The 72,089-nt window shown below is 37.8% G+C and overlaps 1 long non-coding RNA gene across 6 annotated transcripts; it reads left to right on the forward strand.

Moving 5' to 3' along the window:
* The first annotated feature begins 24,253 nt into the window (after positions 1-24,253).
* On the forward strand, positions 24,254-29,931 carry LOC148184846 (uncharacterized). 6 transcript variants are annotated; one of them, XR_015771913.1, is made up of 5 exons: positions 24,254-24,331; positions 24,423-24,498; positions 24,975-25,060; positions 27,823-27,887; positions 28,512-29,931. It is a non-coding gene; the product is annotated as an uncharacterized LOC148184846 (long non-coding RNA). The 6 variants fall into 6 exon arrangements; XR_015771915.1 differs by having other exon boundaries at positions 27,838-27,887; XR_015771912.1 differs by having other exon boundaries at positions 25,006-25,060.
* The last annotated feature ends 42,158 nt before the right edge of the window (positions 29,932-72,089 follow it).

The following is a 72,089-nucleotide window of genomic DNA, read 5'->3' on the forward strand; positions in this document are numbered from 1 at the left end:
TAATAAACACGAGAAACAAGATTCTAATGAGCTTGGGGGTTTTCTTCAAAACTAGAGAACTGAGATAAGCAGGGCTCCCCATGAGGGAGGATCCCAAAAGAATTCAGTCCAAAGGAGACTGAGAAATCCAGGAAAAGAAAGAAAAATATAGAAGAAATGCAGCAGAATCAGAGAAACAGAAGGATTTTTTAGAGAAAAGTTACAGAACTAGCATTACTTATTGACTTAATAATTTTGTGATCTTTTCAATTTTTTTTTTTCAACTTATGTTTTCTACCGTCTTTCTGACCCTTCAGTTTTCTTCTAGTTTTTAAAGGAATCTAAAATCATTCATTGTTACTCTGTTCTTTGAATTCAAGGACTTATATGAAATGCATAGCATAAAATTGAATCAGTAGATTAACTGATTGTAATAGAAGATTTGCAATTACAGAGTCTGACCCTTGTAACACAGTCTATAAAATTTTGAATTAATTCCTACTGGAACTGGAGCACATCTGTTAGATAAACATGCAGGCAGTCTTAATTTCAAAAGCAGTCAGTGACGAAGATTTTACTGTAGCTTTTCCTCTCAGGTAAAAATTTGCATTTTACTTCTAATAACTCTGTCAGTTTCAAGTTTAATAATGACATTGTGATACTTTATACCTGTCAATCTCTGCATTTTTCTTTATTATGGTCAATAGAAGAATGTATTTGTGATAAGTCTATTTTGTAATGCAAATAGACAATATTCTCTACAGGAAGACACTGAATTCCAGCTCTTGCTCTGATCCTCTCCTTGTGCCTCTCAAAATGTCACTAGCTTGCAACTTATCACATCAATTGCTTCAGGACTGGAACTTTCCATGCTTAGGGCTGAGCTCCATTACACACAGTCCTTGCCAAGCCCATCATGGAGAATCCCTGTAAGCAGACAAAAGGAACTATTTCCTGCTGGCAGATTGATGCCATCCTCCCCAAGGAGAGAGGCTGAGCCATGGAGCTTTCCCATAGGAGTGCCATAGACTGGGCACCTGCAGGCATAAGTAAATTGGTCACTGGGTATATCTCTTCCATGTTCTAGCTCATAAAATAAACCTGTAAAACTGTAATGTGAATAGGATCTCAATCTTTCACTCTAGAGGAGCAATGTTTGTTTCCAAAACAGATTCATATGTTATTTTGGTAGCATATGGTCTTGTTTTATGATGTATGTTGGCATTTCTTGGGATGGAAAATGCAATACAAACATGACTGATTAGGAGAATTGTTTGTCAGAGAGAGAAACTAGAAGAAGGAAAAGCTGATGTATTTAGCTCATTGTATGAACTTGCTAGGTACTTACTGAAGAGCACAGAACTTCACTTAGTTTAGGTGACTAGTGTCAAGCTCTCAGGTTTTCAGCATTTTATATTCTTCCCCAAAACCTACCTTGTAGGTTTTCTTCTTAGCTTTTTTAGTTAATTTTAGAAAGAAAAATAATATTAATTCATTTTTTTTCAGCTGTCCCTTTTTTCTATTACACACAGTGGAAGCAGAAGTGTCAAGGAATGATTACCTCAAACTGTAGTGAGAATCTCTGTGAGGCTTTTGTTACCACTGGGAATCTTGTATTAAAAGAAAAAAGTTTGGTAAGTTAAGAATTCACCTTTCTAATACCAGTCCAGACTTTTGGCTGGTTGGGAAATTGCTGGACTATGTCTGTCCCTGGTAGATAGACATCTATTTCATATGGAACAGTTAAAATTGTGCTCCCTGGGACACATCAATCACCAGTCATTCATATCATATCATGCATCTTTCAGCAAGTCATATAATGGAAAATTCCATAGAACTGATGAAAGCTAAGCCAAAAATCTGCTTCAAGTAAGTGCTTCAGTTGCCAGGAGTTTTCGTTTCTAAAATATTTGTAAAACAAAAATTATATTCCTTAGTATTTAATCAAAGAAGTTATTAATATCTTTTAAATTTGAAACTCAGTTTTTTATCAAAAAGATTTTTTAGGTATATGCAGTTCAATATTAAATGTGTCAAGCAAATGCTGGTTGTGATCAATCAGTTCCAGATATTCTTGGAACAGACAATGGAATATTTTTTTGGTGCAGAACCCCTTTAATTGCTTATTCCTTCAATCTATAACAACAACACCAAAATTAAGAAAAATTGCTTAGCTCTTTCCTTCTGTTTTTGTAGACAAAGTAATTAGATTAACATGTTAGGGTTGATGCCAGAAATGCACAGTTCATAAAACCATCAGATTTTTCCTCTCACCACATGCTCTTTGATTCCCAGTAGTGTGAAATTATCTTAGTGTGCCTTTGGAAATATTGGTTTTAATGTTTGCAAAGCCTATGGAAACTCTGGACATTTGTGATCAAAATGTTACTAGTTGAATGCTTTTTAGAAATTCTCTGCAGGTCGTATTCAGATTGTTTAAGTTCTTCCTGCTGTATTATCTGCCAGTCACTCTCTTGATCCTGTTCCTCTCTAAGAGCCATTATGTCAGCCCTTCAAAAGCCTTCAAAGTTGCTGTCTGCCTTACTGACTTACCACCAGGAATTTAAGTGAAATTTAAGTACTGTGAATACTCGCCATGAAAAAAATAAATTTGGTATTCTAGTGTCGCCTTTGAGTTTAAAGTACTTCTGGTGTATACTTTTCTTTTTATGTACCCTAAGCCCCTGTATTTTCTGTATATTGAGGACATTTGGCTACAAATCTGAAAAATATATTACATACATATTAGCTGCAAATTAGATCACATTTTAGATTTCTTAAATGAATAGGTTTAAGTGTACTTCAGTGTAAAGTATTTTTGCAAAACTGCATTTTTTAAGGTGATTTAATAGTCACACAACTATTCTGTGGAACAAAATATTAGTAATTATAACAAATTATAGAAAGTTTGCATTTTGAAGAAATGCAGTGCTCCTTACACAGCCAAAGAAGGATGTGTGCTATAGCATGCATGTACCTTGAAGGCTGAATATAGTTTTGGCAAAGGTGATTAAACAAATTTTTGCTGATTCTTCAGCTTTTCCTTTTTCAGAGGCTTTTGGAATGATGTGTTCCTTCTGATTTAATAGCTGCTCTCCATCTCCATCTGAGCAGGTGGTGAACAATGCCATGTGCTGCTTGCATTTGGTCTGCTGCCTGCATTGTGCCACTCAGCTCTGTGCTGCCTCTCTGCCCTGCACCATTGGTGATATGCAGAGGCACCAGCCCCAGGTACAGAAACAGACGAAAACTGGCCCAGGATTAACCACTCCCCCAGAATTCAAATTCCAGTTACCTTTTCCAGAAATACCAGCTCAAGGTATTTCTGCATGGTACAGTATTTTATAGGATGGATATGTCTGGAATAAAACAGCAGAAGACAGCCCTAAGTCACCACAGCATCAGCACAGCTCAGATGCTTGCATTTATTTTTCATGAGAGCTGTACTAGAGAATGTCATATTCAGTGTTTACTGCTTGACACCATGGTTTATTTGTGCCTGAAGGGCAAAAGGCTGAAGATGATGGTGATAAATAATGACCATAATTACTTTTTAATTGTTAGAGAGCATGCTCATTTGCTTGGAATGCAATAGGACCTATTTTTCATAGGTCTTGCACACAGCTACAAGACAGATGGCTTCTGTCCCCCAGAATTAAAAGCAGGGAGGGAGAGGGAATTTATGTATCATTCTGAAGTATCAGACCTTGAAACATATTTTGTGTTCCTTACCCACAGAATGCTTAGTGAATGCATGGGAAAAAGCAGCATGGGTCAAGGTGAGAATCCATTATTTTGAGAGAAGCCAAAGGAGCATTCATATTCATATTCATATATGTATTCAAGCCATGAGGAAGACATCATCTCTGGATACCTATCTCCTCCTCTTCATGCTGCTATCTGAAGTGGCATAAGGTCCATGGGGCCTATGCTTCTGTAGAACAGATTAAAGTAATTTGCCGCCTACTAAGACAAACAAGGGTTACTTGAATTATTTTGACGAAGTAAAATCTCATTCTCCAAGAGAATGGGGGTAGACCAGGGAACTCCCGGTGGAATGAAAAAATGCAAAGTATCTTTGCTGAATTCAGAGGTCTTGACTGACATTATGCTTTAGGGGAGACAGGATGTCTTGTGAGGAAGGAGATAGCAGGAAGCAGGATGATTGCTGGCATTTAAAGAAAGCTACTTGACTTTTATCAGATAGGGGGAAAAGATTATTTGGAACTTATGTTAATTACTGAAGAGACATAGGAGACCTTAATTTTGAAGCTAAGAATGATGGGATACCTCATCAAAGGTGCAGAATAAATTTTACTTGGTCTAAAAAATGTAAGTACGAGTAAGAGAATTTTTTTCTTTTTTGAACCTTAAATTGAAGCAGAACTTTGTTAGAAGCAATTTTGTGTAGAATGCTGCTTCTGGCTGTTGAAGATCAGAGTTTCTTCCCAAACTGGTCTAATCTGGCAAACCTTGGGACAAAGGTCAGCAACTACAGGTTGGACAGTATGCCTGGGGTTTTACTACATTTACCTGGTGAAAACCCATGAATAGAACCAGAAGAAAAATGTTTTCTTTTCACAGTAAATTCTCATTCTCAATGGGAATTAAATATTCAAAATGCAGACATTCATGAATCAGCAGTCTAAAAACATTCATTAAATATAAATCAACAGTTCTTTAAAAAAAATATTTTCACTGCTCTTTTACATTGCTTTGTAAAATAATTAATTTGTGGTTTCTTTCAAATTGATCCAGTATAGTTGTAAAAAAAGAAGATATTTTTAAAATGAGAAAATACTAATGAAAAAATATTAATTTGGGGGCGGAGGGATTTAAATGTCAGAGCATTTTTCCAAAACATTTTATCAAAAAGACTGTCTTTATTTAAACAGATTTCAATTTGAAAAGCTGGCATTTTATAACAAAATACATCTACAGTGTAAAATTTGCTAGCAAGTTTAATCACAGATCTATGAAATACCACTGTCTTGTATGATTAAAGTTATCCATTGGAGCATTGCAGATAAATCTGTCTTTATGTCAGTGAGAGCTCCTGTAAATAGATGCAGACCACTGAATTATCAGAATCAGTGGCAAGTGTGGAAAATTGATGCAAGAAATAATAATATTAAAATATAGGGAGACAATAGGCCTGCATGAAATTTTGTCATTGCCACTCTAGAAAGTCATCCATTAGTGTTCCATAACCCCACTCTTTGAACTGGAACAAGTCATTGTCTCCTCAATTATTTTTGAAGTCCCTGTGCAATGAGAAGTCCTTTCTAAGCCTACAAATTCTAATAAGTGGTTATACAAAAAGCATAAACATATTTTGTGTAGTGGTCAAGTGGCTTTTGCCTGACCACTTATAGAATCATACTGGAAATACTGCATGTGAAAAAGGTCTGTCAGATCTTGTCAGACCTTGCTTACATGGGCCAGTTTAAGAGACATTTGTGTTACAGTGGGCTAAGAAATGGTACTGGAAAAATTTCTAACTTTAGCTGAAAGCTGGTCTTGTTAGGAAAATGTATAAAAAACCCCAGGCAGACATCAAGCCTGAAGAAGAGATCCCACTACCATGGGCATCATACTCTTCCCAATGAATGCTTCAGAGAAGTGATGACATGAGGTAAAATGCACTCCCCACTCCATAAGGAAGAAGACCGGCACGCTCAACCCAACCCAAAGTGACATTGGAAGGATAAGCATAATTTAATGGGGAAAAACGTAAATAATAGTATCTTTTATTGTAGATCAGCTAAAAGATAATAATTTATTAGAGTTTTTTATATAATTTGTTATGAATGTAGAGCATCAAAACTGGACTAATGATTTGGATAAATACATTGCTAAATCCTAATGGGATAAATAAGGTGTTTTTAGTACCATATGGTCAGTATATTCTTTTTTTCTCATAATAAGATTTTGGGTGTGCATCACCATTTGCTTGATCCATTTGCTTGATGCATTTTTGTTTCCTTTTGTTGAAGTGAGAAACACTACTTCCTGGAGCCATTGTTTTCTCAATGTTTTAGTTTGGTCTAAAAGATCAGGAGCAGAAAAAGGAATTTTCTTTTCTTGATTATTTTTTGTGTTTCAAACCCATGGTTTTCTTTATGCAAATCTTGGCAATAGATCCCAGGCACAAGTACAGACTGGGCAGAGAGTGGATTGAGAATAACCCTGGAGAAAAACACTTGGAAGTGTTTGTGGATGAAAAGCTCAATATGGCTCAGCCATGGGCACTCCCAGCCCAGAGAGCCAAACGTGTCCTGAGCTGCATCCAGAGCAGCGTGGGCAGCAGGGCCAGGGAGGGGATTCTGCCCCTCTGCTCTGCTCTGCTGAGACCCCACCTGCAGGGCTGCACCAGCTCTGGGGTGCCAGCACAGGAAGGACATGGACCTGCTGGAGTGAGTCCACAGGAGAGCCATGAAGATGATCAAAAGGGCTGGAACACCTCTCTGAGGAAGACAGGCTGGGAAACTTGGAGCTGCTCAGCCTGGAGAAGAGATGGCTCTAGTGACACCTTTGAGAAGCCTTCCAGTACTTAAAGAGGGCTTACAAGAAGGCTGGAGAGGGACTTTTCAGAAGGTTATTTAGTAAGAGGACAAGAGGAAATAGCCTAAAGCTATTCATTATTATTATATGTTATTATTTAGATTAGTAATTTGGAGAAAATTCTGTGAGGGTGATGAGACACTGGAACAGGTTTCCTAGAGGTGTGGATTACCTACCCCTGGAGATGTTTAAGAACAGGCTAGATGGGGTTCTGGGCAACCTGGTCTAGCTGAACATTCCCTGCCTGTTGAAACTAGATGTTCTTTAAGGTCCATTCCAACCCAAACCATTCTGTGATTCTATCACCAAGATGAATAAATTTAAAGAGGACAGTATTTTACAGCTGCTCTGATTCTTACCTTTCTAATGACACAAAAGGCTAATATTTTCTCATGTATCTATTGAACATGTAGATCAACATTATACCCCGAACACAAAGTTACATTCACAGATATACATGAACAATTTTGAATGCCCTACATATTTTTCTTAAGATGTTGGATTTATTTAAGGAAATATGTCTTCCTAAACATAATCAACCTTTTAATTTCTTTTTAGTTACTTTAACTGAACAAGATTAAAAGCCAGCTGAAGGAAACAACAACAGGGACACTCAAGTCAGCATGTCAAGGGAGTCTTGTTTACAAACTATAGCCAACATCAATTTATTTCTGGCTTCAATTCCTGACCTCCACTTTGAAAACAATTATTCACAAATGACAAATCTTATGAAGTCTGAGGACTGGCATGTTATGGATCTTGTAAGTATAATAACCATATATTTACTCATTCTAAAATCTTCATTTGGCACCTCCAAAATACCAGGCAGATTTAGCAGCCAGATGCCTGTTTATTGAACTGATATATGCAAATAATATTTGTAAGCAGAAAATTGGCATTCTAAGATGGTGTCTGTAGAAAAAGAAAGGCAAAAATATATTCTAGACTTGCATATACTTTTATTACTTCAGAAACACCATAATCAAGACTATTGTCTTTAAACAGAAGTATTTTTTTTTCCTTTTGCTTCCACAAATAATACATTGATGATCCATAAATGCCTTCTCTGCTGGAAGTCCAAAAGTCTCTTAGACTGCAATAGTAAAACAGGACTTGCTTGATTATCCTGTTATTCTTTTCAAATGCACTGATTTTTTTTTTCCAAAGCAATCAAATGTTTTCAACTTTCTGAACATTTGCAATTCTTATTATTTTCTGTGGTTTATTCCACAGAGGCTTTAATCCTACCACTGTGCCAATAAAAATGTGGGGGAAATAGGTGGAGAATAATATATATATTGATCTATGTAAAAATAGCAGATGCCATCTCTTCACCACTGTAAATATGTGGTGTAGTTTATCCAGTAAACAGGATACAAATCATTATTATTTTTTAAAGTAACCAAGATGGAACATTGCCGTTCACTCCCTTTTGCTGTAGAAAAACTCCTTTTCTTAGAGCTATTGCTTATCTCCTTATTTAAATTCTAGTTAGTGTTTGTCAGAGGCAAGAGTCATAGATACTTTTTTCTAATACTGACAATATTTGGTAGCAATCAGAAAAAAGCCTTCCTTTTATTCACACATTTAGATTTACAAGCAAATTCTCATTTAGTTAACAACTTTATTTATCTTGTTTTCATCCCAAGGAAATTGATGGTTGACAAGAGTTTGAAATTAACATGCAGTCGAACTAAAATATCCTCAGAAGAAACAAATTACTTATTACCATTGAAATACTTCATTGCTGGTCATCTTTTAAATATTTAACATAGAATTAACAATAAATTTATATTATAGAGGACCTGTGTAACATTCATTAGTGTCATGCCTAAGAGTCTTTTGAAAGTAATTAAACAATATAAGACATGGTTCACTATTTGTTTTAATGATATATTGAAAAAGACACAAGGTTATTTGATTTCTGTTTGTGACTGTGTTTGTGGTATCCTGTTCCAACTGTGTTAGTTTAATCCAATAGGCTCTTGGTTGATATTTGCATGACATATCCCTTGGCCAGGGGTACATGAAAACATTTAGGTATATTCAGGTGCCCAGAAGTTATTAGGAAGCACATGAAAGCCTCACCTAACTTACAGATTTTCACATAAAGTGTTCTTCCCACTAAGGTAACTTTTAAATATATATCTGTAGGTAATACTGTGGATTTGGGTCCTATAAGGTTCCATTTAAGTCTTATGTGATGTGGTAGTGAGTCACTGAGATGCCTGTGGATCCTGCCAAGTGAGAACAGGTTGAGCTTAGATTGATTAGGAAGACAGAACAGGGAGCAGATAGGACCCCGTAGTGATTGTTAGCTAGAGTTGCCTCTAGTTCCTAGCAGTTTATTTTGTTTCTTTTTCTCCTGCAAAATAATAGCTTGATGAGTACACAGATTTATCTAGTTGTATTTATGTATATGCTTGAAAATGAATTGCTGAACTCTGCACAAATACTGGAAAACACTGAAGGAAAATTGAATTGAAGCAAATATTTGGATTCCAGTTGCAAGTTTCATGGTATTATGGTCCTGTTGTTTGCAGGAATTAGTCTACAGTGTAGATCAGGAATATAAACCTGGCGTTCCAACAAGATATCTTTCACCAGGGCATTTTTTTTTTTTTTCCAATCTTCAGTCTATTTCCTGTTCTTATTTTTCCCAAAAGCCTTCAAGCATGGCTGGGAACCATGAGGTTTGTTCATCCTCCATCCTACGACTGAAAGTGCATTCCCCAAAGGCATACTCCACCATGTGAATAATGCATATCCATTTGAGTGAGGAGCATATATGTAGGCATTTGGTTGAGCCCTGATACACATACTTGCTCCCTTGCAGCACCAGAAGTGTCTATGAGAAGACAGTAGCTGTTTACATTTTGTATATGCAATGGATGCACGGTTTACCACACGACAAGGAAGAACCTAAAGGGTCATTCTGTCTTAGGTGAATAAAATTTGTTCCATTCCTAATTTATATATTATTCCTTAGGGAATCATCCTGTGCTCTATTTCACTGATTGGTGGCAGGACTCATCATAGAAGCTCTTCTGGTGGTCAAGACACTCTCACAGGTAGCAAACATCAATCATCCCTTTAAGACATTCTGACATCAGAGAAAACACAGCTTCTTTGAACACTGAACTCAAGCTGGGTATAAGCCCATGAAGGGACATGAGCAATGGACCAACACGTTCAAGGAAACCTGTGTTGGTAAGCAGACAGGATGATGGATGTTAAACTGACTTTAACTGGGTATATTCCCAGAAATAAGTAATCACATTATTACATTTACACATGATACCTCTTATCTCCAACATTGCAAAATAGATTTAGGAACCCATAAACAGCCAGAACCATTGTTCATGAGGACTCTACAGAAATATGTTTGAACTGCAATTGACTTGCTCAGAATATTCTCAGGAACAGGTTTTTCACTTTCCACATACATTTTAATATAAAAAGATGACCTTTCAATAACCTTGGGGAATGCACAGAATCTAGGAAATCCAGCTCCAAACTTGAAAAGAGCACAGCACAGGACTTTTGGTAGATTATGACACTGAACAGATTTTGAAGAAAGGTTATCTGGATGAAAGTAGAAATTGTGAGTATCAAATTGGGAAAGAAGACAACATTGAGGTAAAGATAATTGATTAAACCTCACAAGAGATGGATTTAACTAATATCTCTGATTTCTTCCCAATTTTATGACTTTTACTTCATACATCTTTTTTTTGTTCTTCACATTGGATAAGATATTGCATTCCTCCTAGCTCTTGTTTATGTTCTCTGTTTAAAATATGATTTCTGCCATTAACATCTATGATTAAAAATGCATGAGCTGTGACATCTCTAGACAAACTCTTTGGTGACTCCAGTTCATAGTTCTGCAATCCAACAGCAATCATGAACAACAACAATGAAAACCACAATCTGAGGATACTCAGGGCAAAGTGAAAGAGAAGTGGTATGGAAATAAAGAGTGATAATCAGAATCCTTTCAAATGACATTGCATACCAGACAAAAACCCATAAAGCTCTCACTTGTTTTAATGTCAGCAGAACCATCTGTCAGAGGTAAATTCATCAACTAGTGCCATCAGATTTACTGGAACACCTAAGCCTGCACATCATATGAAAGCAGAGATACTGATAAACATGATGGAGTCAGTAGTCATATCTTCCTAATTCCTGGGCTTCATCATCATCCATCATAGTTAGATAGTTTCTAAGTATTCTGGACATGAGCTGATGCAGTTTCGATTAGCATTCAAATGTTATATTGCTCAAGTTATTATTCTGCCCCCACAATTTCCATCTATTGATGGGCTCTGACCCTAGCTATGTGTATTGCTGTAAGCCTCAAGTCTTTCTTTCAGCTGCTATTGAGTTACTACTAGCAGTAACACACAAATTTAAAGTTCATTTATTTTGTTCTTTTACAGTCACTCAAATCCAGCCTAGTATTGTGGTTATTACCTTTCTGATTATTATGTCCACTGCATATACATGTAAAGCTATACAAAGCATTTATTATTGATAATATAAAGAATCTATACAGGGAATAACCCATTTTTCAGGGGGGAAAAGAAAATAAGAAGAGGAAGTTAGGTATCTGCCCCAAGGGCTCAAACGGCAAAGAATTTATCAGATGGCTTTCCTTTGTCTTCAGTGGTCAGAATATCTGTAAAATTAATAAGCTTGTTGCTCAATTGTACTGTCAAAAGGAGAAAATAACATGCATTTGAGCTTGTTTATTTTTAGCTTAAGGCACGTAAGGTATAATCCCATTTTTCAGAATGAATGAAATCCCGTGTTATTGGAAAAGCTAGAGCTGTTGTGTCAGATTGATGGAGCTTAACTTGTTTAGCCTAACAGATGCTGCTCAGGATCAAAAGGCTTGGATATAAACAATGGTGTCTCTTTAAGGTCAAGAAAACTCTAGGGAAGTCGTTGTGGTATGATGTAGGATAGAAGGAAGAGGCATGTTAAATGTGTAGATAAGCATAGCCATCTGAAACAGGATGATAGCTTTCATAAGTCCCAGGACATAAGTCCAGTCAGGCAAGTGCAGCAATTCTCCACTGCTCATTCACAAGATCATTACATGATGGCCTCTTATTTTTAGTAAATCCTTAGCTTAAATCCTATTCTTTTTTCTCACTGTTTCTCTAGGACATCACAAGACAGATTTTTTTCTATATTTCTAAAATCTCCTTATCTTGCCTTCAACAATAGTCTTCAGTATTTTGTAACAATCTGGAAGAAAAGTTAATAATTTCTGGACAGAGGCCTTAGTGTTGGGTAGCTAAGTGTAGAAATTTGGAGTATCTTTCCTTTGTGAACATTGTTATTGTGAGATTTTGAGCCTCCAGCCTCTGAAAATTTTATTCCAAGGGAGCACAGAAACATCACAAAAGACTTTGGAGTAAGTCTATGTTCCATTGCCCACCTTTAAAATGTGTTTGACTCCAAAACTAATAACCTGAAAGTCTGAGTGATCTCAAGAAATGAGCAATGTTTACATTCAAATGACTATCTAGTCATTTTAGCCACGCAGTCAAGTGTTTCTGCTAGCATTTCTTTTATAAATGGTATCTCTTGAAGACTTTTCCCTTGGTTATTTAACTGAAAGTTAACTTCTTTTTTCTCTCTATTTTTTTTTTTCCTAAGCAGAGTGTAACTATGTAGAAGAACAGAATATAAATTCTTACATTTCTGTATTACATCTCTTCTTTCTGAAACAGTACCTAGTGGGCAGAAAGATACCAGTCAGTACTGGAGGCTGGAAAGACGGGCAAAGTCTATGGCAAATATGTGGATCTCTAAGCAACTAATAAATTGTATTGAATAGTATCATTGTAGAAGAAAGGAGGGACACCTGCAAACCACCTTTATAATCTTCTTCAGATCTTCAAGCTCACACATTTTAATAGATAGGCATCCAATTCTCTCACCCACATAGAACAAATGCAAAATTGTCATAAGCATTCATATTTGACCAAATGAAAGTAGCATTATTATAACTAAAAGCACTGAATGCAGTCAGTCCAAATGTGTTACATCTAAGATCTTTCCTGGTTATGAAATATTTATATCCAAACCAGAGATGTCTTGTCTGTTTTAAACAAGCTGATAACTCTGAAGACTTTTCAAAGATTATCACGCAAGTATCTAGCTGCTTCTAGCAAAGGTTTTCTTTCTTCACCAAAGTGAGAAACAGGCCAGCTTTTCCCAACTCTAGACTGTAGTTCAGTCTGCTACAAATGTTGCAGAAACAGGAAATTTGACATTTCCAGCTATTGGCTGCAACTTGTAATCCACTGCAGAATTGTGAAGTCACTGAGATGACATTTCTTTGAAGGTCACAGTCATGTTGGTGGAATTAATGACAGCATAAGAAAAAATTAGTTAATAGTATGATTATTGACTACTACCCAGACTCAGTGTTTTAGATATTGCAGAGACCAGTGTTTTAGATATTACAGAGACTAAAGTGATGTTTCACAACTTCAGAATCTAGAAAATCATCTGGGACTGATGTTCAAAATTTGTCTTCTGCAGCTGAGCATGTAGTGTTGTAATGTTGTAAAGCACAAGTAGAAACTTGAAAACTATCAAGACATCAAATGATTTTTCATATGTAAATTCTACTACCTACATCAGGACCAACTACACATAAAACATTAACTGCCTTCAGAATATTCCTGATGCAGTAATACATTCTTTTTATTTAGCTACAAAGAAAGAAAGAAAGCCTCTACTATTAGTGCTTAATTATGGAGTCCTCTGAAAGCAAATTTTCCCCCCATCATTGTAAATAGAAGTTAAGACACTGGGTTTTATGATAAATACCAAGAATCCTCTTCAGGTAAAAGAGGAGCTCAAATTTTATATTACATTCATCTGACATCTCAATGATCAAACATGAACCGAATAATTATAGTCAGTACCATCCTCTCTGCATTAATCAGTTAAGTATTCAATTTAATTTGTCCTAACAAATTTAATTCTATTAAAATTGTCCTAACAATTTCTACTTTCAGAGGACCAAAGAATTTTTTTTCTCTGAATACATAAGTATGCTACAGAAGAGATCAAAGGAGAGTTGGACATTTTGTTCTTTACAGTAAGGTCATCTGAAGAGGAAAGAAAATTTTATTTGAATTTTATATGGGAAAAAGTTTTTGTTTTCTTTCCTGCTAACACAATCTGCAAGGAAACAAACTTCTCAGCTATTGGTTTGAGCTTTCTACTGGCTATATAAACACTTTAGTTACTTGATAGTATTCGTATTTTCAAGCTTTCTCGTGCTACTTTTAATATTGCTAATATTCTTAGCATGATTCCTAAAGAGTCAGGCTTACAAGGTCACTGTCTTTTTGTCCTTAGCTTCTGAAAATGAGCTCACTTCTCAGCTGGATTTGAGTCAAAAGCAGAGTACCTTAGCTGTCAGTAAGACTTAGGTGTGTGTTCTGGAAAGAGAAGGGAAACCCTGTACCAGCACTCACTAAGAGAAAGGCTCCTGAATGAGAATTTGCATTACTAGACAGCTGTGAAGCCATGTGGGGAAACAATGTGAATGCTTTAAACAGGAACAAAAATATTTTACCAGAATTTCTATCAACCCTAAGATTCAAACGCACAACAACAACAAAAAAATCTGGTCCATTTTGGTGCTCTCATCACTGTTTTTTGAAGATTTTCCTGTCCATTCTGTTAGAGTGAAAGCTGAGACAGTGGGGCTTAATGCTATAGCAAATTGTGGGCTTCATAACAAAACAGACATGGAATCCCAGGTCCCACAGGGCACTAACAATTATCCCACATAATTACTCCTTAAGTATCAAATATATTTAATCCCCTCTAGGGTCCCCTTTCATGCTGTAACTTCAGTGGGTTATAGAAGAGGGAGGATGAGATTCCTAGGTGGTGCTAAGCTTTGGTGTCCAGCAGTTTGATTGACCATGAAGTGATAAGTAAGTAGTAGAACAGAGAAGGTTTCTTAGAGTTTACCCTTCTCTTGCTGCATGTAGAAAGGGCTACACGAGGCTTCATGAAACATATTTGAGCTGCTACAGAGTGCTACATGTCAGGAAACTGATTTTTTGCCTCTTTCAAAAGCATTCCATAGAAAATTTACATAAAAGTGATTCTTCAAGGGAAGCCTTCTTCATAATTTAAGTCAGTTTAACTTCTAATAGATGGCCAAAATGATGGAAAATTCCATTACAATCACAAATTTTACTGGCAAATGGTAAAGACTGAAGTTAGCTTGTTTAATGTTCTAACACTCGTTGAGAAAACCTGAAAAATGAGTACATATAATTGCTTATCCATACCTTGTAAACACCATTTAAAACTTTCAAAATGTTAATGTGAATGCAAATCATAATTTTTCTCCCTCAGGAATAGAAAAGGTGTCTGAAGTTCATGCCAGAAGTCTCACGCTGCTAAGGTTTTATTACCTGAAATGCAGAATTTGAGACTATTAATTTCCTTAAAGATAGTGCAGTAAAAGTCATTGCTAGATGGAACATAAAGTCTCAGGGATTAATACAACAGTCACCAGTCTTTAAAACAAGAAGAGCAACAGTGCAAGGGATTAAGGTTTTGCAAATAAAACCAATGGGAAAAGTGCAGCTGTAATCAGTTATCATGAAATAACAGTGTTCTGGTTCTTTAAAAGTAAAAAATCAGCACTGTTTTGGATTCAAGCTTGTTTCTCTGTCCATGTGTCTTGTCAAACTTTCCAAATTCTCTATGTTGGCCAAAGAGTAGCTGAAGATAGTGCTACAGCACAAGTTAAGATAGTTACAAGCTGTTAGTGAAGATATCTTGGCAAAAATTGCATGAAAAGGCCTCACAGAAACACTGCATTGTCCCATAAATTCAGCATGTCAGAGCATCAAAGCACTCTGTAAACATTAGCTAAATGTTAGTCATAGTTCCTTTGACTGTAAGACAAAAATAAAATCCCCCTCCTTTGCAAATGCTGTAGAGGTGCAGTTTCCCTTGTCACATACATTGAAGAGAGCAAGTCATATTTTCATTCAGAGTAAATCAGAAGACTCTGAATCCAGCTTACCAGGCTGTATGAAATATCATTTGGAAAGGACAGAAAGTGTGATATGTGAGAGAAGATTAAACTAAAAGAATTAAACAGTCTGCTTTGTTGATTTGTTTGGGGTTTTTTTCAATATTTACTATTTCTATTTACTATTTCAGTATTTATTTTTCACATATGTTGATTCTTTTTAGATCTTCCACCTGCTTCAGTTATGCTGCTTTAAGATCTCTGGTGATATGAGAAGAGTCTGTACAAAGGAAGAGAATTTGATGCCTAGCACTGCTGAAAAAGGATTTGAAAGTAAAGCTGCAATCCAGTCTGCCTATCCAGATACTTGATATGGAGCAAACTGGAGCACTGTTTCACCTAAAAAGCCTCCTAAAGCAAGCACCTTGCCTCATCAAGAGAATGAGAAAGGTCTCTCTGATATGTGCAGAGGGAAAACACCAGTCACCTATTTTAGGTATCTGTTTTTCTCATGTAGTCTATAAGGAACAGCATTTGTTTAGTGATGATGAGTGTCTTTGGCATAAGAGAATAGCATCAGAGTCCTCCCTACTTCAGGTGAAAGACCCGGAGCTCTCCTTCTAGCTCCCAGACACTTCTTGTCTTCATCCACTGAGAGTGTAATGTCTCATGTATGAAGCTTAGAGGGGGTTGCACCCTGAGCTTAGTTTCCCTTGCCCAAGTCTGTGGCCTAAATCCTGCATGAAGTTTCCATTTCTCTCGCTCTCTGGCACCTTGGAGTTTTTCCTTCCTCAATGTGCAATTTTACAGGCTCACCATGAGGGTGGGAACGTCCTTCTCAGGATATCCTGTAGCTTCATCACTCAGAGGCTCTTCTGAGATACTTTAGCTGTGGCAGCAGCTGCTCTCACACTGGGAAAAAGGTGTGAATTTGGGTCTTATGAAATTAATTGCATTTGGGCAGCATCTCCATAACACAGTATGTAGATGATGTATTATTTATGTGTAGAAGAGAAGACTGACTTCCCAGGATGAGAAGCAGGGCCAGCATGTCACGGATAAATTGAACCAAGTGCATTTCTGCTGTGATTTGGGACTGTGGGCATTTGTTTTCTGCACACCAGGTATGCTGTGTGGATCTGCAGATGTTTGTCCTCCTCTGAGCTTATTGTTGCCTAGAAATCACAGAGAAACGTACCACACTTTGTGGTGTTGTAAGGAGAAGGTCCTTAGGCAAGCTGGTAAATCTGGAGCTGAGGATATTTTTGTAGTTCTTCGTCAAGTCTAGTTTTCACTTTTCTTCTCCAGATACTGAAGTCTGAACTAAGCACTGAATATTTTTACTTTCACAAAGAGACAAATTGAGACTAATATTCATCCCTAATGGTTATCTGTATGACAATGATATTGACCCCTAAGATCTTCCTTGATTATTTGCCAGGCTGGGCTGAAGTCAGAGGCTAACAGTGCTCACAGAGAGGTTCCAAATCTCTGCTGATTAGCTGAAGCTGAGTCAAGACCTTTTTCATGAGACTAGGAGTGAAGATTTCCACTGTGCAAGGTGGAGTCTTTGTCAGGTCTGAAGTGTTTGTTAATATGATAACAAATAAAACTTGCCTTGTCAGTAGATTCAAATATCCAAAACTTTCATGGTCTTATTAAGAGTGTGGGTGGTTCAGCAGGAGCGTGGAGCATGGCATTTGTTATCTGGTGGGATACACAGAACAGCACAGCTACATGACACAAAGTCTTTTTTTAAAGGAAAAAAGAGGGCCAAGAATCCTTCATCTATCCTGGGAGAAGGGAGAAACCAGCTGAGTGACTTCAGAAGGCAGGTCAAAAATCAGAAGAAAAAGGAGTGAAGCCTTTAAAATGCTGGCGATTTTCTGCTTGCACTACCAAGCTTACAGGTACTGATCCAGCTCCAGTTCAACTATCTCTAGCGTATTCCTTTTTGCTAGAGCAACACAATAAAGCAGGTGAAGAGGTTTTTTTAAGTAGTAGTTGTAACAGCAGGATCTGTTTATGCAGTATGAGATTCATTCAAACATGGAATAAAGAGACGGATCTGAAATCATGGCTATCTGCTTTTATCCATTGGTTTTGGGACAGTCTTCTTTTTGTAAAATTAGAAAAAGAAAGGAAACTGACCTTCAACAACAAGTAGAAGTCTAATTAAATTCTTCAATGATTTTTTTTTTTTGTGCTTTTCAATGACTTTGATAATACTGAGATGTACAGATCACTGTACATTTCCATCTGGTTCGAGATCAGTGGTCACATAAGCTAGACTCATTCCCAGAACCTTTCACTCATATGAAAGGATCAAAAGCAGAATTCAGCTGTTCTGGGAATCTTGGTCGGTGATTAAATTAACCTTTATTTTTTTCCCATTTACTGGTGTGATATGTAATGATTTCCTGTCAGCTGAGAGGAAGATCTGAGTAGACAGATTTCATATAAACCAAGGGCTAGAGATGAAAGACAGTAATGCATTAAAGGGAGAAGGAGTCTGCATGGTCACCCAGGTTTCCAGACATGTATTTTTAAAAAAATTGCAGCTGCCTCTGCTCAGAGTAGAAGCATCCTGGGATGCCAGTATCCCTGGCATCCTGGGATGGGGTGGATCAGGAAGAAACACGATGGGAGTGTGGATGAAGATGGGAAAGTGGAAAAAAGGAGCTGAATACTGACTACAGGTAGGGATTGACAATGTTACAGTTTCACAAAAAGGCTATGTATCTGGAGACTACTGTAGTATTTGATGGAGAACTTAATAGAATTCTGTTATAAATGTAACATTTGGAAATTCTCTTATTGTTAATGATGTAGTTGAAGTAGCAGAGAAAACATCTCACCCGGCATTTATATTGAGTGCATTTTCTTTTTGTCTTCAAGAAGATGCAGGGCACTTTGAGTTACAGCCACGTAATTATGGGTGATAGTTAAAGAAACAAACAGGTCTGAAGTTTAAATGCACAGTGCTAGAAGATCATCTACATTTAAACTATATTTGAGCATTATTTGAAGCTTGTCTCAGATTGGATTTTCAGTTTCAATTAATTCCATGAGTTTGTAAGTTAAAGTTCTTAGTGTAAAAGTAGGATTATTTTCAGTTTGCTTTAAGTTTCTCCTTGCAAAGAGATGTGAAAGAGCAGGAGTACTGTTTTTACAGAGCATTGATCATTTACTTTATATTAACAGCAACATCTCTGAAAGAGTCATCTTTAGATCTGCTAAATGATACACTTGCTGGTCTGCAATCTGCTGGGGTATAGAGAAACTCAATCTCTTTCAATTTTAAACTCTATTCTCTTTGGTTTAAGGCTCACATTTGGCGCTGGATTTGATCTTTTGACCTTCACAGTGGAGATGGTAGATATCACAAGGACTTCTAGAGGTTTCCTTGTTGTTCCTTTAGATTGACAGGGCAAAGCTGTCAGCTATCAAGAATGAGGTGCCAGAAAAACCTCATGTCTTCACTTAATATTTGACCTGACTTCTCAAGTGTTCTGAATGCAGCTATTGACACTGCACCTGCAGTTGCTATATCTTTCATCACAGTAGATAGTTTAAGGAAACCATTCTTTAAATATTTTAGGGGGGTTTTCTCATCCACTGGTGGCTGGATGACATGTCTTTTCTCCCATTCCCCTTCATGCTTTTGGAAACCTCCTACTACTAAGATCATCTCATCACTATGAAATCTCATTAAGGATGAAAAATGCATCATTCTCTGAAGCTATACATTTTCCTTTAGGTGTATTTATCCTCAGTATTTACTCACAAGGGCTTAAAAGGGAAAGAATGGGATTCAATCCCTCTCACCATGACCTTTAACAGTTCTTTCACTTATTTATTTACTGCTTAATTTCTGGCTCATGCTGTTCCCATTTATTATTTAACTCACTATATTGCCTGATTCTACAAGGTCAAGGTGCTGTTTATTGAAAAGATGTACGTAATAAAATACTCAAACATCGTGTCATTGCTTTTAAATTAAATGCCTCAGAAAAATAGAGTTGAGTAGTTAGTGAGCTAGTTAAGTGGTCTAGCATGTTTACAAGGAAACACAGCATGCCTGGAAGGAATTTCTAACTTTAAAAATTAAAACCCTGGCTTTCCTCAAGGGTGAGGTATCTTCGAGAGCACAAATCTACCATGAAATGCAATAACTCTCTTCTCTGAAACAATGCAGACAGCATTTTTAATGGAGGTTTTTAATTATTTATGTGAGAAACTTCAGCCCTGGGAATTGCAATAATAGGATGGAAACTGGGACAATCCTTATCTTACTGTTTAAATAGAGGTGGCTCTTTATGAAGCCATCAGAGTTATTCTTTTTTGTCAATGATGCAAATATTTTCTGATCATCACAGAATCAGAACTTTCTTATCCCATACCATGTTTCTCTAGTAGGTTGAGTATCCTGATGGGAAAAGTAGGAGTACTCTAATCTCTTTATAATTCTTAATATTCTCCAAAGTCCTGTCCGTGCTGTCATAATAAAAGGCCAGCTGCTTTTGGGGCTCAGGTAGCTTTATGAGACGTCTTATGGGCTCATAAGTAACACTGTTCCTTTGCAGTATCTTACACTGCATTGCACAAATCTGTGTGCATATGCTTCCTGTCGGCTTGATTTTGTAAGTTTGCTTTATGGTGCTCCTCAGCTAAGCCACTTTTATTTGTCCTTTTTTGTTACCTTCAACCTTGATGGAGTTTATCTATGGATGCTGGTATTGACTTCATTGCTGTCACCTGAAAAATGTGGAATCTTTTCGAACCATTTTTTTGGTAAAACTCAACGCTATCAGTTTTTGATGACTTTTTGAAATTAGAAGTAAGCAACTAAAAGAACAGAATTAATGAAGTTAATTACTCAGTAAAAAAGAGTTTGGATACAAAATGGAGAGCCTGGGAATTAGTACTGTAGGAGCAAAACAGAACTCAGCGTTCCTTTTAGTGATCCAATACTGCCAGCAGCCAGGGATTTCAGCAATGAAACATGGCAGTAGATGAAGGGAGTAACGAGATATTGCCAGGGTACTGAGCTTGCTACACAAGACATAATGCAGCCACTCTGACTGTTGGGAGCTCAGGGCAATATGGTTCTGTTCTCATCTATTCCAAAAGTTAATTCAGCTCCTTCAGCAGCGACTCTGTGTTTATCCCTGGACTAAAGGAGATGGTATGTAAAGTAAAAGTAAAATATGTATACTGCTGATTTTAACCCACAATCTTCCCTCCACTCAGTGCTGTAGTCACAGCACAGCCAAAACAGAGCCTGTCTTCTCTTTGAAAATCTGTTAAATAGTTTCCTATTTAAAATGTCATCTTTTAGCATGACATGTTGAGCTACAAGGATTTCATTTGAAACAGGGCCGTAATGGTCTGGATATGGTTCAATAAAATAGTGAGATGAATCAATTTACTGAAATAATGGTTTCTGTATATACTACTGCCATCCACTTTAGAGAGATTGAATGAATACTTTCATGCCAGCTCTAGATATATTCTTTCTTTACACTTGATACAACTTTTTTCCCTGTTCTTGAAGTTCTCAAAAGTTCAAGTTCACTCAGAAGTGAAGCAACTTTTATCTTTAGCTCACAAAGATGTTAAGACTGGGAGAAAGGTTGAATGCTTCTCTAGATGATGCTACAACAGATCCAAAGATAAGTAAAAATGTTGATACAAAAAATGTTCTACTCCTATTACTTTTTTGCCTTTCTTACTGTGAGGAGAAAGCTGAGATAGAAAGTACCTAATTTATCTGCAGGGGCACCTTTCCTTACAGGAAATACTCAGCTGGAAAGAATGCGTGGTGCAAATAAAGTTCCAAGGGAAAAGATAGCATAAGCCAGAGAGTCACGTCATAGAATGAAGGAAAGACTCAGTAAAGTTGCACATAAAATACTGGAAATACCATAGATGTAGGGGAAGAAGGGGTCCTTGGGTTGGTTTATATGACCTTCCCAGTATTACATAATTTAGTCCAACTGCATTTGCAGTAGTCTTACAAACCAGTAAAAGAAAGACTTAGGTGATGCAAATCTGCATGTTGTAAAGATAAAGTCATGTACTGCACTGATAAAACTCTATCAAGTGTGCAATTAATGGGAAAAAGAAAAGAATTTGACTTATTTTTGTCAGGGATGGATTCTGATCACCAGATTCTCAAATCCAGTGAAGAGCTCTGCTTTTCAGGATTAAAGGCTGTATTTTCTCCAGCTGATTTCTCCATTCCACAGAAAGATTTTAAAATATGAATTGTTATTCTGTTCTAGATGACTTAAATGCAGAGCATTGACAGAGACGTAAGATGTGGGGAAACAATCTTTTTTACCACTGAAGTGTTTTCATAGCGTGTTTGAATAGGGAGGAGATAAGAAAATTCATTGCTTTTATTGTTAAATGAAAGGAAGCAGAAAATAATCCATTGGTGGCCTGATCTTTCACACAAAAACCCCAGGAGTTTTCTAGTTACTCTGCCTCTGTCAGTGGAGCCAATAATCCTTCTTAAAGCTGCCCTGCTCAAGGAAGCTAGTCTAAATCTCTGCTTCTGAGGTTTGCAATTGCCAAGTAAGTAATTCCACTCCCAGATTTAGGTAGTTATTTTGGACCATGTTTAAGGTGAGAAGTACAGTGTGAAAGCCAGTGATTACAGAAAGAAAGGTGGATATCACAGGGTGGTGTTACGAATTTCCACTTTGGTTTTCAGTGTCTGGTGAAGATGTTTTCTTTCTATACCTGCTCAAGGGACGGGGAGATGCACTTCAAAGGATTTCTGTGGGGATTCAATCCACCTCAGTCATCAAGCTCATTAGCTACAAAAGTGGCACCCCAGCAGTGTGTTTGGGTGTGTGAGAAGAGTTTTATGGAGAAGAGAGTACAGGAAGAGATTTCAGTGGTTAGATGGGCAGGTGAGCTGCTGCCACCTGCCCAGGTGGGGATGGTTGGAGTGTGCCTGCCTGCATGCAATGCTCTCCCAGAACAGTGCCCAGGCAGTGCTGCACTTGCTTCTCTCTCCAGTGCATCTTGGTATAATACACTCAGATAATCCCAGTGCTTAAAAAGTGCTGTTCCTTCTGCATAAAGGAATCACTCATGTCAAAAGATGATTCACCACTGGGGAGGAGTGAACTGTTTTGTAGGCTAGGGGAGAAAAAAGGTCTCTGTTACTCGAGATTCTTGGAGGTGGTGATAAAGATATTTTGGCTGATTCTGGGTCCAAGGATCAAGTTGTTCTTAGGGTTGGAGAAGGCATATGTTTGATAAGTATTCATCATCTCAGAGTGTAGCTAAGGTGTACTTATTACTTGCAATTCTATTTCTTTCTTTGACAGAAAAACCTACAGACTTCATGGGTGAAAATAAAATATTTTTTCTATTGTAATTTCATAACTAGAACCTGACAACATAATTTATGTCAGAAACAGAAGTTACTGGAAAAATCGTATTGCCTATATTTTGCTGTTGTTATTTTTGCTGGACAGATCCCAAAGGTTAAGCAATGCTAAATCCCATGTATCTGTGATCAGGAATGACATGCATGGGATGTGTCCTCTTGACCCTATTGAATCATTCAGTTTCAGTTCTTAAGTTTAGGATGCTTAAAGATGAGTTTCTCCCCACACAGGTAGAAAGGAAGTGAGAAAAGTTCCTTTCATCTGTATTTTCTGTCACCAGTTTATTCTAAATATCTACAAGATTAAGGAGTTTGATTACTACTATGACATACAAGTCCAAGGAAGACCTATATAAATGAGGATGAAAATGTGTGAAAAATTTTGGTCTTACCTCATATGGTTAAGCAGAAGGCCACACTTGTTATTCTCAAGACACCAGAATATTCCAGATGAGAAAGGTGAGAATGGGAAAGCTGTGCTGAAATATAAATACATTGTTGCTTAGTATCTAGAGATAATTTACATATACACAGCCATTAGGACCAATGCCTAAATGTGCAATTTGCTCTGAAAGCTCTCTCACTCTTTATCTTTTCATACATATTTTTCAATACTGGCGGATAGTGATTCCAGAATTCTCAGTTGGGAGAGAGGAAATTAATGCTATACCTTGCCTCTCAGAGCAAGCTCATACTGCAAATTGTCTTTGAAGTTACTTGATCCCTTAACAAATTAAATTCATTACATTTGTTTCATGGCTATCATGACAGCCAAGTGCAGAAAAGGTGTTTGTGTAAGGCTTAGAACTGTCCTTTACCTTCAGACAAACAGATATTAGAGTGAAATTCAGATTATCTCTCTTCCACAAAAAGGTCAAATGTAGGATATCTTCATATGACATGTAATTTTGTATGGAAAATGTTATGTTATGTTATTTGATATGCTGACATCAGAGAAACATTATTTTAGTTAATTCCCATGAGCTGCAAAACTTGATTTTGGTATCTGTTACTGGCAGCAGAAACCAATTAAAAATATCTTATACAAGCATAACTGTGGGTTTTCTACATTGGGAATTTTTACAGTAAATTAGTGGCTTTTCTTTCTCTGTGTGGAAACAATAGAGGGAAGGGCCAGCATATCAGTTCAATTTATCCAGGACTAAAACTGTGCCAGGTGCATTCACTTGGCATCACTAGCAAAGGATTATAGAAACCACCATCATTAATTTAGGAACACAGGTGCATGTATTTCTCACAGTTTTATTCAGCCTCCTGCTATAGGTACAAGAAGTACTTCAGACACTACAGACAGTGCAGAAAAGGGATTATGTTCAGATGAGGTGAGGAGCTGTTGTGGGATCTCTTTGCTGTATTGCACTGTGGGATATCCTCCAGTAGGATGTATTGTCTGACCTCTGTGTGCTTCTCCAGCAAGCTGCAGGTCTCCTGTAAGCCCTGTGTCCCAGCTAGCAGTGCTGTACTGGTGTTATGGATAAGCCTACAAATGGTGAGAGGTGCCCTCATTGAGGTAATGGGGTCACTCCCCTGAGGTGGGACTGCTCCCCATATTGCAGGCACTGGAGCATTTTGTAAGGTGGGGAAGTCCCAGCCTGGAGGTGTCCATGTGTGAGTGAGGTGTTGAAGCTCCTGATGCTCTTGATGCAGGCACTTGATTAATTTTTCCAAACAGAAGTTTTTATTTCCATGTGTGTGTTATGGAGCCAGTTCCTACAGGATGTTTATGCCTGCTTAAAATGTCTGCCAGAGGCCAAGTGGGATAGCCCTGGCACCTCAAATGCCCAAGCTACTTGTTTATGTGCAGTTAAACTCTAAATCTACACTGATTACAATGGGAACTCAGATGTCCAATTCTCAGGTGCCCACATACAGTTACTTAAACTTGGTCATAGTCTGTGGGTGGATTTTTCTATTCTAGCTTCTATGGGGTAATGAGTGGAGTGATATTTTCCACTTAAAAAATAGTGTATGCTCTTCTAATTACCTGAAAAATGAGATGTCCTCTACCAGGTCTTTATTTACTGCTGAAGAGCTTCTCCGTGGAGGAAAAGGTAAGGGAAATTCTCTCTCGCTACTGAATTTATCTTTGACTGAGGTGTTGTTTAGTGACAGACTCATAGAAAGGTGTAAAAATATGTAGTCTCTTAGCTTTATGACTGGCATTTCAATAATTAATATTGATTCACAACAAATATTTTGTGGGAAAACCATTTTGTTTGCTTTACTGATTTTACTCTCTTCTATCCATTTAGCTATTTCTATTTGATTTCTGTTAGTTTTGACATACAAGCATTTATGTTTGACAGTGATTCAAGAAATGTGATGTTATCACCTGTCTGTAGAATTAGTTGTCTGGGAATCACTGAATATCCTTTTCACTAGATAGGTATTTCATTGTCTTTTAAATGGTCAGTCCTTACTCCAGCAACAATGGAATAGCAAGTGTATTTTAGTGGCAAAAAGAAGGTCTACAGACACATTCCTTTTGCATATCTAATATAATTGAAAGTGATTCAGTCCAGACTGTTTTTCCATGAGGATTCTGACAAAATGTCTTTAAGTTGAAGTATTGACCTTAGCAAGGGACTTAGTCACAGGGCTACCCTATGAAGGAGCCACTTTCCCTCAAAATGAAGTGTTCGAGTCCAAAATCATGCCCAATGTTTTTGATGCCCCAGAGCTACTTGGAGAACTGAGCTCATGCAGAAGTCTCAGCAAGCTTCACAAACTGGTAATTTCACTACTTATGTACTACATGTAATTTTCAAACAGAGGTCTGTCAGATGGGAACTCCCACAAAAAGTAACCAAAAGGAGTTTGGAATTTCAAGTTTCTATCATTTCAGCTGGCAGAGGGATTCTGTTCAGTATTTAAGGAGACTTTGGGTACACCTTGGCTGTCTTGCGAGTTAAAACTTAGGAAATTATTCTGTACATATAATGTACAGGGAATGTGAGTGACCCCTGCAGTCAAAAGGACTACTTATCTTTGTTTTAATTTCTAAAGTAAACCTCTGAAATTGTTAAACAGGAAAAAACTGAACATATTTCCAAATGCAAAAAACAAAAAACCAAACCCAAGCAGTTGTCTACATTTTTGTAATGGAATAAAATTGCATGAACATACAATACATTCAGGATCGACTTTAAAGATGCTATATGAGAGGGGATTTTTAAGGGTCTATAAATTTAACAGTATCAGTATTTTTTGGTTTCTGTTTATTCAGTAATCACAGAATTTCAAATGATTTTATCTTAATTAGTGATTGATCTCTAATTTTAAGATGACATCCCCATGTAGCTGCCAACTGCAGCTACATAGGGGAGTATCTGCTTATTGTAAGCACTTGCTCTGCTTTTCCAGGTGTCTAGACATGTACTGACTGCATTGCTTTGTTGGAATTACCAGTATAAATTATTTTATCAAGGGGATTTTAATCATTTTCAAGCAGTGGGGTTTCGGTGAAAAGCCAGCCATTACAGGTGTCATGAGACATGTAGGTGCATTATTCAGAAGGTGCAAGAAGTCTTAGTGCCAAGAGGTATCACCTTCCACAGGAGGAAAGTGAATTCCTATGGGTCCCTCGGAGAGAGGTCTGATCTGGGTAAAAGCTGCAGTATCTGGATTCAAACTTCCTAACATGAAGATAGATAACATAGTGTACATAACTTTGAACAAAAATCCTGGAAAAAAGTCTTGTGATATCAAAGTTCGGAGGCAAATCCTGCCTGGATGCACAGTATATGTATTTCCTGAAGAGATATTATGGCTTCTTTTGATTTGGTGCAGCCTACAAGAGCACCAAACTAGATTGCAGCCCCAGTGCTTGGAATAACAAGCAAGTATTTGATCTAGGCTGTAAAAATTGTATAATTTTGTGAGGAGGGTTTAATTTCTTCCTGTTATTGGCAAAACCATTGCAGTCCTATAGTCTCAAGGAGAATGAATGACTGGCTTGTGTGCTCTGAAAGATCCACACCAAAATTAACAAGATGCACTTGAAACCGCTTCCTTCCTACACCCATGTTTTGATTTCTGTACTTTACACCACTTTCTGTGACAATTTGAAACCAAGTCTCATCCTCACCCTTTGGGTTTTTATCAGTTCTGATCTTATTTTTGTCCTGTCTTGCCATTTCTAATTTTTCAGCTTCAACCTTGGGTTGAAAACATCACCTTACTTCCTCATGTACTCTCAAGAAAAATGGACTGGCTAAAAGCATCTGTGCTTATGTGCCCAAAGAAGTGAAGGTGTGCTTTAGGTGTAGTCATCTGGAGCTGAGCTATATTGGCACTAGCACAAGTGGTAACTGTTCCAGTTCTGAAGGGTTGGTTGGAAAACAATATTTCATGTTGTACTACTCAGCCGTGGATTTCACATCTTCCTTGTGCTGCAGAAGTGCAAACAGAAGAGTGAGTCCCAAGAAAAACGGCAGAGACAAATTTGATTATCAACTACACACTATTAACAACTCTCATCTCTCCCTGCTTGAGATCTTCTCTAGTTTAATTAATTGCCTGATCTGAGACAAAGCTTCTGGATAAACACACACTTATGAATATTGCAGATAAATCAGGCAGGGAATTCTAAATGGCATTCATAATTTCTTTCTTTTTGAAGTGTCCTCCAGGCACTAATTTGCCTTTTCATTTTATTTTTTAAAATTATTATTAATAATATTTTTTGTACTTTAATTGGAGAAAAGTGGGCGTGGTCAGAATAAACTTATGGCATTGCTGTTATTTTTTTTTTGGTGCTGTCATAATGCCTTGTTCATAGAAGACGTTGAATTACGCTAAACTATTTGGGAAGTTTTATTCTATTTAGGGGCCTGCAGAGCAAATGAACATTCCCTCCCCCATGTGGAAGGAATGAAGGTGAGAAAGGAGCCAGATCTTTTACTCAATCATGTAACTTTGATTTAGGAAACTCATGTTCAATTTCTTATACAGACAAAGATTTAAAGATAAAGCATTTGAATACATAAATACATTTCGGCACATAACTTTTCTTAGGTTAGGTCCTAGGTGTGTTAGGAGAAAATATATAAATATGGATCTGTGCCTTCATTGCTTTGGAGTTCATTTCTCCATTGTTTAATTAAAAGTGAACTTTCTTCAGGTATCAGAGGAGTTATGATTATAAATTTTCTCACTTTTAAGAAGGATGCAGATACAGCAAACTGCTCTGATACTTGTATAGAACTGTAGATTGTATATACATACAATACATATACAGACAAGATATATACACAGCACTTTGGTACTACAAGGCACAGTTGTGAAATTTTATTTCTTTTTCAGTCTTATTTCAAATTGTTATGTAATAAAATAGTGTGCAATAGTCTTGAATACCAATGTCATTGCAATTGCAAATTTTTAGCATTTCATGAATCCTTGACTGCTGTTAATAATTTTATTTTAACCTTATACATTTGGTATTTTTTATTGAGTCCTCCATTTCTGTGCAGTCAAATATGCATTTTTATTCTCCATATTCAGAATTTTGAAGATTAATCTGCTGGTGATTGAAAGAAGAAGAAATCCACAGCTAAGAGTGTTGGAGTCAAGAACCACCTCTAGACAGTTAATGTCATTGCAACAGAGATATAGTGGGCTTTAGAGTTCTGCCTCTTAAAAAGAAAAACAAAAGAAAAAAAAAGAGAGAAAAGTGAAAAAGGAAAGAGCAAGAAATAAATATAAAAAGGAGAGGAGTATGAGTTCTTCCTTATCCAATACTTTCCTTAAAAAGTTGTAATACTTAAGAATTTGGTGTTATCTTACAAGCATACCTTAGTGTGAAGAAGCCATTCACCATTAAGTGTACTTTGAAAACTTGTGGAAACCAGTTCCAGCTGCATCTCTACATTATTTGCTTTATTATGGAACAAAATTGTCTTGTTTTCTATAATTTTTCTAGCAGTAGGAAATACCACATAGCCAGGGAACCTCTTATGGCTCTCTGAATTTTTTAACATCTAGAAACTGCCTCATTTCCAGTTATTTTCTACTATGGAAGGTGATTTGTTTAACAACAAGATATTGAAATGTTAAGGCCACTTTGGAAATGGAGGTATGTGGTGATGATGTGAGAAGCACCAGCATCTGTAAATACACAGTTGAATGTTGATATAATCACTTTTGGTGTCTTCGCTTGTAGGTGTCCCTCTTACTTCAATCAACAGGAAAAATAAAAGTGTGTACTCACTCCTGTGGGTGTACCCTGCATTACAGTAATGAATCTTAATACCCTTTCTCAAAAATAAAAAAATACAATGGAGAGGTCTCCAATGTGTTCAGACAAAAGAAGAACTGTCCAAATTACACTGTGGCTGCAATAATAAATTTTATGTTGTCCTTTGTTATCTAATAGCCACAGACTTAAACAATGAAATGAGACGATGCTGTAATGAAATTCCACTAGTCTCCCTGACACCATGGAAGAATTGAGACTATTAAGTGAACTGCAAGGGAGAGAGAAAAATTATCTATGGACAGACATTTGTATATTAGGTGGTGATTTTTCTACAGATGCACTAATTACAATTTTAATTCATGCATGAAAAAAAAGAGGGAGCACACATTACTTCTGTCAAAATAGTTCTGAATGCTGTGAAGCTGGTAATGAGTAATGTTCCCTTGGATGAAATGTTAACATGTCTTTTCAGTGTTATTTTGCTCTACTCCCTTGTTATCTTGTAGAAAACGTTGATTATTAGTCAAGCCTTAAAATAAGAATATAATGAGTACGTAGGATTTCAGAAAGAAAACACAAAATGCAAGACAAGCAAAACCCTTTATCTGAAAGTGTTTTTTATTACTCTTCAAAAGTTCTTCAGCTGTTTAGAAAAGTATCTATAAATCTCTGCTTATCTTGATACATACTTAATCATAAGATAATGAACTGTGCTGAGTGGTGACATGCACCAGTAACCCCATTTTAACATGATAATGCAGTGCTATTAGCGCATTTTTTCTGTAGTGCAGAATATTGTGCCTAATGGAAATAATGTCCTGTAGGCAGATCTATTGTGCCATCTCCCCTAGGTTTTGCTGGAGTACTTTAGTACTTAATAGCCTGAGGGAATAATTGGGTGTGTAACTAAATCAAGATTTCACAGTCAAACCAAGGGTCAGAGAACTAGGGGGAATGTTCACCATTTTGTGATGGTTTACTCCAAATAAAACAGCATTTAAATATTTGAAAGTTTCCTAGGGACTTATAGCAAAATTATTAGATATTAAATACCATCCAGTGTTCAAAGAGAGAGAGCAGGGAATTACTGTCTTGTCTGATAAGACATTTATATGTTTTCCTCCCTTCTTATATTAAATGTGCTCTACAGAATTATACCTTGACAGCTTTTGAGAGAAAAAAAATTAACTTGTCATAGTCAATACTATTCTGGTGTTACAGGATGTTCAAAATAGGAATACAGAATAATAAAATCATAGAATGGTCTGGGTTGGAAGGGAGATTAAAAATTATATAGTCCAACTCCCCCACTGTGGACAGGCCATATCCATGGTCATTGCTGCTTCCTGATAATTGCAAACTGTGTGGGATTCTCTGCAGCGATTGTGACTAGACAGTACCATGCAGATATAATGCATGACCTTCCTTGCTACTTTGATGTGTCAGCTATTCATCAGCCTGAGTTAGTAAAACATTATTTTCCATCTTCTGTTATTGGACATGCAGGTTTAATGATATTCCTCTTCATTTAAAATTTTTGCCACTGGTAATGGAACAGAAGTAAACTCTTCTGTCATGTATTAATTTTTACATTAAAGTGTAAAAGAGCAAAAGTTGATTATTCAACTCCTGTGTTTTCTCCATAACTCTCACAGTGAAATTTGCCTGTTTATTTGTTTTAGTTGACCCAGCATGACTCCAAATTCAGTCAAGTACTTGGTCCTTGTTTCCCAGCAATACTCAGAGCTGGCACTGCATTATAGACTCCAAAGTGTAAATGAGAAGTTTTAGATTCTCCATGGGCATGAGCTCTCAATGACTTCAGCCCATTTTTATCAGAATAAAACCAGTATTTTTATAGGCATCTTTAAGATTTATGACCCTCTGAAGGAAAATAATGCCTAAAATTAAAGTATATATAACATTTTCCTATACTCCAGTTTCAAATAGTAACAAAATTGCTGGTGCTATTTGAATCAGCAAGCAACTGGTGAAAACAAACTATCAGAAAATACAATCTTTAAAGAGCATCAGAATATAAATGACTAAAAATTTGATGTAACGGTGATGTAAATTGGAATTTCCTGGACTGCAACTATTGAAATTATGTTAATTGTTAAAATAAGAGCAGAATATGAATTGACCTGGAAAAGACTGAATATATTTTGCTTTTGATCCTTTATGCAAGGGTTAAGGGTTTTCTTTTCCTTATTATTAAAATTTCCATGGTTTTGTCCACAGCTGTTAGAGTAGCAAAACCCAGCTACTCAGATAAAGATGAAGAATCATTTAGAAATCCAAGCAAAATTTTTTGTTGGATGTCAGTAAAGAAAGAAGGAGAATGTACATTAAAAATTCTGTAAATATACATTTTGCATCATTTTTTTGAAACAGTTTACACCATTTTTACGACAATGTTTATCATAAAGCTGGTTCCTTAGCTCCATCAGATTCCAACTTATTTCCATATTACTTAAACTGCTTTTATTTATTTTACATAAATGTATTGTTTATGAACAAACGTGTGACACTGTGAGTTGAATTACTCTCCCTAACTACAAAGTTGGCACAATAAACATGTCAGCATTGCTTAGCTGAAAGGCTGCTCATCCAGCCTGAAGAAATCTCCTCTGCTTGAATGTACTGAAGTGCCTGAAAACTTCCCTCAATCCAGCTTGAAAAAAACATTTCATTGGTTAGACGCCAAGATTTCATTTACTTGTTCACACCCTCACTTCTCTGCTTCAGAAGACCTTTATTTATTTAGTAACTTTTTAAATACTAACAATAAGTATATGGTTGGGAGAGTAGGAAACAACTCTTTGAGTTTCCAGAGAATAAGCACACTGCCTTATTCCATAGCATACTGCCTGCATTTTTTCCCCACTACTTTCTGCTGAGATATGCTGTCCTGCTAGCATATACATGACCTTTGTGTACCAGATTATATCACATGAGTTTTAATAATATCAAGGTGTTTGAATGTTTTCCTAATACAAAAGTAAGTACACAGCACAGGGCACAGTAAGAACAGTTTGCTTTTCCTCTCCAAAACGTGATAGAATATTGCTGTGAGACAATCACATTGGGAACTAACAGAACTATAATTTTCAATACATCTGAATGTACCAAATTTTTGAAAAGATTCTTTCTGTGAAACACAGTAAAATGAGCACTGTCAAGTCACTGTAAGCTGATAGAGACTCTGTCAGGCTTTTGAAAACTAAATTAGAAGATGTCTGCCCACACAAAGAAAATTATCTTATTAGTAAATGTTTTTTTTAATGACGACAAAAGTGAGACTTCAGCCAAAAGACAAGAGAAGTTATGGATAGCAGAAGACGGACTTTAGAATTAGCAGAAATTAAGGGAGCAGTATTAGTGACTTAATTAAGATCAGTTATGTTATGTATATTTTGAAAAATTTGATGGCAGTTTGAGAAGTTCACTCTGCTAAACATGCAACATTCATCTTCTGCGTTTCCTTCCTAATCTGGGAGTGGGTGGTCGTGCACTGGGACAAGCTCCCAGAAAAGTGGTTACAGAACCAAGACTGACAGAGTTCAAGAAATGTTTGGATACTGCTGTCAGGCTCATGGTGTGACTCTTGGAGTGGTCCTGTGCAGGGCCAGAAGTTGGACTTGGTGAACCTTGTGGGTCCCTTCCAAGTCAGGATATGCAATGGTACTTGGGTTCCTTTGCAGAACACTGTTGGGAACCTTTTTAAGATTACACAGTGATTGGAAACCCTAGAGGTAATGTAAATACTTTATTTTCTTTACACAAAATGACAAGCAATATTCTTGAGCAAAAATACTGTGTGCTCCCACAGTTAACAGCCTCAGATGTTCATATCTTGCTTAGATGTGGTTAAAAATGTTTTGGAGAATAACAAAAAGGCACTTTAATTTAGCCAAAGTTTTGCTTCAAATACTATGTCCCCCGTCTAAATTGAATTCAATTTTAATAACAATAATTATCACAATGGAAAATTCTGTGTCAGTTTTCACCAATGGAGCCCAAAGTGCTTGGTAAGGAAGAGTAGAAGATCACTTACTGCATCTGACACTCTTTGGCTGGGACTTATTATCATTACTTTGAATTGTGGTTTAACCCCAGCTGACAACTAAGCTAGGAAAGCAGCTGCTCACTCCCTTTTCTTCCCAAGAGGAATGGGGGAAAGACTTAGAAAAACAGTAAAATTTGTGGGCTGAGATGAGAACTGTTTAATACTTGGAAGATAAAAAAAATAATGATAATTATGACATAAAGAAAAGAGCAAGAGATAAAACTAAAACCCAAGAGAAACAATAGATGCATATTATAATTGCCCACTGCTTGCTGACCTGTGCCCACCCCATCCCAGAGCAGTGATTGGCACCTCTGAGACAACTCCCTGCATTTTATACACTGAGCATGAATTTTTGTGGTATAGAACATCCCTTTGGCCAATTTGGTCAGATGTCCTTTGGAGCTCCCTCATAGCTTCTTGTGCCCCTGCTCAACAGGCAGAGCATGGGGGACTGAAAAGCTCTTGACTGAACAAACATCACTCAGCAACAACTAAAGCATCAGTATGTTATCATCATTATTCTCACTAAAAATCCAAAACAGAGCACTGTACCAGCTCCTAAGAAGAAATTTGACTATCCAAGACAAACCTGGGACACTCTGAAAGAGAACAGCCTGTTCTCAACTGAGCAATATGAAATACTAATTTTTAAGTAAGAATACTAATCTTAATTTGAAATGTTTACTCCATAATGCAAAAACCTGAAACCCTTTACTTATGTGTGACTCCTCAGATGAACTAAGATGAAAGCAGTCATTGACTTGCCACTTAAAGCATGAGCCCTTTCTTTTTGAAGACTTACAGCCTAGTTTAGCTAAATCTCCATTACCTTAAGGAACTAGTTTTTGAAGTAGGTACCTGAGGCTCTAGCCCAAACAAGATGTTTTTTTGACAGCTGACATCTCTGTTGAGCTCTAAAAACAAGCTGGTTCAGAGGGAGGAATATCACCCCTTGCAAAGGTTCTAGCAGGAACTGCTGATGCTGCCTCTTAGCTCAGGCTCCTGGAAACCTATTGCAGGGCTGTGAATTTCCACTGTGGACTTCAAGTAATAATTAGTAAAATATTGTCTAAACTGTTTTAATATATGACAGCAATATCTGAACAACAAAGTATCAACATCAGAAAATGCTATGTTGTAAAGCCTCCTGAGTATCTTGATTTCCAAGAGAAGGTTTGGATTTCAATATACTTGTAGGCAAACAAGAGTAGATTAAATATTGTAATATATTGAATTCCAGCACACTGAGGATAAGCATTTGAGCATCTTGAGGGAAGGAGTGGGCAGAAAAAGGAGGGAAAGGGAAACTAATTGTAAAACAAAATTAAAGCAGAAATGTGTCTTTTTAATCTGGTACTTTGGAAATTTATGTAATTTCCCTCACTTTTGTAGTGTATAGCTGATATGCTTCTGAACAGAAGGGCAAAAGGATTGGAGACAGTCTTCACTTACAAATGCCAAGTTTACCAGCACAGGTTAACAATATAATACATTTGTTATTATTATTTACTGAATTTAGTTATGAACACAAGAAACCACAGTGTTGGTAGAAAAGCTGCAGCCTTGTTCTAAAGCTTACAAAACGAACCACTACACCACTAAGTATGTGTTGTTCATCTGCCAAAAGGAAAAAAGAAGTTTTAATTGAAACATTGTTCAAAGTGTAGCTAAGTGTGCCTCGGGAGAACATGCTTAGGAATATAATCAGTCTCACTGGGTATTTTCACAACCTGTTTCTTCCTGGAACTGACCAACAGTATTGTACAGTGTGTCAGGAAGAAAGGACTCAAAACTGCACGTGGATACCCTGGAACATGGAGCTGAATTTTATTGATTGTCTTACTAGGGGATGGAAAAAGCTTTTTTAACTCAGTAAATGTTTACCCACAACTCAATGTCCTACCCTTTTTGTCTGGTTTTTCAGAATCAGTAAAAATGTCAATACAGAATAGTATTGACAGAACAGCTCAACATGTTTTTGTGTTTTGAAATAAGTTGTTTAAGGTGAGCTAAAAATGAGACTGACTCAAACTGCCTGGTTGGCTGCAAATACTGCAAGTGTTCAGGAGGAAGAGCAGAAATAAGACTAACTTTTCTCAGGTTGGGAGGGGATAAAAGGTGAAAACAAACCCCTTGCAAAAACCTGCAGAGCAGAGACCAAGTGAGACTGCTGAGGGGCCAGACTCCTGCAGGGATTGCATTGTTACTTTATGCTGGTTGCAAGTCTCTGGTCCTGCAATAGAGCATCACTTTCCTGGAAAACAGTTAATCCCATCTGAACTGCCTCAAAACAACATTCAGAGGAAGTCCAAGAAATTAAATTTGAGTGGAAGGGTTGATACTTTATTAGTATTGCAGGAATTTTCACCTAGGTTATCCAGCAAGAGATTGCTTACTGAGTCATCTTTGTTGTCTCCTACCTTTGGCATGCTCTTCCCACATATCACAGCATCTACAGGAGTTTCAGAGGGGATCTTCAGGATTTTGTTGAGCTTGAGAATTTGTCGTGCCTTCAAAATTCTTTTCTAACCTCCCTGCTTTACTCATCTTGTACATTGTTTCCCACACGAGCATCTGATCCAGAATGGTACATGGAGGAAGCATCCAACACAGATAAAATTGAGAAGAAGGGCCATGAGAACCTCATGATGTTCAACAAGCCTAAGTGCAAGATGTTGCACTTGAGTTGGTGCTTTCCCAGTTATCAGTACAGATGGGGAAAAGTCACTGAGACTAGCCCTGCTGAGGAGAACCTGCAACTCCTCATGGATGAAAAACAGGACATGAGCCATGAATGTGGCTCACAGACCAGAAAAAATATCACATCCTGGGCTGCACCAAAAAAGGAGCAGCCCCCTCTTCTCAGCTCTGATGACCTGAGGTGCTGCATCCAGCCTTGGGGCCCTCAGCACAAAAAAGATGTGGACCTGTAAGAACAGCTCAAGGGAAGGGCCACAAATATGATCACAGGGATGAAGCACCTGTCCTACAAAGACAGGCTGAGAGAGCTGGGATGGTTCAGCCTGAAGAACAGAAGGGTCTGGGGACACCTCATTTCAGCCTTCCAGTACCTAAAGAGGGCTTATTAAAAAGAGGGAGAGGGACTTTTCATATGGGAAGAGGGTGACATCACAGAGGACAATGATTTTAAACTGAGAGTAGGTTTACATTAGATTCTTAGAGAGTAGTGAAGCACTGGAACAGGTTACTCAGGAAAGCTGTGAATGTCTCATCCCTGGAAGTGTTTAGGCCAGGCTGGACAGGGCCCTGAGCAACCTTACCTAGTGGAAGGTGTCCTGACCCACAGCAGGTCATTTGAATGAAATGGTCTTTAAGGTTTATTCCAACCCAAACCATTCTATGATTCTGTGAAAATTATTTTTAATTGAACAATAGCTTTCATTCATTCATTATGTCATTTACACCACTAGTTCAAATGATACTCTTTATACCACTTTCCATCCCTGGAGAAATTAATGGATTAAGAATGGAACTTTGAAAGACCATCCATTTTTATACATGAAATTTTTAAAGTGTAAACATAGAAGCTGCAAGCAATCATTAAATTCATGTGTGTATCTGTGCAGCAGGAAGAGGAGGATGGTTTAGCTGTCACAACAGCCAACATCTTTTAAGCCGAAAGATGTAGTCAGCTAATACCACATTTGTCTTCACCAGGAAACATCTTCTCATCCTCAGTTTAGAACAATAATAGTAATTTTTTTATGCTGGAATCTCTTTCTGCTTCCAGCAAATGTTGTTCCAGAATGTCATCACTGGGATAGAATACCCAGGATGAAAGAACACCCAGAACATTCCTCTCTGCTGATAAGATTGACTACTTGTGGACATTACAATTTTTTCCCATAGACAAATAAGTTATCACCATCCTTTTATCGTGGCATGTATAGTATTTATCATCATAGATTCTGTGCACAGCTCCTGTTGTCATGTCTAACTCTTCCTGTTTGTAAGACAAGCCAGACAGTAAGGCTCTGAATTTGTACCTGACCTTGTTCTTGCAGTGTAAGAATGTACATGTCAGCTGTGGGCTCAGACTGGCTGCCTAAATACAAACACCTGAGGCCATCTCTACACATGGTTGGGATGCCATAGGGCATCTTAGGCATGGGGCTGGTGCTGTGTCATGGAGGCTGTGGGAGATAGTGTCCTTCTGGATCAATAGCTGGATGCTGGGCAGGATATTCCAAGGCATCTCAAAAAGCACTAGCTTTCCACGTCTAATCAAGGGCATTGGGCCCAGTGGAGTCTTCAGAGCTGTTTAGCTGACTGAATCAGACTACTTCAGGATAATCTGAATAGATCTCTAGACTCCACTGACTGGATTAGCTAGATTTCCATAGACTATGAGAAGTGAAGATACCCTCCTCACTTGTGAAGATATTTCTTACAGACAAATAAATCTATGTGACTGGCCTTGGACTTGAATTACAATTTTTGCTGAGCTGAGTTGGTTCTGAGAATGATTCAGACCACCTGGAAGAGATGGAGAAAGAAATGGAGTGAGAAAAAGAGAAAAAAGATTGGTGTATTAAGATACAAGGCTTGTGAGGAAAGATTGGAAGAAATTGTTTGGTCTGGAAAAGATCAAAAGACATTATAATGGTCGTCAAGTAGTTTTTGTAGAAAGTGCAGCTGTAAATTATTCCCTGTGTGCACTGAAAATAAAAGGAGTAATTGCAGTAAAGGGAAATGTAGTTCTGACCTTGAAAGAGGAGTTTCTAATCATAGGGATGATGAAGTGCTGATGTGCACAGCCTGGGGAGGCTGTAGAATTGCAATCTCCAGTGTTTTTTTACAATTTGGTTGAACAAACATTTCCAGGAATTATTTTGGTGTAATCAAATGTGCTTGAAGGCCATGACCTGGGCCAGGAGAGCTTCCAGTCTCTTCAGCCGTATTTTCTCCAACCAAATCTCTTTTAGTTTTTAATCTTGAGCAACTCCACACAGAACTGGACACACCAATAAAATATCTGTTATTATTTTAATTTATACTCCTTTTGTGGTGAGGAAACAGTACATGTTGAAGACTAGACAGCAGTGATGAGGTACTGGAAGAAATAGCTTACATAATGTCTGTACCACAGCCCTTACCTTAGTAGAAGAGAAAATAGAGCTGCAAAAAATAATGAGCTATAAGAAGCACATCTTAATTATTTATTTAAATCTATCTTTTCTTTCCCTAGCAAGGAGAAACAGCTGTAGCAGTGAGGGATGTAATACAAAATAGAAGATGTTGCTTTACATCCACTGCTAATGCAGTCACTGTTCTCCTTCCTAAGGGTCCACAAGTCTTGCCTTTGCTCTCCTGCTGTGGAGCATTATTGGAGAGAGCTCTGGTGGTTAGCTGGGAGTTAATTAGCTGGAGTAGGAAGCCAGCCTTCTCTCAAACCTACCCAGGGGCAAAACTGAAGCAAAAGGTTAGTCTTTGGCAGTGCCCAAACCACATTAGCGCTGCCCATAGTCATCTAAGGAGAAAGAGAGATGGTTGTCACAGATCTGTTTGTGGCACTTTGAAAACAAGGACTGGTATAAAATTTTAAACCCAAAGCTTCCTGCAGTGCCTTCTTTTACCCTATCTGTAAAGACATTTTGAATTTAGGTTGGGTTCTGGGTTATGTTTTGCCCTTGGTGGAAATTAACACAAAGAACAAATAGTCATAATACCAAGGGAAGGAGTTTTGCTGGAAGTTTGCTGTGGCCTCCACATAGCTCTCCTGAGCCTAGGGTTGGGAATATTGAACTGAAGAAACTTTTATAACAGTTAGTTATTAACAATTAATCTAATTCTTCTGGAAAAGATGTCAAAAAAAGGGCAGAAAAGACAACACAGATTTTGGCTGACATCCTGCTTCAAATCATCAAGTCCCCTTGAAACTCCCTATGGTTTTAGATAGTAAAAATGAGAAAAACATTTTTTTTCTTCTGTGTGTTACTGTTTGGGTGAGGCAGTTTGTGCTCTCATTGTAGCTCATGTTTACAGAATTTTTTGGTCCATTTAACCAAGGCTTCTTTTAAAGGCTGGGAAGAGAAAGTGGAAAATTTGCTGCTTGGGATGTAAACTATCACTGCTATGGGAAGGAGGAGCTGGAAGAAGGGACATGGATGTTAGCTGAGCAAAGAGGCAATTTCCAATCAATCTCCAAGTGACGGCTTGCACTTACAGTATCTTGGGATGATCTTATGTGCAGCCAGTAGGAGGTTATCGAACACCAGAAATCCAGAGAAGAGCTGTGTCACAAGGAGCCAAGGGCCTTTTTGGCTCATGGGTGGAAGAGAATAACTGGGCAGGTGCCTTCATCCTTGAATGTTCACACTGCCTTAGGCTGGTACAGCTGGAAAGATAAAAATCAAAAGCAGTTTAACTGTTAGTGCAGAGTTACTACTGTGAGAAAGTCACTGGTTAGTACCTGCCCTTGCTGTCGTTCATGCTCCTGGGGAATATCACTGTGAGAATAAATCTAAACTCTTTTAGAAGTAAGCACTGGGGGGGGCTCCCTGGGTGTTTCAGCTACCAGCCTCAGGCCTGGGCAGCTGCATCACATGGAGCAGGCATCTGCAGTGAGGATACAGCATTGAATCTCTAAATCATCTCAGCAGCCAGCCGTCAGTCGCAAGGTAGGCAAAGGCTCCAGTTTCCAAGCCAAGCTATATTATTAGGCTGGCAGCTGGATCTTTCAATCAAAGTGAACTGTTACCACTGCTGGGAGCAGAAAGAGCAGAGTCACAACAGGACTGAATGGTTTTTGCTACTGAAGGCAAAGTAGGAAGCCTACGGTGGTTTCAGTTTATTTCAAACAAAGGTAGCACATATTTGCTTTGCTGATATTGTATGCTCTCATCTACTTGTTCATAAAATTTGATCATTAAAACATATATATGATTCTAAATACTTTAGTTGAAAATACAAAAAATATCATAGCTCAGCAAAAATCATACAGTAATTCAGAGGCAGAGAAACAACTGTCTAAAAAAAGGACAAAATTTATTCCAAATCTAAAGTCCTAGGAATTACTATTTCTGTGGGAAATGGAAAAATGAATGCTGAAGAGTTCAATCTGCAGCCTTGGAAAGAGCTTGGGTTAATGTAAAAATAAAGGTACACAGATATTAAGTAGAAAAATTATAAACTTATGTTCCTATAGTTGTAAGTAAGAATATGACTTAAGTAAGAAATTATATTGGGTAAGATAGTAAAAAGTTTTAATCTGTAATAGCGTGATTTATAGAGTAGGCTAAGGATTTAGAAGTTATAATAGAGAAGTGTGTGTGTACATGACCTAACAGTTTATTGGCTGAAGACCAGATGCAGTGCCGCAGAATTAAGCAAAGGTGATAGGTTATTAAGTAGAAAGAAGTTTTGTGTTAACTGTCTATTGGACCAAAATGTTATATATTGCTATGTGAAGAAGAAACCCATGACTACCTTTGAGCTATGGCTGACTTGTTGCTTCTCTCCAAATCTCACGCCTTTGAGACTGATATCTTATCTGGCTTATTGGAACAATAAATCATCTTAATGATTTATTCACTTAATCATGGTGGTCCCATCCCTCATTTTTCATCTCAACACATTTCTTAATGAGAAAGAGTATATTTGCCACAAAGAAACATAAAATGATTGTTATCATCAGTGATCCAACCTCAGTTGCCACAGAGGCAAATCCAAATTCTCTTCAGGAAGGGGTGATATCTTCTGAGAATATGAGGTGGGAGAGAACATCTTATTTTCATTTTACAGATGAGCAAGTTATAGGATGTGACACAGCTAGTGTCACTAACTCCACCAGTACATTCACAGAAACAAGTTAGAAGATAAGAAAGGAAGAGAGTTAGAAAATACCTCAGAGGTCATTGACTCCAATCTCTGACCAAACACTCTCAGGTCAACTAGACCATGGCACTAAGTTCCATGTCTAATCTCTCCTCAAACAGTTCCAGGGATGGGGACTCCGCCACCTCCTTGGACAGTCTATTCCAATGTCTAATCACTCCTTCTGTGGAGAAACTCCTCCTAATGTCCAAACCATTCTTAAATGACCCCTGGAGTACCTGACTATTTCCTCTCATCCTGTCACTAGTTGACTGGGAGTAGATGCTGATCCCCACCTGGCTATACTCCCCTTTCAGGTGGTTTTAGACAGCAATAAGGTCATCCCTGAGCTTCCTCTTCTCCAGGTTAAACAACTCCAGCTGCCTCAGCTGCTCCTGATAAGACTTTCTTTCTAGAGCCTTTATCAGCTCCATTGCCCTTCTTTAGACTCAAAATTCACTCCTTCACTGAGGGCAGTCACTGGAACCTCTGGTGCCTCCCAGAGGCACCTCTGGGGAGTGGTCAGGGCACCACGCCTGTCAGAGTTCAAGGAGGTTCTGGATATGACCCTCAGTCATATGATCTAGTTTCAAGTAGTCCTGCATTGGGCTAGATGATGCTTACAGATCCCTTCTAGCCTGAGAGTTTCCATGGCTATAGAGGTGAAAGTCCTATGAGGAGCAGCTGAGGACATTACCAGAGGCCCACACGGCCACGTAACAGCACAGACCATTTCAGAGGTTTGGGTTTTATTAAGCAATGGATTCTTTATAGGCATTTAAATTCTTCAGTTCATTGATAGCCCTTCCCTGGGAAATATCTGAAATTATGAATATCAAGCAATATGTGGGCAATTGCTGCTTTATGAGACCTCCACAAGACCTGGCTGTGTTTTCCAGAGAAGCTCTTACAGTCTAGTGCTTAGTAGTTAGTGCTGGCTATTACATAACAACATTATGCTAAAGTCAGTGCCATGAAAGGCAATTTGGTCAGAGCACGGGTGCTGGCAGGGGCAGCCTCTGGCTGGCTGCCTGTGCATGCACTCTGCCACAGGGAGCTCTGCTGTGTAGAACTGTAGAATCATAGAAAGGCTTGGGTTGGAATGGACCTTAAAGATCTATTTCCAACATATTTGGATTTGACTGTCCAGCACCAAGCAGTACTAGTTCCTTGGTATGTGACTTGCTCTGACCAGCTTCTTCTGGAGTGCCTTCAACTCTTTCCATCCCAAATTGTTCCACACCCGGCTTTGGCAGTAGGTGCAAGGGATTATCTGCAGCGCTGGTTTGTAGTACGGGCCACTGCTGGTCACCATCTGCCTCCATAGCCACAGTACCACTACTCTCTGTTCCTATTCTGCAGTGTTGGCCAATCTGGGGCCAGTAGCTGTGGAGTTTTACTATATTGCTGACAGCTCTCAAGAATACAATAGCATCACCTCCAAAATATGCCTGTTTTACCCTCAGTCTCTCTATGATAGTCTCTCCAGCCTACTCACAGTCTGCTCTCCTTTCTTGGGCAGGATTTGAAAGTGATGTGGGGCAAGACTCCTCCCATCCACAAAGCAAAGAAGAAAGATGATCTTTTTTTGGTTAGCAAAAGGAGAGGAAGTGTGAGATTTCCATCTAGTCACCTACCCAGTGGAGGCCTGGAACTACCACACAAGATCTCCCCTCTAAGGAGAGCAGCTCACTCAGGACTGCCCACTTCGTTCTGTGCCAGGACTGTCAAACTGCAAGAGAAGGTCAAAATGCTTATTGCTGGTACACTCATATATTTCTGCAGCCACCAGGAATGATTCACCTCACCTGACTTAAGCAATCAAGGATCTAGGCATAGACTAGGTATCTGAGGTCCTACTATAATTAGTGGACAGTGATAATTCATCTCATCTGAAATGTATGTTTAAAATACACTGAATCATACTCTGGTGCCCAGGGGAGGAAGGATGGATATTGTTGCCCAGTTAATCACTGTACCCTAGTATGAACATACACAATGCACAGACTGATAAAGGTTACATCTGTGTGTTTGATTCCCCAAGATCTCTCCATTAAACAAAAATTATCTTGATAAATGGTGGTTATGTTTTGAAATTCCTAGTACTACCTATATTTTGGAAGAAGCCTTTCCACTCTCTCAGCATTGGTAAAAGTGTAAGATGTTCACTTTAGGGTACCTAAATTAAAGAAAGACAAACCTCAGTTTGAAATAATGCCAGAGAAGACCAACAAAAAGAATCAGATATAAAACATGTCCAATGAGAAAACCAGAAGTTGTGGAAGATATTCAGGCATGTGTCCATCTCCTTGTGTTACCAGGTAAAAATGCCAGATTAAAAACAAGTTATTAAGACTTTTTATAATTATTTCAGCTAAGCAAGGGTTTCAAAACAGAAAGCTGAAAATAATTCCTATTAAATTTTCTTTTTTTTCAGATTAGGCAATTTAGAGAGATTAATAATTCCCTCTAGGTCTCATTGAGCTCTTGCTGAGTGTGTATTCCCACATTTGTTTATGAGTCATAATAATGGCAACTAACCAAATTCCTGTAGTTCCTGTGCAGGAATGTTTTTTAAACACATATATCATATACTAGGAAATTGGTACTTTTTCCCTGCTCTTATATTTCCCTCCCTTGTTCCTGATTCCAGCCTGAATCAATTCAATAGCATTAGGCAAGCCCATTTTGAGACATGGTAATAGACAGGAAGGCTTAATCTAACAAGTAATATGTATGTTGAAGTCTGTGGTGATTTATTTCATTGATTTGATTCATTTCAGAGTGAGAAAATGGTTAAGTGAAAGATCTGAGAACTGCATAAGGAGAGTGTTATCAAGTGCCTTTTGATTTACTCACAGAATTAACCTGTGGATGAGTTTGTTGATCAGTACTTCATTTTCTCCAAGAATTTATTTCTGAAGAACTTAGAATTATTACATCTGCCTCACTGTAACTGATGACACATGTGTGTGCCATCTTCTGGGATTTTTCTTGACAGCTTTCCACCAACTAAAGAAAGACTAAAAGCAAAACCTAGCCTGGTAGAAGAAATTAGATCATGGGCTTTAAGAAATAACTTTGATCTCTGTTAGCAACAGTGACTACCTCCATGAAACGGTGTAGTTTAGCAGATGTTATAATATTCTCTGATATTGTTGTCATAGGGCTAAAGGCAAGACAAGATTTCTAGGCAATACTCAGGTTATTCTTTGATTCTCTTTGGCATGTTTCCATTTATTGACAATGGTGTTACGTGGTCTTGCTACGACCACAGAGTATATCCAACGAGATACAAGCAGTCAAATATTAAGTATTCAAAATTGGACTAACAAAATTTAGAGCATTTTCAGACATGAATCACTGAGCTGATGGAAAAAAGAAAGAGGAGGTAGGTGGAAGAGACAGACAAATTAACAGTTGTGTAAGCTTGTGTTTACAGAAGTCAAAATGGATGTGTGAACCCATCTTGCTCACATCCTGGATCTGACAAATACTTAATATTTAAGTTATTAATGCAAAAGGGAAGATCTTCAGTGAAGAAAGACCCACTCTCCTGAAAACTATTTCCTGAATATTTCCTAGGGGAAAAGCCTCAGCTCTTACTTCATTTTCGCACCCTGACTATTCACACTACATAAACCTAATTTCACAAAACTCAAGTACAGTTCTTGAGACACCTTTTAAGAGTCTGCTTCCAAAAAGCACAGACCAAATCATGTCACTTTTGGCTCCCTCAAGCCAGCATAACCTTCCATCACTATCCTTCTTAGTTATGCCAAATCCAGGTGGGATATTCCACCAATCTGGAATTTTCTCAGCAGCATGCTCTAAGACTCTCTGGTGGGTTGTGACAGATCTCTGGCATGACATCGGTTGCTTTGAACTGAAAAACCACACAAATATAATCCAGATGACAGGTTTAGTGCTGTGCAGTGTATTTGTGCCCAGTTTGCCTTGCAAGGTAATAGTTTGGGAATGCAATGCATTACCACGTGGTCCCGGAGCAGAAGCATTCAGCAGTACAGCTGTAGTCGGCATTAAAGTGGAATGCCAAAAGGAATAAACATAATGATACTATTGCTCCTGGTTGATCTGGTCCCATTTTTGGCCTCTAAGAATGCCTCCAGGCTATGTCTGATAGATCTAGTTTAAGAAACCTACTCAAGCTTAGGAATGTCCAAATGTTTGTCCAGAGACATCAAAAATCAGTCTAATTTAAGCCACCAAAATGTAGTTTATTCATTGTGATTCTATGAAAAAAAAAACCCAAAACCAAGTCCCAAAACAAACAAAAAAAATTCTAACAATATCAAATTGAATATTGGCTGATATAGTCACAGAATGTGTAGTATTAGTTAGACTTTAACCCTAACCTTAGGACTTGGATTAACCAAAAATCTATGAAAATCTTATTCATCAGCTTGATTCTTACATAGATGAAGTTATAACTTGATCTTAAAAAAGTTTGAATGCCCAAAGGTTTTCCCTAAAAAGAAACTTGTTGATTTTTTTCTTGCTCTTTTCTAAAGATAGACAAGTTTAATACCCTCTTTCCACTATATTTTCCAGAACCAAATTCATGATCCTCAATGTGGTTTTACCAATAACAGACACAGAGATAAGGTAACAAATACAACATGACCATGACTTTACTTTTTTTCCTTTTAAACTACCACAGACTTTATTAGTCCTTTCTGTAAAAAAACATGAGCTGATAATTCCCAGCTCCCAGAAAAGCACTCTAACCATCTTTTATGTGATACAGTTTCTTCCAGGAAGGATAGTAGGGAAAATAGGTAGTGCAAATTGTCATTACCTTGCATTTGTATGACATTCCTGCAGTTTAACCAGTAGCAGGGCCAGTCGTAGGACTCTGGCCTTATGATCTAGGCACACAATGGATTTAATGTTAATTGTTAAGTGAAGTAGGAATGGGAGACCAAATGTCTTCTCATCCAGGTATGGTGCCCTGAGTGCTTCCCTTGTAGACTCATGATCACTTTTGTTCTGTGTCTCTGCTAATGGAGAAAGCCCTCAGTTACCAGGAGCTGGAGGCACTTTGATCTATGTTCCTAATGTAAAAATAATTTTGGTGCTATTGTTCAAGCGAAAGATTGTTTGTATTTGATTTGTTATGCATATGCAAATGTAAAAGTAAATGAAATGGAAAAAAAAGGAAGATACGTGACTGGTGCATTGCACTAGGAGTGAAAATCAGAAGTAACCCACTATGATTAGCTTTGGAAGCTGCAGACACTTGAAAATATCTATAACATATAGAAGCTGAATTTTGCTTATTGTTCATTGAAGCAACAGAATACTACTTAGAGGGTCAAGTAAAGAGAATTTGACTGAGTCTTCAGGAAACTGGAAGTGCTGAAACTTGAGCAGTTCTATATGATTAGGTATGTATGTATAGTTCTATATGATTAGAGAAAAATTATCCCCTTTTTCTTTGTTGAAGTGGTAATTGTGAGGTAATGTAAATTCTTTAAAGATGTGCACAAATCCTCATGCAGCTCTGGATCCACAAATACTGGAATTCTCCCAAACACAGGGAGAAACAGCAGGCTCTCACAGGGTACCAGTTTGTTGCCTGATTAGCCTGGTCCTTGCCTGCTGTTTGCAGCAAACACCTCAGGTGCACTAGCAGGGATTTCAGCTGGATTTGACCTCTGCATCTTTCTTTGATCTGCATGAGAGGCAAGTCTCCCAGCACAGTATGTACACAATACAAGGCAAAACAGTGCAGAAATGACAGTGTTCATAATTTTCTCTATCCCAGGCCATAGACATTATGCCTTTTCCCATTTCCCAGATGCTGTGTGGTTTTAGGTTTACCAAAAAATGGATTTTATGCTCAGTTTGAATAGTACTTTTCTAAAGCAAAGATTTAGCTTCTTCTTGTCTCTGTCAGAGCTGTACCCAGGATTGACAAGCAAGAATTCAGTGTGATAATACTGTAGCACAGACTTCTAAGGAATCTGTTTTAATAATAAGTATCCTGAAGCCAGAAATTGTAAAGCTGTAAAAAGTCTACATAACAAACCTCTAAAGAGAGTGTATAAACCCAGTGCGTTTTACTACATTTGTGCGGTAAATATAGAAATAAAATATAGAAAAAATATAAATATAAATATAAATATAGAAAGGTTTTCAACTTTATAAATTATTGTCACCCCAGGACAATTATGAAGAGCAATTCCTATCTGACTTTATAATAGTGATAATGTAGACATAAAAAATCCCTAATACAAAAGCTCTTGCACCATTCTATATCAGTAAATTTATTCTGGAGTTATTAAGAACAAAAGAAGTAATTAAAAAAAAAGCATTACAAGACTTTTACAGCAATCTTTACACAAATGACAGTAAGACACATCACAGTTGTGTCCTAAGTCCAGAACAAAAACAAATAGCTCAACAAATGACATGAAAATTCTTTACAGAATGTAATGTGTCACTTCAAAGAGCTTCTCTTAAGGCTACAAGTGAGAGCTGTGTATCCCATCCTAAAAAGCCAGATTCAGGGGTAAAACGGTCTTTTTGCTAATATAAAAAATTCAAAAATATCAAACTGGTATTGAATGCTAACTTACCCCATGAAAGATAATTTTATAAAGGAAAATAAAATTATTATGGAAGGAAAATTATATGGAAATATTATTATGTGGAAGGCAGAAAATTAATATTTGAAGGAAAAAAAATCTATCATAACATACTGAGAAGAATATTTTAGGCTATCTCTTTGAATGGTCAAAACAAATTTTGTTTTTTATTGATTACAGGATAGGTTTTCTTGCACAGATTGGTTTCTCATATGGCTGTGCAATTAATCACATAATTATCTCCTCTACATGACACACATGTACTCAGATACTGTTGTCCCTCTGCTAAGCATCATCTAATTTCTAGGGTGTGTGAATCAGCTTCTCTTTAGAGGGGAAACAAGAAGCATTCTCCCTGCGTAACTCCTCAAATCACACGTGTAAAAGTGTCATACATTTACCCAGATCATTTGCCACCCTCAGAACAGAGGTGGGCATGACCAAGTCACAGCCAAGCTGGTGTTCCATGAGCTCAGCTGACATCAGCTCCTGGCTTCAGGCAGTGGCTCTGTCTCCATAAATAATCCTGCTGTATTAGCAAGCGTAAGAAAGCCAGTTCCCTTGCCATTTAAGCCCTTGCTATGCCTCCCACCCACTACCGCCACCAAACAGGCAGAGTGACTGCCTGCTGCTCGCCCACAACAGGCTGTGAAAGCCCTTGAGATAGTGCCATCTAGTGCCACCTGCCCCAGAAATACAAATGCAAACCCCTGGGCGTCCCCAAAATCCCCAAACATGCTCATTAATGCATCAGGCAAACCATGAAGACAATTTGTATCCATGGAGCACAGGGATAAATGGATGCATCAATGCGTTGTCCAAGTTTTCCCACAGGTGACCTCTTCCCAGTCCAAGATCTCCTTCCCTTCTGTCTGCCATGTCCTAACCTCATCTAGAGAAATTATTCCTGGGTCTAAGTACTTTGGTATTATCCACTAAGAAAAAAAGTGCCCTAATTTATTCAATTTATCCTACCTGTGAAGCTCAATATGTTCAAAATACACATTTTCAGACATGTGTTCTACAGACTCTAATATATACATATATTTATAATATATCTATTAGACTAGCTATGAATGTCAGATATTTGTACTGAATATCGTGCTTAAAAATACAAAAAATTTGAATATTGTCCCAAACACAGTGCCACTAAGGAAAAAGCCTTGGTGGCCTCCAGAACTGGGTAATTATGGTCATTGGATGCATACAGTCACTGGGCAACCTCTGCCAGTCACCTCAATAAGTGATCCAGAATAAGATGACAGGACAGATGCTCCTGGCACTGAAGATTTAGAAGATACATTAGATTTCAAATATTTTCAGTTTCTTTAGGTCTATGAAAATACAAAGGTTCTATAAAGAGCAATTGGTCAAAATAATTAGCAGCTTGTTAAAAAAAAACAAATAATAAAAGAAGAAACAGCAAAAAGTGTATGTTTCAAACACTAATATTTAATGGTTTCCTACAACCTGTTGCCCAGCTTTCATATCTCAGACCTCTAGGTGCTGGCTTGCCTATGGAGATGGCAGTACTACCAGGAAGCCAATCAGATGGATTAATTATTTAGTCTTTGAGAGGTCTAACATGATTTTTGGAATAGTATCTTCTGTTCTGAGGGCTCTTTTCTTATGGCACATCTAGAGAGTTTATGTTACCCTTCATATTAGACTATCTTCAAAGTCAGATGTGGAGCAGGCAGACAGTACCACTTTTTGAAAAATTTTAGTTATTTGATTTGTATGTCATATCTCATTTTCAGCAATCTCAGTGAGTATAGAGTTCTTAAATAAGAGCATATATTAGGACTGCACATCTGAACCTTTCTATATGTCACCAGAACTCTACTGTCTGCAGACACACTACTCACAGAAATGGGAATGGTTGAAGTTTTCCAACACTTTTTAACATCAAGAATTTCTTCTGGTTGCTGGTACCTACCACATTATTTCCACAAGATTTTTGTCTTGTTGAATGGTTTTGAAATACTGGTGAAAAATTTTGAACAAAGCAAAGAAAATAATTTTTTATGGTATACATTCTTCTAAGTTATTAATGGAAACTGGAATCTGCTTCCTTTTGTTATGGTATTCCTTTGTCATCCTAAGGAAGTAATTGAAGAATTGAATTAGTTCTATCTAATTCAATTGAGTTCTATCTCTAGTTTAAGAGATTTTTGCTCACTCTCCCCACATTAGTTCCCTAACTGAAAATGTGTGGTAATTCTATTTCTCTGTTGCTCAAACTCAGCATAAAAGTTCAGTATTTTATTTTGCTTGTTGTGGACACGGTGGGGTTGGAGTAAGAATCACAGAAATGCCTACATGTGGCATGCTACACAATAGGCATGGCTATCCACTAAATATGACCCTTCAGTCAACATTGTCTTTCAAATGTACAGCACCTTAAGGAAAAAGTACCTTATAATTGTGCATATAATAATTGCATAATCAATATGCATATAAGAGAAATGAAATCTTCATCCTACCATGAGTAAAAATTGGTTTTCTGTGGCCCAGTATGGCTGTACTACACACAGGGGCCGTATCTGCAGCATCTGCCTGTCTCCCGGGTCACAGTTTCTGGGCTGAAAGCATTCCAGATTAATTAAATATTTTCCTGGTGAGTGGTGGGACCCATTTAAATGAGTGAAAATGTTTCATAAACATTCAAGGAGCAAACATTGTCTGGTGTCTCTTTGAAAAGAATTTTCACTGGGAAATCAAGAATAAAAGATGCTTATATTGAAACAAAACTGGTTTGATGCCTTTGAATCGTGTTGGAAGTTTTTCAGAAATATTAATAGAAGGTTATTGGGTATCTGCATAACCAAAAATTCTTCTAGCATCTTCCAGGAAAATCTGCAGGGCCATTAAGTAAAAGGAGATTGCCAGGAGCTTTCACAACTTAAAAAGAGCAAAATGCTCCTTGGTAAATTCTGAAACATTTAAAACTGACTACGTGAAAAGACAACTTCAACAGTTAGCTCTAGACTTCCTGAAATGTGGACTGGATCTAGTTCTCAGGTCAGCTCTCCATTGCTCAATAACTACCTTGCAGTAGGTCACAGTGAGACCTCTGCAGTTAATATTTTAAATGTGGTTACATTTGTCTGGTGTACACTTTGGATATGCACTGCATTGGGTATTGGTCCTGCTTGAGAAGTGTAGCCTTAATACAAGGACAAATATTTTTGTGTCTATCTCAGAATTCTCAAACAGAATTCAGTGAAGAAAGCTCTCAGAAATGGCAACTCAAGAATCACGGTATTGTTGGGTTGCAAGTGACATCTGGAGCTCATCTGGTCTAATTCCCTTGCTCAGGTTGGGCAACATATCTTCAAGGATGAAGACTCCAAAGTCTCTCTGGGCAACCTGTGCCAGTAATTGATCACTTCCACAGTAAAAATTGGTTCTCTAGTGTGCTCAGATGAAAGTTCATGTGTATTAATTCGTGTTCACTGCCTCTTTTACTGTTACTGGGCATTACTGAGAAAATCTCATTCAATATCTTCCTTCAGGTATTTATAAACAGTGAAAAAATCACCCCAAGTCTATTCTTCTGCAGGCTAAACAGTCCCAGCTCTCTCAGCCTTTTCTCATAGAAGAGAGTTCACAGTCCTTCCATCTTTATGAACCCTCATTGAACTGCCAGTATGTCCATGTCTCTCTTGTCCTGTGGAGCTCAGAACTGGACACAGCACTGCCAACGAGGTCTCACCAGGGCTGAGAGGAAGAGAAGGTTTGCCTCCCTCGACCCAGCGCTCTCCAGGATACCGGAGATCTTGCTTTGCTACAAGAGTGCATTGAAAGCTCGTGTTCAGCTCATTGTCCATCAGCACCCCAAGGCCCTCCTTTCCAAAGCTGCTCTTAGTCCAGCTGGCCCTCCAGCATGTACTGATGTGTGGAATGGTTCCTGCCTAAATGTTTCTAATTCTCCTGCTTGAAGCTCATCAGCCAGTTTCTGAAGCTTGTTGACATCCCTCTGAATGACAGTAAAACCCTTCATCCCTTCCTCCAAGTTGAGGTATTTAGATATTAGAAAATATCTACTACTTTCCAGTACTGGAACATGACCATTGGAATATGTTCAAATATTAACAGAAGATGACTTGAAACAGCAATTAATGGTTTCCTGCCAAAGACACAATCTATTCTTCAGCTTCCTTATCTTTGCTTCAACTCATCTTTAGTACAAGACCTTTGTCTGATCTCTGCTGCATTTTCACATCTCCTGATTTCAGAAATCTAGAGAACAAGAGCTATAGTTCAGAAAAAAAAAAAAGAGAAGTTGTTTTTTTTTTTCATTCTTCATCAGAATAAAGCCAAGATATTTTCACATTCTTCATCAGGGAAATTAAGACAGAAAACAAAACCACCAAAGGATAACCCACCATGATACATTGGATAAAATATTCACCTGATCCATAGGAGGTCATGTGCCAGGTCCCACTTCTGACTGACTCAGGGCTGATACTTCTCTTCCCCATCGAGTGCCCTAGTGCACAGGTTACAGCTTTAGTTTCTTTATTGGGAGCAATAAATAATGAAAAACAGCTTCAAAAGGAGAGACTGAGAAGGATTAACTACTCCTCATCGATCCAAAACAGTGGGGGATTTGCATATAATTCTTCAACACCTTCAGGCCATTTCCTCAACATTTTCTTCATGGTATGTTTGTGAAACTGTTTTTTATTTTTCTCCTCAACTTTTGCCCTTTAGCTACACAAAGTTTGCAATGAGGGTTTGTTTAAAATAACACATTTACATGAAAAGATTAGGGTTTGTCAGACTGCTGTAGTCCATTAAAAACTTTTCTCACTGAAGAAAATCCTTATCAGCAGTCCTTTTGACCTTCCTTGTTATAATTTCACTTCTGTTGTGATCCCTTTTTTTTCCTTTAGTAGAGAGCAAGAAATGCACAAATTCACCAAAAAAACCTAAAACATTAACTTTAAAGAATATGATTTAAATAAAAACAAGTAAAGTATTTTGTTTTCAATTCTGAAGAAAGAGGGTACAGTACCAATTACTTGGGTTTTGTTATTTTGTCTGATTTAGCCTCAACACCTCTATCTTTATCTGGACAGGTGCAAGCACTATTAAGCCTATGGAGTCCCAGGCAAAGCCACAACTGTTGTTACTTATCTTATGGTTCTTTGGACCTCTAATTCTCTGCTAACTATACCTGTAAAGAAATAAGTTCCAAATCACCATAAAAAGTTATTTTAAGGAAATCAGGACCACTGAAGCATATTGCCTGGGCTAGGGATCCCTAACATTAATCTCTTCTGGCTTTTGTCTTGCTTCCATGGTTACCTGTTGCAAGTACTACAAAGAGAATGGAAGAGAAAACTAAACAGTGACTTTAGCAGATATGTTAAATACATTTCCATTAATTATCTATCAAGCTAATTCTTCTTGCCAAAACCTGTGAAGCATCTAAGCTTTTATACTACTTTGCCAGGGCACTGTACTGCATCTATCAGCTTCACCAGCTCTGGTTCCACTCTAGTTTTCTTCCACAAATTTCTTTACAGAAGGCAGAATTTAGAAATGACTGCCAAGTTTACATTTACGGCCTTCTCAAATTTACCTTCAGGATTGTACTGCAGTTTTAGGAAAAAACAAAAGAGAGACAATGAAAGACATAAGACTATTGAGTATAAATCACATATTTTCTTTAATATAAACCATTTTTTGAAAAAAATCCCGTCTCAAGAATTAGGTATTCACTAGAAGAGACAGGTACATTTGTATGTCTCATGGGTAAACTCTTAAATGAGACTCTTTTGCATTTTAATTTCAGAATAAATTTAAAATTAAAAAAAGAGAAAAGGAGAATGCCAATTTTCAGAACAAAATTCCCAAGACCGAATGGAATTCATTAGAATATGAAAGATCTGTAGTATAATACCTCATATTCCATAACAGGTTGAAATATAGCTCACTATAATAAAACAATAATAAAGTAATAATAGAAAAGATTATTCCATTTAGATCAACTGCCTCTTTGGGGAAGAGAGACAGGTATAACCCTTAACTACTTTGTTTAATCTTTTTATAAGTGAAAAGCATGTTTACTTTATTTGCAATTTTCATGATGCTCCTGAGTCTTCCCTATAGCTGGTTTTATAAAATGTAAATACAAGTTCTCACTGATAACATTCCATTACACACTTTTTTCTAAAATTTGGTGGTGTGAAAAGGCATTGCTTATCAACTGTATTACTAGACAGAACCCTAAGCTGGAAAACCATGTCCAGCATTGACTAGTCATAGAGAATTGAAATCTGCCTAATTTATGAGCAAAAATTACACACACTATGACAGGGCAGACAGAAAAAGTAATGGTGAAATTGGAGCAAGATGACTCCTGTTGCTGAACCCCTCAATGAGGATTTCTGTGGACATTTAAATGGAACAGGGAGTAAGACAGTTAAGTATATTTTTGTTAATGTGAATGTCAATTTACTTTTGTGATATTATCCTAAAGGCAGGGAAGTAAATCAGAGGAGACTGCTGGAGGAAACAAACAAAATATAAATCAATGGGGAAAATGCTACTAGGTTCTGACTAAAAGGATAAGATTTATGCTTCAGTGGGTTTTTCAGCAGCAGCTGAAATAAGCCTTCCAAAGAAAGGTACACACAAATTGCAGAAAGTACCTATCTCTTTCAAGTTAGAGATTAGAAATTGAAAGTCCAGGAGTATTATAAATTACAAAGTAGATAAGACCTATGCCAATGGTGGCATTATTTTCAGTATTAACCCTGCCTGCTCTCTGGTTCTGGATAACAACTGTCTTGAAAAGACTGGGTTTTTTAATTCCCTTAACTATTTTTGCAGTCTCAACAGTCACTGCAATTCCATTCCCTCTGCTTATTAACAGATCATAATGACAGATAGAGCAAGGGGCTGTGAACTTTTACAAAAATCTATCCCCTTGGAGATAAAGGCCAATTTTTTCTGATGGTTTATTTCTGAGAAACTGATGTATCAACAAACCTAAGTGATGAACTTCAGCATGTAAAAAAAGAACACATTAACCACATGTAAATTCACAGTTGGGTTTTTATTATGTTTTGGTTAAAATCAAATAGAAATTTTGCCATGGCACTTTGTGAACTCTTGTCTGTAGGATGCTTTTGTCTTACATGTTACTAGATCCTTAGGGATCATTGCGGTACGATTCATGCTATATATAACTTACATTGTGTGTGAAATTATGGAACAAGGACAGGTTTAAGATTATGAAATATGCCAGAATTCAAAGTTAATAATTTAGATGTTCTTGGATAAAATCAATTGTTATTTTATGCTTGTTTGACTTTGAAGAAATGAAGTTGAGGGAAGAATAACAGCCCGAAATAGCTTCATCTATGCAATGGAAACATTCAGTTTAATCTTCATGATGAATGTAACTATAGTTGGAGTAAATTTTAAAGTTTTCAATTGACTTTCAGTTACAGACAAGTCAAATATTATTGTTTTTTAGATTATTGTATAATGTATAAAAAATGTTTGTCTTCTGTCTCATAAAAGCAAAATTATTATTTCTTGAAGGTGGCAAAGTTGAAAAATATTTTTCTTCATTTTGCAAAGTTTATTCAATATATAAAAGAGTGAAAGAATGGAAATGTGTTAAAAAAATATCCTGGTTTAATGAGAAAATACTCAAATAGATGTTGGCAATTGCAAAATTGGCAGCACTTTTGATATATCAGAATAAGCTGTGGAAAATTGTGCAAGAGGCATTATTACCCATTTGTGATCATCTTATGTACGGATATTTTCTCTAGAGAGATGACATGGAAGTCCTAAAGCAACCTGAGATGAGCCAGTTTGAATCTAGGGTCAGCACTTGTAGCTTGGCTTCTAAGCTGAGAAAATTTGTCTCTCAAATAGCCTGACGATAGATAGATTGTGTTTAGCCTGGCTTTTTAGAAATGGCTTCTGGTGGAAACAGCAGAATTTATCTAGAGGGGAAAATCATTCTAAGATATGAAAACCTGCAGTGGAACAAGTAGTTGGTGTAATTTAAAGACTAAAGCGGTTGTTTTGTTTATTTTATTTTTTTTTAATTTTATGAGATAGAAAGGAAGAATATATAATTTGACTCCTTTCTTCATGAAACAGTCCAGTTTTCATGAAAAGTTATAATTGTCTCACAATTGGATTGTGATTTGGGTTAGATTTGCTGGGGCTTTTGCTCTTCCAAGCACCTAGAATCCAAAAGAGCAACATGAGAGGACGGGCAGCTATATCCCCTTTGTGTTCCCCTATTCCATCCATAACAATCCAACAGACCATAGCCTCTGCTGGTCTCTTGACTTAGGAATCTGCTTTGCACTTCCTGAAACATGGAGAAAGTGGTTATTTTATACAATGTATCTGCCACTGGGATCAATCTATAATTAGGTTATCTACTTATGGACATTTTCCAAACCCCTCTAAACAGTTATGCCAATTACTGGCATAATTATAAATGAATCACAATAAGCATCAGCAATTGAATCAAACTGGAAGTTCCACAGTTTGCCTTGCTAATTATATTCCTCATAAAATAGATATCATGTGATGTCTGCTACCTGCTGACTGGGGAACGTGGGGTATTTTTCATGCTAATTTTGAACAATATTAATAAATAGCATATTAAAATTGTAAAATATAAATAACTTCAGAGAGTGACCAAGAGTTGTTATTTTAACATATGGAGCCTTCCCAGATCTCTAGATTTGGAAAACAGGCATTGGTGGGTAAACCTTTGTAGTGTATTAGCAGAAAGTATACAGATGCTTTTCTCCTTAGTTCAAACTCTCTAAAGCCAGTTCCAAATAGCTTTTTCTTTTAATCTTCCAGCCCCCAAGACAAACAAGTTTTGGTGTGACAGACTGAAGAAATGTATGTACAGGCCATTGTTGGCAATTTCTTTATGCCTAGTTAAAAAAGCAGATTCTTGCTGTTTCTATCGTTTTACTGTCTTCCCCTCAGAGTATTTCACACTTTTTATTGATTCTGCAATCATAAAAATAAATATTTTAAGTTATTTCCAATTAATTTTTATTACCACCATTTACAGAGGAACTTGTAAGAAACAAGCAATATTAACAGCTAATAATACCCAGATTCATGTCACACACATTCGAGAAACCTTCATTTTGCAATTGACCCTTTCAGTTGGGCTAATTGACTGAAGTAATGAGGTGTTCCTTCTCCCCCACTGCCATCTGGTTCAGTCCCACACAAGATGACAACAAAGGCTGGTGAGGGGGTAGCAGCAGAGAGGAAGCAAAGACTAAAGCTCCTGCTGCCTCTTGTTTGGCATTGCCTGCTTAGCTGTGCAGCTCAGCAGCAGCAGAAGTGCCTTGCAGATGCATCTTCAATCATCCATGGAAGTGTGGATGGATCCTCTCCACTTGCAGGAGTCAGGGAAATCAGCACATCTGTACCCCCTTGCTACCAAACCTACAGCTCAAATAAGACACTTGTTAGGAACAATAAGGTGTGTGAGGCTCATCATGATCTCTTTTGCCTTCTGTACTTTGATTCTTCTCAAAGATTGGGGATTACAGCATGCACAGAGTAAGAGCAGAAGTAGACACGTCTATGGATGGCTGCAAAATTTTTCAGGTTCAGAGCAGAGAAAAGCAAAGCTGGAAGAATTCTGTGTGGAAGACAGTTCAGTCTAGTTTCATCACTGTAGTTACCCAGAAATAAATCTGGCCAATAGCTTTTTCCACAGTAAAGCTTTGATAAAAGAGAGGAGGTAGAATAATAAAGAAGTTAAAAAAGAAGAGGAACTGCTCAAATAAACTTATTCTGCTTACTAATGATGCATGAAAAAGAAAACAGAACTAAACTGGTTCTTACTTTCCATGGTCCATCTCAAGATGGCTCACCAACACTGACACCAGGGAGATGATTGCTGTTACTGGTTACCTGTTTAACTGTACAGGACTTTGCACCCAGAGCTGTAATCACACATTGACATCTCTAGTAGAAGTGTGGAATTTTTCTTGGAGAGCTTGCTGTGCAATCAGATCATTTAGAACCAGAATCTAGCATCTGAGAAACCTTGTGTTAGATGTCCAGGTATACCTCTCCGTAAGGATTATCCAACAAACTGTCTCCCTCATTTTTACATTTCATACACCTTTTTTTTTATCTCTTCAAATTGAAAACTCTCTTTAGCCTACTAACAGAATTTCAGAAACACCCACACACTGCAATATCACACTTCAGAGAGTAAAGTATCTCTAATCAAAGGTTCCCATTCTAGCTTATTTTCTTGTGCTGCTGTGGAAGCTGAGCTCTGCTCAGAGAAACCAACACAGAAAGCATCTTGAGCAAAAAATGATGTATCTCAAAAACCTTTGTACTTTTTGGCATATCTGTTATGCTCATTTTTATAAACAGCTGTGCAGAAGTTCATCACCTTGATATGGATATAATATCTATGCTTTAGTGGCACTTCTCTCTGCCCTGCAATACTGCCTCTGGTTTTCACATAATGCAGAGCTGTGCTTTAAAAGTAAGTTGCAAGGCAGGAGAAGAAAGAATCTACTTTGAGATTAGGAGTGTCTTAAAAAAGAAAAAATTGTCAGAGGAAATTAAATTCAAGCTCAGATAGACAAGGCTCTGGAATACTCAGTTTTGGACAGGATCTTGGACCTCAGAATCAGTGGCAAAATTCTTGCCCAATTTTCAGTAGATCATGGATTTCACTACTTTTATATTCCTGACCAGAGGAAAAATGCTGTTCAGGGATAAAATGACTACATGAATATTCTCCTGCATTCTGTCATGTGAACTATGACCTCCTGTGGCTTAAAAGCTTTTGCTCACCGTTCTGAAGAAAATTAAGAAAGTTAAACTCTACAGACAAACTGTTCTGCTACAGATGATTTGAAAGATGATGAAGATGTGTAGCCAAGGTGGTATTTACAGAGTACCATCTGCCTTTTGTTATGGACGATAGTGATGCCTGATGTGTGTTAAATATTACACTACTGGAGCAACAGCATTCAAAATCACCATAAAAGAGTTTGCCATTTATATTTCTGGCCATAAAAAGTCAAGGAAATTTCATTTTCTTCTTCTGAAAATATTTTCAGACAAAAATAAAGTAAAAAGAAAAAAGAAATGATTGGTCTAAAGAAAAAAAATTTTGAATGAAGCATGAGAGAGGCAGTGAAGGAGTTTCTAGGTGATATATTGAAGACAGTAGAAAAGCTTGTGAAGAAAAGAAAAAACTGTTAAGAGGAAAACTTTTGAGTGGTAAAGGCTGAGGTAAAGGGGAGAAGGGTGGGGGCAGAACTCATTGTAGACAACAACAGACAGAAAAAAGTATAGGAAACAGAGCTGAAAAGAAATGCAAAGTACATTGAATGGAAAAGGGACTGTGAATGTCTCAGTGAAGGGAAGTGTACAAACTGAGAACAAAGAAATTAAACACTGGGACTTCTGGAAAGAGAAAATAAGAAGATATTACAAGTGGCAAGAATAAGAAATAAACTGGAAATCTCATGTGAATACTGGCTTGGTAGAATTCTGTTGGGATGAGTGGTTGGGGAGGTGGGGTATTTCTGAAGGGATGATTTTCAGGAAATAGTAATTCTGAAATAAGGAAGTAAATTAGAAATATTGAAGAAATACATCATCTCCAGCTGCTCCTTCCACTTCTAATCCTTTCTTCATACCACTTTTCATCATTTTCAGTTAAAGATCTTTGAACCAAAATCTCCCATATGCTTCTTCCCCTTCTTTGAAAACGATCAATAATCTCCCTTGCCATCAGCCCTCTCCCTTAGCTCCTATCAGCTGAGGAGGACAGTTTTCCTGCCCTTTGAGAAAAGGAATATTGCATCACTTCTTTGTACTGCCTCATGGAAAGGGCAAATGTAACCTCATCAGTTATAATGTAGAATCACTGAATGGTTTGGTTGGAAGAGACATAAAGATCATCTATTTCCAAGTCCCCTTCCCTGGGCCCCTGGACACTTTTTGTTAGACCAGGTTGCACAAAGCCCCATCCAGCCCAGCTTTGAACAATTCCAAGGATGGGACATTCACAACTTGTCTGGGCACCCTGTTCCAATACCTTCCCTCAGAGTAAAGAATTTCTTCTTAATTTCTAATCTAACCCTAGCCACTGTCAATGTGAAGCCATTCCCTGTTGTCTTGTCACTTCAGGCCATTGTGCAAAGTCCCTCTCCTGCTTTCTTGCAGGTCCCTTCAGGGACAAGGCTGGTCTAAGTTCTTCCTGGTGCTTTCTCTTGACCTGGCTGAGCAATCCCAACTCTCTCAGCCTTTCCTCATAGGAGAGCTGCTTCATTCAGCCTTCTGATCATTTTGGTGCTCTGGATGCAGCCCAGGACATGTTTGGCTCTCTGGGCTGGCAGTGCCCATGAGGCTTCTCAGCAGGGCTGCTCTCGATCCATTATCTCTTCACACACCTCACAGTAAATGTCAAAAGAAAGACCCAGAGCCCTCAGCACTGCCACTTGCAGTACAACTGCCTTCAGGATCTTTGTAACCATCTAAAATCCAAACAGACACAAGACAAAGAGGAAAGCAACAATCAGATCATAATAAACATCATTCACGGATGAAGTGCAGAAAACTGAAGAGTTTTGACAGCAGAAAAGCATTTTCTCTTGAAATGTTGCTGCATTCCCAATGAAGAAAAACCCTGTAGCTTTCCCTCCTGTTGGGTTTCAAGCAAGAAAAGCACCCCGATCAGCTCCAGCACGGCGGTCACTCTCGTCCACTTGGTCCATATCTCACAGCATCAATGTGATGGATGACGAATATGGCGATTTATTGCGGGGAAACTTAACATTTTATAGCCTGGTTACTCCCATCTACATACGTCACACCTAGGTGCTATTGGCTAATTGCAAGAGAACTTACTATCCTTACAGAGAGGGGGTCTGCTAACTTTCCGTTACATCCCGAATTCTTCCACAGCGCCAGGCCCTAACTACAACACCCTCCCAGCTTCTATAGCTTTTGCCATGATTCTAGGGCCTTCACAACTGGTAAAATGTGAACTGAAATCAACAGATTTTCCCCATTTGCAATTTCATTTTATTGACATCTTTTACTTAAGGATGGTTATGCCAAATCTTTTGCTTCACGTTTCTATAACTATGGGTAACATTTGAAGCCAAAACTAAAGATAGAAAGCATATGCTGGTAGTAAGGGAACAAATAACTTTTGCTGCATACATGCAAAGAGAGCATTTTACTCAATATTTATTAAATATAGTAGTTACAAAGTCATACTGGGAGACACAATATCCTACATAACTGTACCAAATAGATTTTTACTTTTAACAATTTGTTTTCAGTCAGGGAAAGTAAAATATTTGTGCTTCAGCTCAACTTGACATCTCATGCAATGTTTCTGAATGATGTGGAAAGAGAAGCCTCAAACCAGCTAACCAAAAGAACAGGGTTGAAACAGAGTCTGCAGAAAACTGAGAGTATTTTTAAATTCCTAACCACAGCCTAAATTCCATTAGCATGAGACTTGGAAGGACACATCTGTTATTCTTTAAGGAACTAAAGCAGTTGGCTGGCCTCCTAGCTCTTGAACAAAGTGTTCAAGGCTCACATGGAAACACTGTGCTGCATATAATGAATCTGTTTAATTTAAATTATTTTTCTAAGGGAAAAAGAAAGGGAGAAGTAATGATTGAGAAGCATCTGTGAAGGATCTGCTATACCTGTTTTTTTTTCAAAATCTGTCTTCATAATTTGATTTGTTCATCGCCTGGAGTTGCTGGATGAAGCACAGACATGGAAGCACTGTAGATGAAAAGTACAATGTCTGAAGTCTAACTTCCTGTTTTACAGTCTTGTATGTGAATGGGGAGTTTACAGAACAGGTATGAAGAAAGCTCTGTTGGAGTTCATTGTATGCACAACGAATGATTCATAATACTCACCAGTCTTTCATTCCCTCTCCCTCTCCCTCTCCCTCTCCCTCTCCCTCTCCCTCTCCCTCTCCCTCTCCCTCTCCCTCTCCCTCTCCCTCTCCCTCTCCCTCTCCCTCTCCCTCTCCCTCTCCCTCTCCCTCTCCCTCTCCCTCTCCCTCTCCTCTCCTCGAGTCTCCTCTCCTCGAGTCTCCTCTTTCTCTTTATTCCCTTTCTTCCTTATACAAGATTTTGATGCAAAAATCTAAGTTTGAAGATTTAATAAAATTCAGACCTGTAGAACAGGGGGAAAAAAGTAAAGGGTGGAAGAAGGATAAAGAGATTAATATTATTTATAGAGATAAATTAAATTTAGGTGAAAACAGATGCACTTGAACCTATCCAAGAAGCACTCTACCAAGAAAACCACAAAATAAATTATAGACAGAGAAAAGTTCCCATTCAATCTTTAGGTTAAGGAATTGAAGTTCTCATGTCTGGATGACTATCAAAGAGACTGAGAAGCCATGGACATATGTGTTGATATACATTATCTAGAGAGGTGCAATAGGTTAGTAAGAACAAAAAATTACCAGGAACTATACATTTACAAGAAATTTTTACAGGAAATGTTTTGTGACTAGGTGTGTAGACTTTGTCCACTGCCTTCTAAACCCTTTAGTACTCAAGTTTTAGAATATCCTGTAAATGTAAAATATAAAGGGAAACAAGGGAAACATTCATATAAACTGTCCTGCATTTTTAATGCAAAATGTAACTGTAATCCTTGAAATCGCTTTCATGAACTGCATAGAAAGCATAGTATTTCCATGTCTTTGCATTGCTAGCTGATAGACATGATAGGAAAAGCAAATCTACAGAGTCAAATTTGTAAGTCTGAATTTCTAATTTCTGGTTTTCTTTTTCTAACCTACTGTAGATATGAAGATTTTGTTTCTAAAGACCCTTCTTCACATTTGTCTTTGATTTCTTTATAACAGAGAAAAAAATTAAAGGAAAATAAATATTAGAAATTTGTAAATATTTGAGAAGGCAAGCTGTTTCCTAAAGAAAGGGAAGAACAGCAGCACTTTTATTACAAGACTTGGACAGGCCTCCAGTAATGGAGTGCCTCCATGGCACTCTTGATGGGAGATTATGTCTGGTCATCCCTTGCCTAGAGTGGATAGCTTTGTTGATATTTTATGGGTTTATTTCCTCTTCAAAGGACTTAAAAACCCACAAGAGTGTTGTTTTCTGGCCAGCCAAGTTCCACAGGCCTCATAATGCATGCTGCTTACTGAAGTATGTCAAACACTACTTCAAGCAAAACCCTCCAATTATAAAAAAGCACTATAACTACTACTACATCTAGGAACATATGTTTAAACTGGCTTCATCTATTTTAAGCAGAAAAAAGGCCAACTGAAAAGTTTCAAAGCAGATGACACTGTTTTGTATGGAGACACTAAAAGGTTTTTTTGGGGTAAGAACTCTTTGATTTAAAGCTGAAAATGAAAATAAATGCATTGTGGAAAAATGAAATTTCAGCATGTAAGGACTTACAGATGATCGTCAGGAGACATCTCCCAGTTATGCCAATGCCAATTCTGTCAATGATTTGCAGCATCATCTGAAATCAAGAGGGATAAATCTTCTTTAAACAAATAATTTGCAGTAGGCTATATGAAGTTGAAAATATTGGACAAACTTGCAGACCTCTCAAATCTTTCAGTCACAGAACACCTCTGTTCCACTTTTATCTGTCTGTAAGTTAATACACAAACAGATCCAACTTAATGCACTGGCTGATCCATCTGAGTTATGCCACCGGTAAAAGCAAGCATACTTGTTCGCTCCCGGAAACCGCTTCATACCCATTCATCAGCCATACTGAACTATGTCAGGCTTCATGTTCATATCTGATTCTGGTCCAAGGAATTCTGGCCCCAAACTCAGAGTACTGCCATGCATCAGAGCATGCAAACCGTAATTTCAGAATGCAGCCTTAATGTGGCACAGATGCAAGCCTGCCTTCAATCCCACAGCTCTGCCCAGGCAGTTTCCATTCATTTTCCAGATGTTTCTCTATACAACACTCATGATATCATCCAGTGTATGTCAGGGAAAAAGTCAATAAATGGTACAGACTTAATTTCAGCACCCACTTCTAGCAGTGAAAGAATAAGAAGCAGCACGTAGGGAAAGCTTGAGAGGCTTTGAATAATTTCACCACATTGTACTACACTGGGGACTTCATTGTTCAGAACGAGATGAGCAAGCACTTGCTCAAAATATAGAATGATTGACCTTCAAGGTCAGCAGAATTGGTGGTAGTGCACAGCATGACTACTTGCCAAACAGTAGAAAGAGAATGAATCAAATGCTATCAATGCATTTTTCATCTTCAAACTCATCTTGTGTGCCTCATGGAGGAACAGAAATGATGCCACCGAGGACAAAATAGTATGAAACTAATAACATTTCCTGTCTTGCATTTGGTCCCTCCATCTGCTCCCATTTCCTGGGTGACAGGCTCATCTCAGCAAGGTTTAGTTAAAGATCCATTCAGAGTGCAAACTCTTACAACTTTCATTTTCAACAGTACACAGAAAGTCTGAGTGGTTTGCAATGATTTCATATGTGAATGTTTACTTTTGTAGCAGCAAAACTTTCTGCTTTGTTAGCCTTACATGAAGTGTATCTTGTCCTTTTTGCTCAACAGCAGAGAGAGAGAAGGTCATGTTGAAAGCAATACTTACCTAGAGGAGAGCTCTTGTCCTCAAAGGTGTAGATCCTCACATAGTCTGAGCATGCTTTTTTTGATGTCATTTTAGTATTCCTGCTTCATTGGCTCCCCTTTTAGAGAAGGACTATTCTCCCATTCTTCAAAAAAATTCGTGACATCAACATTTCAAAGATTTTCCATTTTGTGTTTAAACCAAGATGTTTAGAAGTGGCATTTCCTAAAGGTCATATTCTATCTTAGACTTCTCATGGGTTTTGTCAAGTCAATTTTCCCTGAATCTGAGAAATATTTAGCAAAGGAGAAAAAAATGCAGAGTCCAATACACAGAGATAATTGGGTAATCAGATAAGGATTTAGTGTTTTCCAATAAACCTGTGGAGACTACTGAATCAAGATCTTGTTCACTAATTATATTTACACTTTTAAATAAAACGTAAAACCACTAAACTGTAGATAGAGTTTGTAACTCAGGCCCTCACCTAACTCATGGAACAGCAGGCAAGGATTTGACATGACGTCTTTCACATGACGACTGTATCCTTTGATCACTGAATTACTGGTTACGTTGACATAATCTCAGCTGCTTTAAAACAAGACATACCCTGAAACATTTCTGTCATTGTTCCTCATAGACATAATTTTATTAATATCGGATTTGAGAAATTTTCCACTCTGTAGAGAAGCTTCTGGAGAACTAGAGCTACTGTCTCTGTGACCTTCTATTTCTCCTTTGAATCCTTTGCCTCATTTGCAGCCTAGCAGACAAAATGTGACTCTGGAGTTGAGGAGAGCTTTGCTCTGTCACTCTTCTGTTCTTTCCTCTCTGTCCTTATATCTCCCCAAGAGAAATACTGAGACTTCCCTCCATTAAAAAGTCCCTTGAGATCTGCTGCTGGCAATCATTCCATGAAGGCTGACTATTTTATTTAATCTCTATAACCTGCTTTTTCTCTCACCCTTTTTTGATTTATACCAGTGTTTGCACCAACACAAAATTTTTGTCTGCTCTCATTCATTCAAGGCCTTTTAATTCTTTCAAAGCACTTAGTTCCTATATTATATTATTGAGGAGCTTTGTTTCACACTGTCAAAGAAATGTGATTAAACTCTAAGATTGCTTTTCAAAAACTAACCTCTGTGTTTATAGCAAATCAAAACAGAATGTAATCAACTCAGTTTGCTTTTGACAGATGTTTAAAGCAATTTTATGCTACACAGCTTTCTTCTATCTGGTTTCTGCTGTGCCAGGATACATCAGCTATAATTTAGGTTCACAGAAATGGGGTAGGTTGTTTGGTATTAGACAGTCGTTTTCTATACAATACTATTCCCTTACTTTCAGCATTTATGTTGTTAGTTTAGTGCTTGCAAAACGTGGTGCTCTGGCAGAACTGAAAAGTTAAGTCCTCTGTTTATAAACCAGGAAAAGCAAACTAATTTCCTCTACTGCCTCACTAAAATGCCTCAACAGTAACATGTCTACAGCTGCAAAACTAAAATATCCTTGAGGATATGCTTAGCTTTAAACAAGTGAGTGGCCTCATTAAATGTCTTGAAATCAATTATACTAATTCTGCTCTAAATTAAGTAGCTGAACTGCTCTATCAGACTGATGCTCTACTGCCCACTCCTGGGCATAGCAAAGTAATTCATCCTCAAAATCTGCAGCCTGACTTTCCTCCTGAGCACTTGAAGTTGACTCTGAAGCACTTGTTACACCAAGAGCCAGAGTCCACTGGATAATCATGATCTGAATGCAGAAATATTCTGAATAGGATTTGAGCCAGTTTCCTGAAAGACTCCTTATTTCCTCACTGACTGGTGAAGTCTCTTTCCCTTCCTACTATTACCATAAAAAAAGAATTTCAATATTCCTGATCTTCATCAGACTACAAGTAACAGGAAAGGAAAATATGCAACACACATCCATCTAGAAATCATCCTAGCAAAATTGGTTTTTTCCTCAAGCTTAAATGCTAAAGAATTAACCATAAGCTGAGACATCCTATGAAGAGGGAACATCTAAGAAATGCATCTTTGGTTATTATATGAGAAACATTATTAAAATAAGATACAATATCTTAAAAGGGAATGTAAGCATGATTAGAGTCCTTAACATGGTATTTAATTCACTCCCCCAGGTGAGAATAAAAGTTATTTAGAACAGATGCTATAATGCATGAAATAAATCCTTTTATCCTCAGCACTGGCTTTGAAGATATCTCCTGCCTGTTAAGAATACCGGGGCTTAGGGCCTAAAGCAATTCTATGCATTTTCCTTCCCTTTGTCCTTTGAAGCTTCAAATGGGTCCTGCCAATTATTAGTAACAATTGGTAATCACCATGGGATGATAAACTAACAAAGTTACTAAAAATTAAGCATAAATAATAAAATCATGAAATATCAAAGTGAAAATTTGCAGGAGGACTCCAGTTCAGGTGGCACCGGCAGCAGCCTGTCCCTGTAATGCATGGGAAGGAGAAATATCATGAATTCAGGGAAGGCATAATCAGTCATAAACACCTTGGTACTACTATTCTGGCTCATAAAGCTAGTTACACCTTGTAAATGCCAAGCTTTAGATCTTCCCTGAAGTCTCACTGACTTAGGGACAGTGTGTCTATCCCAAGGATACACCAGTTCATTTTTAGCTTGCTCTGTCTCTTTGTTTGGGACCTTAATACATTTTTCCAAGACAAATCTGTGGTGGAGACAGCTCCCCCTGAGCAGTGTAGATGCAAACTAGTTGTTAATATGCTCTCATTCCTCATTATACACATGTCCTTGGAGTTCCTTGGTGCCAACTGCTTTCTATCTTTTCCCCACATCAAAGGCATCCACAGAACTTTTTTCTTTAGTGCTCAAGGATTTAACAGAGATACTGGCAGTATCTGGGAATTTAATTGTTTTTGATAGTATCAGCAGCTAGCATTCACATTTGGGAGAAGCACTTATCTGATTTGTATGGGACCTGTTTCCCTAAAAAAGCTCTACAGTCCTGCACAGAACTGGCAAGCACCACAAGCATGAATATGCAACAGCAGTATTATTCAAGAATCACAGTTAATGGTAATAACCTTTTTCCCCCCAAATTAATCAGAAAATATGTAAGTCAGCATATTTAAATAATGCATTGAAATCAGAGCACAGCATGAATAATATTTAAATTAAATCTGACAACACGAGAAACACAAAAAAGAGAGTATTCACAGTAATGGAAATCAGAAATTTTGAAAAATGCATTTTCTGAAGGAGCAAATAATTAAAAGACCTACTTCAGTACGATAATTTATGGAATGACCTTATCAGCAAATAAAAATTGTAGTTAGAGTAAATGAGGCCTCCATAAAATGAAAAGGAGAATAAATGAAAGCAAGACTGCTTTGTAAGAAGGCACAGAAACTAAAACAGGTAAGTTTTCTTCATGAGACATCTCATTTTTTTGCAGCTGAAACCTCTGTGTCACTAAAAATGTTTTAAGGAAAGAAAGCCTTTTAAAAATATGTTTATAAACTTAGACGTGTCTCAAACCAAGGACCTGGATAACAAGGATCTCTAGTTCACATTTCTGAGTGCTGGAGCTCACAGTGGGAGAGTACACAAAAGCAAATGACTGAAAAACACTCTTTTTCTGTGACAGTACCTTGCTTTGGGTCAGAGATAAGGAGTGTACTTTGGAGAAAGTTTTTGTGCTTTTGTATTTCACTGCTGATGTTGAAGTGTACTCAGGACACCCAGACCTTGCACTCTGCAAGCCAAGTTTTAGACAGCAGAGGAAGTACAGTGGACAGGAGCCTTGGTCACTTCAGCTCTGATTTTAATATAATTTAATGCCTTTTAAAGTCCCATTGCCAGTGACCTCCCTCTCTTTCTCTCCTCATGTGGCATAGTCTGTTACACCTTGCATTCAACTGAACATCATGGTCCTTGGCCTACAGCATTATACATTGCTGAAGAAAAAGAATCCTTTACATTGCTGCCAGATCAAGAGCATATACTTCTAATTCAGCTGTTAGTGTCTCAGCACTATCAGAAATGCTCCTCAGTGGTTTAACATGCTTCCTGGCTCCCATTTCTCTTCTGGATCTGCACACAGGGAGCTTTTCGAAAGCCCTTTCTTATGTTCGCACTGAAATTCCCCACCTTCAGCTGCAGTACAAATGTGTCTTTTTGGCAGCCAGCAGTCATTGTGAGTAGTGACTGATTCCTTCCATTCTGCTGCTCAGGCTTACATAGATATATGTGACAGCAGGGATGAGGAAGGTGTCACCACAGCTTCATTCTGGCACACGAGAGGGTGGTGGGGAAGTAACAGCATTTTTGTTCCAATGTTGGCTGCTCAATTAAACCAATCGCTGATTGTAGACAAAGGCACTCTGAACTCACAGATGGGAACAATGCCATCCTCGCAGATGGGCATGAGCATCCAGCACCAAGGAACATTGCACCACCACTGAATATCTGCCTTGATGCCTGGCCAGAAATGTCAAAAAAACAGGTGCTGATCCTCATCCTCTATGCCCACAATACAAAGGAATGCAGCACCTGTCATTAATCCAACACCGCTCTGAGTTAATTCCCAGAAATTCCTGGGAAAAATAAGGGGAATTTAATGAGTGGGTTTAAAACAAGCTGAGTGTTTTTGAAATGCACTTCTATATTTAGAAATCTTAGAACAAAAAATTGTTTGATATCTGATCTCAGTGACATCTTTATTTCATGAAAACATTAGAATAGTCTTCCAGGAAAATAAGAGTTCTCTTGAAGCCATTCATCTTATTGCCTGCTGTAGAATTCTGAATATTTTAAAGGGAACAGAGGCTATGCATCACCAAATACAAGCCTGCTTTTACCACTACCAGACTTACAAATTAAATATTTTGATAGGAGACACTGAAGAAAGAAGGAACATGTTAGAAAGAGAGTTGTGAACAGAAAGGCAAGATCTAATGATGATGTGCTTTAAGTGAATGGTCAAGATATGTACAAAACTGTAGATTTGCTTGACAGAATTCATTGTAATCAAGGGGCAGCACAGCTCAGAGCTCTGTCTGAAGACTCCACATCTCTAATAGAAATGTATTTCCAACTGATTTAAAAGCCATAGGCAGCCCAGAGCTCATTTTTTTTTCACTTGAGTCTCTCTGCCTTTCTGCCTACTACATGAACATCTGCCTAATGAAAGCAGAAGAGGCTCACAGTAATATGAGCACTTTGGGAGAGGGATCATAATTTTTGGCTTCCTTCAAGTGAGAAAAGAAGGAAGGTAGAAGCTAAAAGGTATAAAAAGTGTGAGGAAATAAAGAAAAGTTGAAAAATGTAAAGTGGTGCTTAGGAAAACCTTGAGAGGCTTTGAATAATTTCATTACATTGTACTACACTGGGGATTTCATTGTTTAGAATGAGATGAGCAAGCACTTGCTCAAAATATAGAATGATTGACCTTCAAGGTCAGCAGAATTGGTGGTAGTGCACAGCATGACTACTTGCCAAACAGTAGAAAGAGAATGAATCAAATGCTATCAATGCATTTTTCATCTTCAAACTCATCTTGTGTGCCTCATGGAGGAACAGAAATGATGCCACCGAGGACAAAATAGTATGAAACTAATAACATTTCCTGTCTTGCATTTGGTCCCTCCATCTGCTCCCATTTCCTGGATGACGGGTTCATCTCAGCATTGTTTAATTGAAAATCCATCCAGACTGCATTAATGTGTGAATATTGACCTCAGCAGTAGCAAAATATCCTGCTTTTTTAGCCTTACTAAAACTGTGCTTTTTCCTTTTTGTTCAACAGCAGAGACAGAGGAGCCTGTAATTCATACCTAGAGGAGAGCTTCTCTCCTCATCCTCAAGGCTATAGACTTACAGAAAGTGAAAATCTAGCCTGAGAGTGCTTTTCTTACATCATGTTAGTGTGCCTTTGTGAAGCAGGAGTCTTGTTTCTTTGGGTTCCCCTTTAGAGAGAGATTCTCCTATTCTTCAAAAGATACTTTGCTTTGTGGAAGAAGGAAACAGCACTCAGGATATGTGAAAATTAATGGTTGAAAAGAAAAAAAAAAGTAGAAATATAGAAAAGTGTATTTTTTTTGGGAAAAAAAAAGAAGGGTAGTGGATTTTACTCCACCTTATCTAGACTTCTAAGTTTCACATCTTGTCAGTTGCTATCAGGTTCACCTTCCTCCTCCTGGACAAGAAAGTTGACAGTATCGGATTCTGCAGAGTAGAAGGAAAAAAATTACCAGCTGTGTTAGCTCTTTGCTTGCAGACAATGAGTGTATCTACCTACTTATAATTCAGATGGATAAAATCTCAAATAGCTATATGACCCTTCATGGAGATTGTATGAACACTGATACAGTTAAACATACCCTAAACTGACTTTCTGCAGGTTTAAAGAAACACATTGTCTCTCTTACAGATCTTTTTCTTTCTTCTACCTTGTTAATAATCATTGGCCCAACCCTTGTCTTTACATTTTGGTGTTTTCTTCAGGAAAGTAGCTTGCCCTGTGAACAAATGAACATTATGAAATGCTATGAAAGCTCTAACCTACACAAAATTAGTTACCTGTATTTAAGTGAGCTCCTTACAAGTTTTTATCCTGGCCTCTTGTCCTGGGTTGATTATGATGTTAAATTGTATCCCCATTCGTCCACCTAACCCAGACACAGGTTTTGTATTCTTAAAATTCCATCTCAGAGTAAAAGTGAGTGGAGAAGAAGCACCGAGTCTGTTATCAGAGACTGTACTTGCTCCTCCCGCATCGGGAGTTTTGACTACAGCACAGACAGACAACAAGACACAGATCGCCTTGGCTTTCCAACTAGCCGGAGCAGAGAGCTCTTCCTGGACTGTTTTCTTTCCCTTTTTTGAAACGAATCGAACCTGCTCTGGACTGGGGACTCGGGGGAGCACCGGGAGCTTGCACCCGTGGACTACCGGGAGCCCAGCCTGGGCAGCGGCATTTTCCAGCGCCAGAGGGACTGATAACAGAGCGAACACCCACAGGAAAGAGACCCTCTGAAGTTTGTCATCTCTTCTGAAGGGCGAGAGGTTTTGTAATTTGATATCGTTCATTTTTGTGCTGGGTAGTGCTGTGCCTGTGAAATAAACAGGTTTTTTCCACTTCTCTCAGAGAAATCTCTTCCCGAACAGGTTGGGGGTGGGAGAAAAGGGCCACGTGGGTTTGCTTCCCGGGGGGAGCCCCACTGGAGGTTTTCTCCCAAATTTGCCCTAAACCAGGACACCTGTATTAGGAATAAATTTATGCTTTATTCATTTCAGAAAGTTTTAGCCATTTAAAAGTTTAGTTCTCTACAGAATTCACAGCTAGCAAGAGGAATTACAATCCACGTTCTTCTAGGCATAGACAAGATATGGGGTATAAACTGTTTTTCTTGCAAAGAAAATTTTTCTGTACTTGTGGATTTTTTCTTGGAAGGAGATACAGTCTCAGGCCAATCTCTTTGGACAGAAATTCAACATTTCTTTTCTGTTTGCAAACACTTCCTGCTCGCAGTTTTCATATCAGTGAAAATCCCCCTAAGGAACAAACTTGATAAATTGCCAAAGGGTTTGGATCCAATTGCTAATATAGCAAATTCATTTGATTTGGGCACTGGATAAGATATTGACAGCTTTCACAGAAAGCTGAGATATGGTGACATTTAATAGTTTTCTGAAAAGACTT

This window comes from Pseudopodoces humilis, chromosome 2, assembly GCF_049639895.1.
Source record: "Pseudopodoces humilis isolate 2021_Gansu_Grassland_sample_001 chromosome 2, ASM4963989v1, whole genome shotgun sequence".
Lineage (NCBI taxonomy): Eukaryota > Metazoa > Chordata > Aves > Passeriformes > Paridae > Pseudopodoces > Pseudopodoces humilis.